The sequence below is a fragment of the Nicotiana tabacum genome, chromosome 24 (genome assembly GCF_000715075.1).
Source record: "Nicotiana tabacum cultivar K326 chromosome 24, ASM71507v2, whole genome shotgun sequence".
Taxonomy (NCBI): domain Eukaryota; kingdom Viridiplantae; phylum Streptophyta; class Magnoliopsida; order Solanales; family Solanaceae; genus Nicotiana; species Nicotiana tabacum.
In genome coordinates this window covers 11,634,222-11,706,310 of record NC_134103.1, presented here as the reverse complement: position 1 = coordinate 11,706,310, position 72,089 = coordinate 11,634,222, and the positions used below count along the sequence as shown (strand labels likewise).

General features: G+C 39.4%; 1 protein-coding gene across 1 annotated transcript; it reads right to left on the bottom strand.

Moving 5' to 3' along the window:
* Positions 1-50,501: 50,501 nt before the first annotated feature.
* On the bottom strand, positions 50,502-50,972 carry LOC142178016 (secreted RxLR effector protein 78-like). The gene has a single exon (XM_075247331.1). The coding sequence runs from the start codon at positions 50,970-50,972 to the stop codon at positions 50,502-50,504; it is 471 nt and encodes a 156-aa protein (XP_075103432.1).
* Positions 50,973-72,089: the final 21,117 nt, after the last annotated feature.

The window sequence follows — 72,089 nt, the reverse complement described above, 5'->3', positions numbered from 1 at the left end:
TACTAACAATGATCACAAGTGACTTACCTCAAGTTTTCCTTTGAATTCCCCCTGAAAATCACCCTAAAACTGTGTTGGAAATGTCCAAAAATGGCAAAACTCGAAACCCCTTCGAAATGTATACTGTCCAGGGGTTCCGCACTTGCGACTCACTTAGCCGCTTCTGCGGTCTCGCAGGTGCGAGAAACCAACCACTTCTGCGACTGCCTCCTCTTCTGCGGACTAGCTTCTCCGATTGTTTTTGCCCAGCTTCCCTTACCTCCGCATCTGCGACCTTGGTGTCGCTTCTGCGGACTTGCTTTTGCGAGTTTCTGTCCACTTCTGCGGACTTTCTGCTTCTACGATGCCAGGCTCACTTCTGCGAGCTCACACCTGCGAGCCAAATTCCACAGGTGCGATTGCATCAGAACACAGAAATTTACAGATTTCTTCCAAGTCCAAAATTTAGTCCGTTAATCATACGAAACTCACCCAAGACCCCCGGGACCTCAACCAAATACACAAAAAGTTCAAAAACATCATAGGAACTTAGTCGAAATCTCAAATAAAATCAAACAACGCCAAAACCACGAATCATACTTTAATTTAACTGTAACGACCCGACTTGTCATTTTAAGAATTTATGTCCCGTTCAGAGATAAAAAGTCTCGAGCAGCTTTGTAATATATATTATGACCCACGGGTTTGGTCGAGTTTGGTTTTCGGAAGATCGGAATTAAATTAAAAGAACAATTCCCATTTTTGAAGCTTAAATGAAAATAGTTGACCGAAGAGTTGACATTTGAGCAAACGACCCAAGAATGGAATTTCGATGGTGTCAATAGCTTCGCATGATGATTTTGGACTTAGGCGTATGTTCGTATTTGGATTTGAAAGTCCATAGGACAATTCGACGTATTTTGGCGAAAGTTGGAAAAATATAAGATTTTTGGAAAGTTCGACCGAAGGTTGAATTTTTGATAACGAGATTGTATTTCGATTCCGGAAACTGGAATAGCTCCATTAGGTCATTTAAGACTCATGTGAAAATTTTGAAGTCATTCCGTATTGATTTAATACGTTTCGGTACAAATTATAGAATTTGGAAATTTCATAACTCATAATTCGATTCGAGGTGCAATTCGTAGTTTCGGCATTGTTTGATGTGATTTGAGGCCTTGACTAAGTTTGTATCATGTTTTGGGACTTGTTGGTATGATTTGACGGGGTCTCAAGGGGCTTGGGTGTATTTTTGGATCATTGGTCGAGAGACTGGTAAAGTTAAAACATTTGGGAGTTTGACCATGGTCAATATCGGGTCAAGACGGCCTCTTTTCAGTGTTTTTAGTGTGCGAAAAGATCCGTAGCATGTTTTATGATTGAAATTCATATATGGTTTGTGTCTGGGAGGTTCCGGATGATTTTCAAGGTGGTTTCGGATCATTTCGGAAAAGTTTTGGGTTTTGTTAGTTTCTGATGTGGCACTGTTCATTCGCAATTCTGAACACTGTTCATCGCAATTGCGAACACTGTTCATTGGATTTGCTGTTCATTCGCAAATGCAAAGTTTTTGTCCGTAAATGAGAACCTGGGCAGAAACTTAAGGAATTGAAAATCTGTCATTTCTTCATTTTCGGTTTTTGGGCGATTTTGGGAATTTTGGACCTCGGTTTTTGGGCGATTTTGAGGATTTCTTCACAAGCTTGGTTGGGGTATGTGTTCTATATCCGAAAGTGATTATATTTCATGAATCTATGGTTATATTCAGCGTTTAATTCGAGTTTTAATGGAGGATATAGAAATTTTTATAAAATCTTTTCCAAAACGGAAATTTAAGATTTGGAGGTCGAGTTATTATCGAAATTTGATAAAATTGGTATGGTTGAACTCGTATCAGAATGGGTGTTCAGATTTCATAAAACTTATGTCGGGTTCCGAGAGGCGAGCCCTGTGTTGACTTTGGTTGACTTTTTAGAATAAAATTTTAAGTCAAAATTTTATTATCCGGAATTGTTTGCCATGAATTTTAATGAATTTATACTATTAACTTGGATAGATTTGAGTTGTCCGGAGGTCAATTCAAGAAAGAAGGCGATTTTGGAATATCGGCATAACTTCAAAAAGGTAAGTATCTTGCCTAATCTTGAGTGGGGGAATTACCCCTTAGGCATTAAGTCTTATGTGCCATTTGTGAAATGTGAAAAGCCTTGTACGCGAGGTGACGCGTACTTACTCGGGCTTATATGTGCAAACTTTATTGGGTTAAAGTCTTACGCATATTGTGTAGTAAATTGAATAATTGTTGGAATTTATTAAATCATCTATTTGCCATGCCTCAATTCGCGTTTGTTGAATTTGTTTTTATATGACAATTTGAGGTGATTATTAATTGTATATTTATGTGAATTCCGTGAGTTTGGTGATTTGATATTTCCTGGAAATAATTATATTATAGATTTTTCATCTGCAAATAATTAATGAAATAAGTTTAAACTAAGGCATTTATATAATTATCAAGAATTTGGATTAATGAAGGCGTTGCCCTATACTGAGTATTTTCCATCTCTGTTGTTGATTTGAGGTTTTATACATATTGTGTGGAGCCTTGGGCTATTTGTTGTGAAATTAATTGATTTTGTTATATCTTTGGAATTGGTTGTAGTCATTGGGCAAATTGTGATATAAATTGATTTTGTTATGTTGCCGTGATAATATTCCGTGTAAATTGTTGTGTTATTTGAGTTATTATTTTGAGGATATAAGGGTGACATTCCACTATTGATATTATGTAGGTATAAGGGTGGCATTTCACTGTTGTTATGTGTGTTGAGATATTGTCAGGGCGGAGTGATAAGGGTGGCTATAGGAGAGATAAGGGTGGCTATAGGAGCGATAAGGGCGGCTATTGATATTGTCAGGGCAGAGGAATAAGGGAGGCTATTATAAGAGTGATAAGGGTGGCTATAAGAGAGATAAGGGTGGCTATTGTCAGGGATGATATATGATGATGTGGAGTTATTGTGTTGTTAATTTTTATGTGATGATGTGATTTTCCTTGTGTTTATTTCTATATTTTGGTAAACTTGATAATAGTCTAATCTATGCTGAAAATGGGAGCTTATGGCTATTGCCATGCGGATTATGAAATGAAATGTGGGCACGAGGTGCCGGGAGTAAATAATGATGATATTGGCACGTGAATTTTCCATGCAATTGTGATATGAAATGTGGGCACGAGGTGCCGTGGTTAAATGATGATGATATTGGCACGTGAGTTGTCCATGCGGTTGTGATAGAAAAATTGGCACGAGGCGCCATGGAAATATGAAAGTGGGCTGAGACCCGTATTTCATGATTTTGAAATAAGGTGTCACAGGGTGACTTTTATTCGAAAGATATTTATTTGAAAGAATTATATTTGAAAGAGATTTATTTGAAAGAATTATATTTGAAAGATATTTATTTGAAGGAATTTTATTTGAAAGAGATATATTTGAAAGAATTATATTTGATAGATATTTATTTGAAGGGAGTATATCTAACGACCCAAGTGATCGTTTTGAGCATTTGCACTTCACTCGGTAGTTTACGGGCATGAGTAGCTCCGTATGATATATTATGGCTTATGTGATCGTCGGTTTGATTTTTAGGTTATTCAGAATCAAATTGGAACAATGGATTTCATTGTTGAAGCTTTAAATTGGAAAAATTGACTAAGTTTGACATTTTGTAAATCTAAACCCGAAACAAAGTTTTGATATTTCCGGTAGGTCCGTTGGATGATTTTGGACTTAAGAGCACGTCCGGATTATGATTTGGAGGTCCGTAGTGGAATTTGGCTTGAAATGGCGAAAGTTGGATTTTTGGAAAGTTTGACCGCGAGTAGACTTTTGATATCAGATTTGGATTATGATTCCGGGAATTGGAATAGCTTCGTTTTGTCAAATGTGACTTGTGTGCAAAATTTGAGGTCAATCAGACGTGATTTGATAGGTTTCGGCATCGGTTGTGGAAGTTTCAAGTTTGAAGTTCATAGATTTTGATTTGAGGTGTGATTCATCGTTTTGATGTTGTTATGTGTGTTTTGAGTCCTCTAGTAGTTCTGTATTGTGTTATGGGACTTGTTGGCATGTTCGGACGGGGTCCTGAGGGACTCGAGTGAGTTTTGGACGAGGTTCAGATCATTCTCACTTCATGTTGCATTGCTGAAGACTGTTGGTTCTGGTATGATCGCACCTGTGGTTGGTTTGCCCAGGTGCGATGGCCGCAGAAGCGACAAAGATGTCGCAGATGGGAGATGAGAGCTCGATGAGGAGGCCCGCAGAAGCGGAGAAAAGGGCGCAGGTGTGGATGCGCAAGTGCGTCGAGTGGAAGCGCATGTGTGAGTATCTTCACAGATGCGAAGTTTGATACCGCAGGTGCAGGGCTTGCTCGGCAAGCCATTTTTTGTAGATGTGATGGTTTTCCGCAAAAGCGGTGGTCGTAGATGCGACGAATTGTCCGCAAATGCGGAATCGCTGGGCAGAAGCTATATTATCGAGGATTTTGGTTCTTTCTTCATTTTGGGAGCTATGGAGCTCGGATTGAGATGATTGTTGGACCAAATTTCATCACGAGGATTGGTGTATGTGTTCTCTACTAGGGTTTTGGTTATATTTCATGAATCTAAATTCATTTTTGGTAATTGGATTGTGTATTATAAAGAGGAAATTGGGGATTTTGGCCTAAAGTTTCATAATATGAATTTTTGAGTTTGAACATCGAATTGGAGTCGGATTTAAGTGAAACTAGTATGGTTGGACTCGTAATTGAATGAGTTGTCAGATTTTGGTGAGTTTTTGGGGTTACGAGGCGCGGGCCCGGGTGTGAGTTTTTGCCGATTTTGGATTTTGATTAAGGATTCGATCTTTATCATTTAGAAATTGTTTCCTTGGGCTTTATTTGACGTATTTGAGTTGCTTTTGGCTAGTTTGGAGCCGTTCGGAGGTCGCTACGTGCGTGATGGCATTGTTGGAGCATCGCTTGGCTTACTCGACATTGGTATTGGCTTGGTCGAGGTAAGTAACTCTTCTAAACTTAGTGCTGAGGGTATGAAATCCCAAAATACGTGTTATGTGATTGGTATTGAGGTGGCACACGTGCTAGGTGACGGGCGTGTGGGCGTGCACCATGTGAATTGGAACTCTATAGCTTCTATGGCACTGTATAGTGGTTGTACTCTGTTGATGTCTGTGTTTTCACCATGTGATGTAATTGAGCTGTCAAGCATGCTAGATATCATTGTAGGCTTTATGAGGATACTGCTAGGACCCATAGTGGTCGTTTCATGTTGTCATTTCACCGATTTCATTGATATTTCGTACTCTGTCATATTCATGCATTCATATCATATCCCAGTCTTGATTGTTTTTTAATGATACATCATATCATTGTTGTCGGGCTAGTTTCATGACATTGTGAGCCCTTGAGTGAGACTGGAGAGATTGATGACTGAGTGAGGTCGGTGGCCTGTTTGTGAGGATATTGTGTTGTTGGCACGTGAGTTGTCCGTGCGGATCCATATATTGATGTTATTAGCACGTGAGTTATCCGTGCAACACGTGAGTTGTCTGTGAAGATTCCAGATATTGATATTATGGCACGTGAGTTATCCGTGCAGCACGTGAGTTGTCCGTGCGGATTATACCGCTTGGGATGAAAGGAGCCCCTCGAGAGTATGAACACCCCAGTGAGCACAGTCAACTATAAATATATGAATCGGGCTACACACTGCAGTGGGTACTATACATCACTGAGTGATTGAGTGTGGTGAGCATTGTTCGTAGTGAGAGAGGATGTGAGACAGTAATATTGAGTACAATGAGAGTGTGAGTATACGAGCTCATCATCGAGATGCATTGCATTTGATATGCGTACTTGAGATACATGCATAGAGATGCATTTCCTTCTGCTATCCAGTTTTGGGACATTTATGATTTTACCTGTATCTTGACACGTAGGCATAGAGACGTACTTTCCTCATGCTATCTGAAAAATGAAATATCTTACTTATTGTTGAAAGGCTTTTTGGGAAAAATCACAGTTTTCAAACTTACTCGTATTTTGGCATATTTGGTAAAACATTTGAGTTTTCAGTGAGATACCTCTTTTATTACCTGTATTATGCTATTACAAACTGTTGTGGAATATTGGAATCATACCTGACCGTGTGTTAGATCGTTACTACTTTCAACCTAAGGTTAGGTCTGTTACTTACTGAGTACATGGGATCAGTTGTACACATACTACACTTCTGCACCTTGCGTGCAGATGTTGGTCGCTAATGTTGCTGTGTTCGATGGGAGCTGGATTGAAGATGTACCTGCGTCCGAGTTGTAGTTGCCCCTTGTTCGTGGTAGCTTTAGATCTATAAAATTTTGTTTATGTACTTTTCAAACAGACGATGTATTTATTTCATTTCAGTTTTGTAAATTCTATTCTTAGAAGCTTATGATTTATACTTCCAGTCCTTGGGAAATGTATAAAATTTAGTAAATTACTATCGTTTATTTGTCTTATTAATATCATTGAAATTGGATAGTTACTAGTTGGCTTACCTAGCGGGTTGGGTTAGGTGACATCACGACTAGTGGATTTGGGGTTGTGATAAGTTGGCATCAGAGATCTTGCTTCATAGGTTCTACAAGTCATGAGCAAGTGTCTAGTAGAGTCTTGCGGATCGGTGTGATGATGTCCATATCGTGCGGCATTGATTCATCTTGAAGCATAACCCTTTGAATTCCTTCCGTGCATTCATATGCGCACACGAGCGCTCGGTATCAACTATGCAATGACGGCTTTTGATTCCATTGTTGAGGCACAAGATGTGATTTTGGCATGCTAGTGATGGGCCAGTCTGGAGGACTTGAGGCCGGGTTTTGACGGTAGCGTGAGCACGGAGATTTCGATTGAGTGAGCATGTGTTTTTGCGACTTATATGTCTGTTGGTGTCCCTATTAGGGGAATTTGTGATTGGATGGCCACATGGTGAGTATGATGTGACTGCGAGATATGTTTAGATTGTTCGAATGTGACGACAAGAGTTTAATTGAGAGGTAGCAAGGACTATTGGGTGTTTGATTTCTGTCTTGATATGGCGTATGGTCTTGAGTTATAGGTTGTGTTGAGGGATCTCTCATGTTGTTTAGTTGTGGAGTGAAGTAGATCCTCATGTCTTGTTGATGAGTTCAGAATCAAGAAGATTAAGTGATTGCGTAGTAGTCGTGACTGTGGAAGGGTATAGAGAGATGTCAGTTTGAGGTAGAGCAGGTGGGTTATCTCCTGCGAGGTGTCCTAAGGTTGTGTGGTCCTTATTATGTTTTGTAGAGAGTTTTCTTTTACCAGTGAGTGATATATGTTACAATTCGAGTTTGGATCGCTTGTGGAAGTTGGCTTGACTATTACAAGGGTGAATGTGAGATTTGTATATAATGTGAAGTATTAGATGGTTTGCGTTACAGGAGCTTAGGAAGGATTTGGTTGAATCTCACTGCAGTATTATGACAGTAATAGAGTATGGGCATTATGAGTTGTGTGTTTTGATCTATGGCTTTGAACCAAGTAGGGGAGTTTGCTATCGACAAGTTGATTGCACGATTATATGTTGTATTGGTTTCGGTTTGAGGTATACTGGTGAATCCGCTATGACTGCACGGATTGAGATTGAGGATGACTCGAGTAAGGGAATTTCTGGATACGGGTTGTATTACACTCTATGGGTATATGGGAATTATGGGATGATTGAGTGGTTAGTCGTGAAAGATGTAGTGTACATGGAGTAGGAATTTGCTCGGTTGCTTAGTAGTGTGGGTTACTCCCTTGGGTGGGGGTGTGTTAATGGGGCATAGGTCATTCGGTCCATTTGGTCGGTTTAAATGAGGTTTAAGAAAAGTGGATGACTCTCGAGAATGGTTCAAGAAGGTGAATCCATTGGACGGTGTCGAGACTTGTGGCATTTCTATATCATTGGGGATTATGCATTTCAGTATCAAGAAGGTGAAGCAAACAGTTTTAGGTTCACATAAGGTCTCTTTAGAGTGGGTGTCTCGGTTGTGGTGCTTCGGGGTGCTTAAGAGGGAAGTCAGTGGCTTATGGGCCTTAGGGCTTTGTGGTTTTATACTAGGGCCTCTTTTGTGGTGAATTTTGGTTAAGGATAGTGGTGTTCTAGCAAGGAGAAGTATCAATTTGAAGGTAATTTGGAAAGGACTTAGAGAAATAGGACAACTTGGTAGTAGGTTGGGTTAGCATAGTAATGGATATAATCGGTTCTTTGGGTACTTATGACGTGGCTAGTCTCTACAGGTGTTTCATGGAAATGCTCTTGGGATTTGGCGACCTACGTGGTTGGGTTGTGTTAGAGAGATTCAGTTCTGATAACTTGGTTATGTGCAAATGGGTTTCGAAGAGTTCTCAATGGTTTGTACCAAGGTTCGAGGGGCATATTTCCTACTGGCGTGAGGAGCATGTGGTGTATGGTGAATTTCTCCCGAATGAAATCAAATGGAAGGTCCTTGGCTAATCGAGTATGTAGTTGCTTGTGACTCGGAGTGGACTATGAAGTTCTCGTATTTTTCATATGATGGCATGGTATATGCGATATGTTGTGTGGGATTGAGATTTACGTGAGTGGGATCACAGTTCTATTTTGGAAGGGAAGGTCATAAAATTCGTAGGCAGCATGGACAATTTCAGATGACTAGGTAAATGATATTACTAATCGGTATGGCTTGATGAGAGTATACATTTTATAAGGGGCAATGTGTTTAGAAGTATTTCTCATGGGATGATTGTGTATGAGAGAAGTGTTAGACACTCTGGCGGTGGAGTTGGGACCAGATATGGTGATTCGTGTGTTTTATGGATTTGGAGACTGGGCGTTCTCAGGAGCAGACTGTTTCATGGTTGTGGACTGTGAAGTCGTGGCCGAAGCTGACCAGATGATAGTATGTGTTATGATTCAGTCAATTGTAGGTTTTTAGAGGTTTATTTATCTATTTGTGGGTGCCCAGAGTGATTTGGGGGTCCACTGGTAGTCCCAATTAGGATGTGTATTCTACACCGAGTTGGATTGGTTGCCTCCATAATGCTATTGTTGAGGGATGTGTCATTCGGTTGTTGCAGAGCTTATTCGTGTCCTGGAATTTTCTGTGAGTTAATATTCTATGCTACGAGGAGTTGTGATTCGTTGGTTTTAGGCACACATGGTGCGGTTCTACTGTGGTCTTATAACGGAATTTGAGCGAGATGAGTAGTTGGGTATTGCATGATTGAGGGCTTATTGGTTATGTTCTTTCGGAATTTGTGTGGCATTATGTCATCTGCTTCTCCGTGGTTATGGTAATGCACTTTGGGTACTTGATGTCGAATTTCGCGTGGCTATTGATTTTGAGCAGGGTTGTTCGAGGTATATGATATGGATCAGCGTTTGGATGGAGTCGTGCATTGCAGTGGATTTATGTTGGGATACAATCTTTTGTGTTAGATTCGTGTGGTGTTTTGGTTCTACGTTGTGTGATAGGTTCTTAGCATTACGTTGTGGTGGTACTTAAGGAGCTTGCGAGACAATTCTCTCGTCTGAGTCATTTTTTTTCCATGATTGAGTACATTGGGCATGGTTTTTATTGGTGCACAGATTGCACGGGTTGCGGCTTTAGATTGTATGGGTATGTCATGTCACCAGAGTGATCGTGTTGGATGAGATGAGGTTATTGGACCTAGAATGGATACTATCGGAATAGACTACATCATGGTTGGAAGGATAATATCAAAAGTCGGCTTAGAAAATTGCTATAGTTTTTGTCGAAGGAGTGGGAGTTTCATGACTGGTTGATCTGATGAATGGTTATGAGTTCTGCATGTTTCTTTCATCAACGGCTGTGTACATAGGTTTTAGGACGAGGTTTTTTTTGACATGAGGTTTATTACCAGAATTGGGTTGTTTTGGACACCTCTTGTGATTAGAAATCATTGCTATGAGTATTTGAGTTATGCGGTATATCATGTGATAACATCTTGGGTTATGGATATGGCTTGATACATGTTGTTCAGACTAATACAGAGTGTCGATGCGAGATTCTTATCTTATAGAAAGTTCCGGATATTGGGAATTGGATTCTAAGGCTTGTGGGCTAGGTTGAATTAAGGAAATCTCAGTTATGTTATGTTATGTTATTAGACCTATATGGGATAGGGTGACATGAAATCACCCCCGGGTATGCGCATGGTAAGGTTACACGGCGGTTTGATGATTTTCAGAACAACTCTGGACACGTTCGAGGACAAACGTATGTTTAAGTGGGGGAGAATGTAACGACCCAACCGGTCATTTTAAACATTTGCACTTCGCTTGGTTGTTTAAGGGCATGAGTAGCTCCGTATGATGTATTATGACTTATGTGAATCGTCGGTTCTGATTTTCATGTTATTGGGAATCGAATTGGAAGAATGGATTTCATTGTTGAAGCTTTAAATTGGGAGAGTTGACCAAAGTTGACCTTTTGTAAATTTGAACCCGGAACGGAGTTTTGATGGTTCCAGTAGGTCTGTTGGATGATTTTGGACTTAGGAGCGTGTCCGAATTGTGATTTGGAGGTTCGTAGTGGAATTTGGCTTGAAATGGCGAAAGTTGGATTTTTGGAAAGTTTAACCGGGAGTGGACTTTTGATATCGGATTTGGATTGTGATTCCGGGAATTGGAATAGCTTCGTTTGGTCAAATATGACTTGTGTGCAAAATGTGAGGCCAATCGAACATGATTTGACAGGTTTCAGCATTGGTTGTGGAAGTTTGAAGTTCAAAGTTCATAGATTTTGATTTGAGGTGTGATTCATCGTTTTGATGTTGTTATGTGTGTTTTGAGGCCTCGAGTAGGTCCGTATTGTGTTATGGAACTTGTTTGCATGTTCATGCGGGGTTCCGAGGAGATCAGGTGAGTTTTGGATGAGGTTCGGATCATTCTCACTTCATGTTGCGTTCCTGAAGACTACTGGTTCTGGTATGATCGCACCAATTGTTGGATTGCGCAGGTACGATGGCCGCAGAAGCGACAAAGACGTCGCAAATGCGAGATAAGAGCTGGATGAGGAGGCCCGCAGAAGCGGATTAAAGGGTGCAGGTGCGTCGAGTGGAACAGCAGGTGCAAGTGTCTTCGCAGATGCAGAGTTTGATACTGCAGGTGCGAGGGTGGCTGGGCAAGGACATATTTTGCAGATGCGATGTTTTTCCGCAAAAGCGGTGGTCGCAAATGCGACGAATTGTCCGCAAATGCGGGATCACTAGGCAGAAGCTATATTATCAAGGGTTTTGGTTCTTTCTTCATTTTGGAAGATATGGAGCTCGGATTGAGATGATATTTGGAGCAATTTTCATCACTAGGATTGGGGTAAGTGTTCTCCACTCGGTTTTTGGTTATATTTCATGAATCTAAATTCATTTTTGGTAATTGGATTGTGTATTTTAAAGAGGAAATTGGAGGTTTTGGCCTAAAGTTTCATAATATGAATTTTTGAGTTTTGAACATCGAATTGGAGTTGGATTTGAGTGAAACTAGTATGGTTGGACTCATAATTAAATGAGTTGTCGGATGTTTATGCGTTTTGTTGGGTTACGAGGCACGAGCCCGAGCCCGAGTGTGAGTTTTGTCGATTTTGGGTTTTGATTAACGATTCGATCTTTATCATTTGGAATTGTTTCATTGGGCTTTATCTGGCGTATTTGAGTTGCTTTTGGCTAGTTTTGAGCCATTCAGAGGCCGCTACAAGCGTGATGGCATCGTTGGAGCATCGCTTGGCTTGCTCGGCATTGGTATTGGCTTGTTCGAGGCAAGTAACTCTTCTAAACTTAGTGCTGAGGGTATGAAATCCCAAAATATGTGTTATGTGATTGGTATTGAGGTGATGCACATGCTAGGTGACGGGCGTGTGGGCGTGCACCATGTGAATTGGGACTTTGTTGCTTCTATGGCACTGTATAGTGGTCCTACTCTGTTGATGTCCGTGTTTTCACCATGTGATAAAGTAATTGAGCTGTCAATCATGCTAGATATCACGATAGGCTTTATGACAATACTGCTAGGACCCATAGTGGTCGTTTCTTGCTGTCATTTCACTAATTTCATTGATATTTCGTACTCAATCATATTCATGCATTCATATCATATCCCGATCTCAGTTGTTATTTATTAATACATCATATCATTGTTGTCGGGCTAGTTTGATGACATTGTGAGCCCGTGAGTGAGACTGGAGAGATTGATGATTGAGTGAGGTCGGGGGTTTGCTTGTGAGGATATTGATACTATAGCACGTGAGTTGTCTGTGCAACACGTGAGTTGTCTGTGCAACACGTGAGTTGTCTGTGCAGATCTAGATATTGATACTTTAGCACGTGAGTTGTCCGTCCGGATCCAGATATTGATATTATGGCATGTGAGTTGTCCATGCAGCACGTGAGTTGTCCGTGTGGATATAGCGCTTGGACTGTAGGAGCCCCTCTGGAGTCTGCACACCCCCAGTGAGTGCAGTCGACTATAAATAAGTGAATAGGGCTGCATGCTGCAACGGGTATTGTACAACGCTGAGTGATTGAGTGTGCTGAGCATTGAGCATAGTGAGAAAGGATGCGAGACAATGAGATTGAGTACTATGAGAGTGTGTGTATACGAGCTCATCATCGAGATTCATTGCATTTGATATGCGTACTTGAGATACATGCATAGAGATGCATTTCCTTCTGCTACCCAGTTTTGGGACATTTATGATTTTACCTGTATCTTGACATGTAGGCATAGATACGTACTTTCCTCATGCTATCTGAAAAATGAAACATATTACTTATTGTTGAAAGGATTTTTGGGAAAAATGACAGTTTTCAAACTTACTCGTATTTTGGCATATTTGGTAAAACATTTGATTTTTCACTGAGATACCTCTTTTATTACCTGTATTATGTTGTTATGAACTGTTTTTGAATATTGGTATCGTACCCTACCTTGTGTTAGCTCGTCAATACTTTCAACCTAAGGTTAGGTTTATTACTTACTGAGTACATGGGGTCAGTTTTACTCATACTACACTTCTGTAACTTGCGTGCAGATGTTGGTCGTTGATGTTGATGTGTTCGACGGGAGCAGGATTGAAGATGTACTTGCGTCCCGGTTGTAGTTGCCCCTTGTTCGTGGTAGCTTTAGATCTATGAAACTCTGTTTATATACTTTTCAAACAGACGATATATTTATTTCATTTCAGCTTTGTAAATTCTATTCTTAAAAGCTCATGATTTGTACTACCAGTCCTTGGGAAATGTATAAAATTCAGTAAATTACTATTGTTTATTTGTCTTGTTAATATCATTGAAATTGGATAGTTACTAGTTGACTTACCTAGCGGGTTGAGTTAGGTGCCATCACGACTAGTGGATTTGGGGTCGTGACACCCTGGACTGGTGTAAATGACATGCTAAAGTGTAGGCGTGTTAAAAGTGTGCTATCGTAGTTCAAACCGGCAATTTAATCAATGAAAAATTGGTTGTACTTGTATTCATTATTTGTTGCACAATATTTATGGTGTTCTTGTCTTCATGTTGTTTATATCACTGGTTGATTATTATTGTCACCATTTTTATTTGTTTCCTATTATTTTTATATGCTATATTACACAGGTTATTAGACTAGTGAGTGTCTTGACTGTACCTCGTCACTACTCCACTAAGGTTAGTCTTGATACTTACTGGGTACCGACTGTGGTGTACTCATACTACACTTCTGCACATTTTTGTGCAGAGCCAGGTATTGGATATATCGGACTCGGACAGAGTTAGAGTGTAATCGCAAGGATTCAAGGTAGAGCTGTTTGGTCATCGCAGTCTCTTGGAGTCTCTCCATTTTATTGTACTGTTAATTATTAATCAAACAGTATTAAGTATTTTATCCTTGAGATCATTTCATGTATTCAATTAGAGTTCTTGACTTAGTATTGCTAGCCTTGGGAGGTTGTTTGTAATTATTTCCGATGTTGGTTTCGATTATCTATTTAAAAAATAAAATTTGGCTTGAATTGTAATTATAATCGATTTACTTAGTCTTAGAGACTAAGTGCCATCACGATGCCTGTGGTGGGATTTTGGGTCGTGACAAGTTGGTATCAGAGCTCTAGGTTCATAGGTTCTACGAGTCACGGACGAGTCTAGTAGATTCTTGCAGATCGGATTCTCTATTCTCTCACAGATGGTGAGGACACGTGCTACCGGGTCAGTTGAGCAGACACCCGCGCATACTGCTAGGGCCGCAAGAGGCCAGGGCAGAGGTAGAGGCCGAGGAAGGGCACGTGTCGTGACTAGAGCACTTGTCAGAGCAGCAGTTGAGGAGCCACCAGTAGCTCCAGTTGGGGGACAGGTACCAGAAACACCTGTTGTTACCCACGGACTTCAAGAGACTTTAGCACAGTTCTTGAATATGTTTGGTACATTAAGTCAGGCGGGATTGATCTCTGTTGCACCAAATACTGCACATATTGGGGGAGTAACTCAGACTCCTACCGCCCGTACTACAGAGCAGCCAATTCACATTGGTCAAGTTCCGGATGTAGTACCAGTACAACATGTTATTCCAGTTCAGCCCGAGGTCAAGCCAGAGGCATCAAAAGAAGAACAAAAGAGACTTGGGAGGTTTAAGAGGTATAGTCCACCTACTTTTAGTGGCACAACTTTAGAGGATGCCCAAGGATTTTTAGAAAAGTGTCATTGTATTCTCCGTACCATGGGTATTGTGGAAGTGAGCGGAGTTGCCTTTTCTATATTTCAGTTGTCAGGCGCAGCTTATTAGTGGTGGAAAATCTATGAAGAAAGTAGACCAGCCGATGCAACACCACCAACTTGGGCTCAATTTTCGGAAATTTTTCTGAAAGAGTTTGTTCCCCAGACTCTCCGAGATGTGTGGCGCATAGAGTTTGAACGTTTACGTCAGGGCACTATGATAGTATCAAAATATGATATCAGGTTCAGTGAGTTAGCCCGTCATGCACCTTTCTTGGTTCCTACAGTTAGAGAGCGAGTCCGCATATTCATTGAGAGGCTCGATTATGATCTTAAAATATGCATGGCTCGAGAGTTGCAAACTGATACTCCATTTAAACAAGTAGTGGAGATTTGGAGGAGGATTGAGGGTGTTCTAGGTGAGGAAAGGGAGTCTAAAGAGGCCAAAAGGTTTCGAAGCTCTGGAGGGTTCAGTGTATTTTACTCTTCAGCTATGACCCATTATGGCGGAGGCTCGAGCAGTCAGCCAACTCAGCTCGCACATCAGATTACTCGGGGTACTCCAGTAAGTTCTTATAGTACACCACTAGCACAAGATTCTTATAGTGGTTATTCCAGTTATCCGGTACAGACTCAGTACGAGCAGTCGCGACCTCAGAGGGGTTGTTATGAGTGTGGTGATACTAGGCACATCATGAGAGATTGTCCCAGACTTGGGAGGGGTGGATTTTATCAGAACACTCAGGCTACATGCATTATTCTAATTAATACTCCACGTGCACAACCAATTAAGGGTGGAGGACAAGCGGGTATGGGGAGCCTTAGAGGGAAGGCACAGCCCGTTGATATATTTGCTATGGTGTGGCTGAGGCTATTACACCAGATGGTGTCACTACAGGTATGATCCTGATTTATTATAAAAGGATATTTTTTCCTTAATTTGATTCGGTTCTGAATATTGAGGTGAGTCCTCCTATTATGCTCCGCTTATGAGTGAGCTTCATAATTTTGTGACCCACTTATATGTTTATTCCTGTTGGGAGATTTGAAGATGTTAGCCCGTATCTATCATTTTTGTTTTGTACACTACTAAGGGTTGTAAGTCCAAAAGTGACTTTCTAAGACTCTCTACAGTGGATTTTTATGTGATTTCGAAATAATTGAATTCAATTTCATGAATTATATGCCCTATCGGTATGAGGGTTCATTATGTGTTGTGAAAAATTGTTTACGAAATTTATTGAAAAGAAGAAAGAAAGGAAATTGGAAATTTCAGTTGGCACAATATGCAAAATACTTGTGATTCGGAGTTGAGGACGAGATCCTCACATTTTTATATGATGTGAAATATTTAAACTGGGCTACAAGACACGGTGGAAGTCATATAAGGATGAGGTCCTTGTGGTGAAAAATTTATGAGTTTAAATCCTCCCTTTGTGAAATTTAAATATGTACCATAGAATTAATAGGGATTCATGCCTGTTAGGCTTATTTGATAATTCTTTTATATGTTTCTATGCATATTTAGCCATATCCGTGTTCTAAACATTGAGTTTTAGCCTATAAGGTGAGTGCCCATCTGGTGTTAAATGTGACTCGTTAATTCGGATAAATAATTATGAGGTGTTCATGCCTCGCGTGTTGCCGTCAGTGTTGTGAAAATTAGATATAAGATTTTGTTTAAGATGAGATTAATTGAGGATCCTGGAGTTTATTATAAACTGCTATTATGACTAGAGATGTGGTTATGGACATACGTATAATGTATGCGTAAGCACGAGTTGCTATAGCAGGTTGATACTAATATCGTGTATTGATGTAAGGAATTTGAAAATTGATTTGAGTGTAAGGAATTGGCTTTAAAGCTTATAAGGGTGAATAAAAGAAATAATCTCCACTGATATGATGTTGTCGGACCCCTGTTAAATTTACGGCGACGTAGAATCACCCGTAAGTATGTGTGAAATAATACACTCAGTAATTTAATGTACTCATACTACACTTCTGCATATTTTGGTGCAGAGCTAGGTATTGAAGATATCGGATTCGGACAGAGTTAGAGTGTGATCACAAGGATTCAAGGTAGAGTTATTTGGTCGTCGCAGTCCCTTGGAGTCTTTTCATTTTATTGTACTGTTAATTATTAATTAAACAGAATTGAGTATTCGATCCTTGAGATCATTTCATGTATTCAATTAGAGTTCGTGACTCTGTATTACCAATCTTGGGAGGTTGTTTGTAATTATTTCCTCTGTTGGTTCCGATTATATATTTAAAAATAATTTTGGCTTGAATTGTAATTATAATCGGCTTACTTAGCCTTAGAGACTAAGCGCCATCACTACGCCTGTGGTGGGATTTTGGGTCGTGACATTAGGCTTAATGAAACGAAGAACTTTCAACTTCTACATTCGATGTCGAAACCTATCAAATCAAGTCCGATTGACCTCAAATTTTGCACGCAAGTCATAAATAATACAATGGACCTATTTCAATTTCCAGAATTGGATTTCGACCCCAATATCAAAACGTCAACTCCCGGTCATACTTCCAAACTTAAATTTCTAATTTTTCCATTTCAAGCCTAATTTAGCTACGGGCTTCCAAATAATTTTTCGGACATGCACCTAAGTCCAAAATCACCATATGGAGCTATTGGAATCATCAAAATCTTATTCCGGGGCCATTTACACATAGGTCGACATCAAGCTAACCTTTTCAACTTAAGTTTTAAACTTTGGAACTAAGTGTTCCAATTCATTCCATGACCTCACCGGACACGAAACAATTACCCTAACAAATCATATAACAATTGTAAAGCTCAAATTGAGCAGTAAGTGGGGGAATGGGGTTGTAATACTCAAAACGACCGGTTGGGTCGTTACACTAGATAACACTATTTTTAGAATGAAATTAGGCTTTCTTTGATACACTTTATAGCCTATCTATTTTTAACCACAAATATTTATATTTTCCCTCTTAGCACCCAACTTTGAGCCCAAAAAAAGAAAAAAAAACAAAAAAGAAAAAAAGGGGGATAAACCAAATTTTATTGATACACCATATTGGTTTATCCTACAAAACATCGATACTACTCCTTCCGGCTATAGTTGAGCGAAAATGATTATTAAAGAAAACAATGAAGGAATACCTAAGGATTAAATGTTCTATTTCACTCTTAAAAACAAAACAAAAAAAGAAGAGGAAAACAAGGTGTATATATCCGTAGAATAAATTCTTGATTTAAGAAGCTTGAATTTAAGTAATCTATTGAGAGAAATGATGAGTTAAGTGATATTAATTATGGAATTAGAGAACGGGACCTTTAGCTCAATATCTAGAATTATTTTCTTTGTGTTGAGTTGTACATAGTTACTTTGGTAAAATAATCGCTCTCATAATAAAGCTGGATGGAACAAAGTCACTACAAATATATCCTTTTATCTTACCAGCATTAAGCCTATCATTAGAAGCCTTAAAATTCCTAAAATAATTTCAGAAATTAATGTTGATTCTACATTAGTGGAGACTGACATGAAGGGAAAGATTATGGACAAAAAATTGGAAAACTCGAAATTGTGACCATAATGTTATCATTCTCAAAAGGTTCATCAAAAGAGGAGTTAAAAGTTTTTGGCAAACAAAAGCCGAAGCAGAAATAAGTGTAACGACCCGGCCGATCATTTAGAGAAATGTATCCTTATTCCCCCATTTATTGCTCATTTTGTACTTTATAGCTGTTATGTAACTTGTCGGGGTATTCGGTTTGGGTCTGGTGAGATTTTTAGATGAAATGAGACACTTAGTCTCAAGGTTGAAAGCTTAAGTTGAAATGATTGACCGGATGTTGATCTTTAAGTAAACGACTCTAGAACGGAGTTTTGATGGTTCTGTTAGCTCCGTTAGGTGATTTTGGACTTCGGGGCGTGTCCGGATTGTGATTTAGAGGTCCGTAGTGGAATAAGGCTTAAAATGGCAAGAGTTGAATTTTTAAAAAGTTTGACCGGGAGTGGACCTTTTGATATCGGGGTTAGATTCCGATTCCGGAAGTTGGAGTAGGCCTGTGGTGTCATTTGTAACTTATGTGCAAAATGTGGGGTCAATCAGATGCGATTTGATAGGTTTCGGCATCGTCTGTAGAAATTGGGAGTTTAAAGTTCATTAGGCTTGAATCTATGTGCGATTCGTGTTTTTTATGTTGTTTGAGGTGGTTTGAAGGCTCTACTAAGTTCATACGAGGTGTTAAGACTTGTGGGTATGTTTGGTTGAGGTCTCGGGGGCCTCAGGTTGATTTCAGATGGTTATCGGATCGAAGTGAAGTTTGAGGGAAGTACTGAAGCTCACCAGCTTTTCGTGTTCGCACATGCGGAGTAGGGATCGTAGGTGCGATCTCACAGAAGTGAGAGGTGAACCACAGAAGCAGAGCTGGTCTGGCTTGGGCAGTGCGCAGGTGTGAGGAATTTACCGCATCTGCGAGCCCGCAGGTGTGAGGCTCTGAATATGCGAAATTGAGAGGGGCTTGTTTTCTCAGAAGCGGCTCCATAAGTGAGGAACAAGGAGCGCAGATGCAGGCTTGAGGAATTTAAGTGGCTTCTGCAGAAGTGGGGAATTGACCGCAAAAGCGGTTCCGCAGGTGTGGATATATGGCCGCAGGTGCGAAGAGCCTGGGCAGATTATTAAAAGAAGGGTTCGCAATTTTGGCTTCATTTAAAACATTTCAAGAACGGTTTAGGCAATGTTTGAGAGGGTTTTGGAGGGATTCTTGAGGTAAGTCCCTTGTGATTATATTTGATCAATAATATTGAATCCTTATTGATTTTCTCACCTAGTTGGTGTGTATTTAAGGTGTAAATTGGGAGTTTGAGGCTAGAAATTTGGAGAGTTTGATTTGGGGATTTGGGGGATGATTTGTTGACGGATTTTGATAGATTTGGTATGGTTAGACTTGTTGTTGAGAGGGATTTCGGGTTTTTTTGACTTTTATCAAATTTCGAGAAGTGGGCCCGGGGGACGGCTTTTGAGCTGATTTTTGATTTTGAATAATAACTTAGCATTTTCTTCTGGAGTTGATTTCTTTAGCCCATATTGATTATATGGCATTATTTATGCCTAGATTCGAGGCATTCAGAGGCCGTTTCGCGAGGCAAGGGTGTATTGGCGTAGAGATTTGCTCGGACTGAGGTAAGTAACAGTTCTAAATTTGGTTCTGAGGGTACAAACCCCGTATTACGTGTCATGTATTTGGTTTTGAGGTGACGCAAATGCTAGGTGACGGGCGTGTGGGCGTGCACCGTATGAATTGCGACTTGGTCAAATTTCATGCAACAATAACGACCCGACCAGTCGTTTTGAGCTCTAGCGCATTGTTTGGTGGTTTGAGGCCTTGAGTAGTTTCACTTTAGGTATTATGACTTTTGCGCATGGTTAGAATTGAATTTCGAGAAGTTCGGAGTTGATTTAGAAAGAAAACTCTCATTTGGATGCTTTAAGTTGGAAGAATTGTCAAAGGTTTGATTTTTGAGTAAACGACCTCGAAATCGGGATTGGAAGGTTACAACAGGTTCGAATGATGGTTTTGAACTTGGGCGTATGTCTGTATCGGGTTTTAGATGACCCGGAAGCGTTTCGGCGACTATTGTGGAAGGTTGGCATTTTGGAAGAATTTCATAAATTTGGGTTGAAGTGCATTTCAATGTTATTGATGTCCGTTTGGGATTCCGAGTCTGGGAATAGATCCATATGGTTATTCTAGTCTTAGGAGCGCGTCCAAATGTTAATTTGGAGGTCCGTAGGTAATTTTGGGGTCATTTGGCGAAAGTTGGAATTTGAAGGTTTTTAGGAAGATTGACCCGGAATGGACTTTATGCTATCTGGGTCGGATTCTAATTTTGAAAGTTGGAGTAGGTTCGTAATGTCGAATGTGACTTGTGTGCGATATTTGAGGTCAATCGGACGTGATTTGATAGGTTTCGGCATCGAATATGGAAGTTCAAAGTTCTAAAGTTCATTAAGCTCAAATTGGGGTGCGATTCATGATTTTGATGTTATTTGATGTGATTTGAGGCCTTGAGCAGGTCCGTGTTATGTTATGGGACTGGTTGGTGGTATTAGACGGGGCCCCGGGGGCCCCGGGTATGTTTCAGGATGGTTTCGGACCAAGTTAGGCTGAGTTGCTGCTGCTAATATCTGGTTTTGGTTTCGTTCTTTGCGAACACAAAAGAGTTCACGCGTTCACGAAGAAGGTTTTGATTGGCTGCTTATTTGTGCTACGCGTTCGCGATTGGGTCATATCATTCGCGAAGGGGAACTGGCCCATGGGAGAGGGTCTTGCCGAATTCACGAAGGTCGCCTGGGCAGTGAGGTTTTAAAAAAACGGGAGTTTGGCCATTTTCATTTCATTTTCCTAAATGGGAGCCGAACTAGGGGAGATTTCGGAGCACCACTTTCATCACCAAGCATGAGGTAAGTGATTTCTACTAGTTGTGAGTTTCATACAAGGTTTATACATAGGTTTAGGCATGAAAATTTGTGGAAATTTGGGATTTTGAAGGTAAACCTAGAAATTTATATTTTTGGATTTTGATCACGAAATTGGACATGGAATTGGGAATAAATTATATATTTGAGTTGGTAGTGTTATGGGTAAAGTTCATCTTCGAAAATTTTCGGAATCCGGGCATGTGGGCTCGAGGATGACTTTAACAACTTTTCGAGCAGAGTTAAAAATTTGTCTAAATTGATTTGTTCTCAGTATTAGAGTATATATTTATGGATTTGCACATTTATTGACTAGTTTTGGAGTGATTGGCATTGGTTTGAGTTGTTAGAAAGGCTTGGTAGCCGGATATAGAACTTCGGAGCGAGATAAGTCTCTTTTCTAACCTTGTAAGAGGGTATTAACCCCATAGGTGAATTGAATTAATATGTGCTTCCATTCGTGGGGGGTTACGTACGCACGAGGTGACGAGAGTCCGTACGTAGCTACTAGTTATGCCTATATCCAGGTAGTTTTAGTTTTACACCATGCCTTGTTGATACTGTTATTTGATTATGTTTATTATTTTCCTTGAAAAGAATTGAGATCGAGTATGCTTATTAAATGCCTTTAAAAGAGTTGAAATTGAGGATTTCGAGACTTGAAAATTTTCATTGAATTTCGTATTTTTGAAAAAGAATTTAAGAATATTATAATAACATAAGAAATCTATGTGCAACCACGTCGCAAATATATTTCGTGAGCGGGATAAATTTCCACTACTCTCATGGGAGCGGGCCGTTCGCCTCGACAGGGTAATAGATGCATCTATGGTTCTTGTCGTTCGACCCTCGACAGTGCACAATTTATATTTATATGTTGGTTCGTGTCGCTCGACCTTCGGCAGTGCACAGTTTATATTTATATGTTGGATTGGATCATATGACCTCGGCATGACATGTGCATGATAACTCTTTGGAACAAATAATAACTGACGCTGCGTTATTGGCTTGAGATATAAATTATTAAATGGTGGAAATGAATTTGGAGAGTTCTATTAGTAAAAAGAATTGTTGATTATTTACGGTTATTGAATGTTTAGCTATGTTATGTATTCCATATTTAAATACAAGATTGGCATTATATTGTTAGCCCATAGTAAGTGTTGGAGTCGACCCCTCGTCACTACTTCTTCAAGGTTAGACGGGATACTTACTGGGTACGCGTTGATTTGCGCACTCACACTACACTTGCTGCACATTTTGTGCAGGTACATATATATCTAGTGGCCTCGTGGGAGTAGAGGCGTGGTTAAATACAGGGACTTAGGTGAGCTGTATTCCATATTACGACTCGAACCCAGCAGAGTCTCCTTCACAGTATTTATATTTTTCCTTTCCAATTTGTATTTCGGACAGATACTGTATTTTATTTTACTTCCTAGTTGATGTTCATGCACTTTGATACCGGGTTTTGGGGTGATTATGGGTCGTTTGGTATTGAAATAGTGAAAATATTTTTTATTTACTCTGTAAAGTCCATCTTTTATTATTAAATTGAAGAAAATCGTGATTTCAAATACTAAAATGACTAATTAAGTTAATTAATTATTGTTGGCTTGCCTGACAGCGGTGTTAGGAGCCATTACGACCTATAATGGGATTTTGGGTCATGACAATTTGGTATCAGAGCACTAGGTTCACTTAGGTCTCACGAGTCCTGAGCAAGTCTAGTAGAGTCTTGAGGATCGGTACGGAGACGTCTCTACTTATCTTCGAGAGGCTATAGTGCTGTTAGGAGCACTTCCCTTCTTGATTCCTCATCGTGCGATTTTATTTCTTTGAGGCTTATGCCTTCATTTCCTTCCTATTCAATCTTATGCGATGTGAAGCGCTTGTTATAAATTAGGGATCGAGGAAATTGTAATGGTACTGTAGATTTGGTGCGAGATGTTTCTCCGTGCATATTTGATTGGGCTATGATCGTCGCCTTGCGGAAGGCCGTTCTGTCATTTCATCTCAGTATTAGTATTGCATATGGCTTGAGATTTATCACTATTTGTTATGATGATTCGTGCGTTGCTATCGCATAGTGTTGGTGTAATGGTAGGGTGAGTACCTACGAATCGCGGCAGTAAATGACTTGATAGAAGGACTTCTTATTTCACGGCTTAGAGGTTCAGCATTTAGTTCAGGCAGAAGAGAGGCAATCGGACTACGAACATTCAGGTTTGGGTTGATAGAGTAACGAGACTTGGTATTTCGAGCGCGGTGGAATTTTCATCTGTGATGTGGTGTCGTCATTTTTTATTGGATGCGTTAAGTTCGCCGGTGTTGTGGGCTTCTTCAATTCGCCTTCGGGCGGGGTATTGTGAAATGGTGCCGGAGAAGCGGTTGTCAGAAATAACGGGGTGTAGCGATTTTGGAATCGAATCGGTGTTTCTGGTGTCGATGGCTCGAGAAAGATGATCTTCAAAAAGGTTTAAACTTGGTAGCGATCGATTGGTTCAAGTGCTACAGAGATAGATTTTGATTTAAGGCAACAACTGGGCAGCGAAGGATGAGGAAGGACATGTGGGAGGTGTATTGCGATGGTTAAAATTCTAGAAGGCCAAGTGTGAGAAACAGAAGTCGAGTAGTTGTTTACAAGAGAGGGTTTGACCAAAGTGGGAGAGTGGCAGAGTAGCATACAGGTTCTGTGGTAGGATAACCACATGCCTTGGGGGAAGTTAGAGTGATTTGGGAGTTATGGTGTACAGTGACTAGGTCTACGGGCTTAATTTGGAATATTGGCTGCTATATTGAGGAAGATTGGTTGTGACAGGAGGAAGTTGCTTAATATGAAGAGGGATGCAACATGACTTTGGATTAGAATGTATCGTCGCACCTTTAGTTGATGTCAATGGGGAGTGAACGAACTTGTACATCTGGTGAATGAGCACAGGCTCAGGGTGGTCTATTGATTTCATAGTAATTGTACTCGGTACAGCACTGTTGGAAGATGTCGGCATGTAATTTCCACAGGTGGGTTGTCTCCTGTGGGTGGGTTAGTGGTTGTGTGGTGTTGACAAAGCTTCTACGAAGGATTCTACTGGCCATCTGGTAAGAGGTCGGATATGTAAATGTGGCTAGTGATTCAAAGTGTTCATGAAGTGTTAATAGAAGGATTTCGAGGAATTTGGGTGGTTGATTGTGCAAAATCATGTCAATGGGGGATAAGGAGTCTTGGTGGGTTCCAGGGTTATGCAATGGTAGCTCCAAGTTAAGTAGGAGAGCCCAACCGCCTACGATTGGATTGCATGGTTATCTACTTGGGAGGTTTCTACTTATCGGCGTATTGGTGGGTTATTACGACTAAGTAAAAAGAACATCAGTGATAATTTGAGCAACGAATTTGAGGATTGTGTGTTGTAATTGGCCTTATCGATTCATGTTCAGGCTTTGGGAAGACTCGGGGTTTATGCTTCGTGTGGAGGTAATGTACAAGGAAAGTGATCCAACTGGGTGCTTCTTTGAGAGGGTGTTCATGTGCTAGTTGGGCCTTGGAATTTGATTATAGTTGGGACCAAGCTAGAGTAGGTGACTCTCAACAACGGTCCTAGTGGATTCAAAAGTTAAAGTGCGGTGCCTAAGGAATTTTAGTCCGTAGTATGGTTAAGTATTGAGCTTTAGCAACAGATTATGAAAGTGTCTTGGAGTGTTCTACGCTATCTTTGGTCTACGGTGTGGCATTACAGGAATGGGAGAAAATAATTTCGGATTCATAGAGGGACTTTCAGAATGTGTGTACCAGTTGAAGATGCGAATATGCGCATAAGGAGGGTATGGGATGGTTCGTGGGTTTTGGAGACAATGTGATCTCATGAAATAAGGTCACTCAGGATGAGTGCGAATTCGGGTTCATGATGATTTGAATGGAGCTATTATTATTCCTAAGGCAAGTCCAGAGTAAATTAGAAGAAGTCGGATCGATTAGCAATGGTTGAATTGGCATGATGGTGGAAATGATCAGTTCTTTCAGCGTGTTAAGTTATACATGTGATTTGTCGCGCTATGTGCGAGGCTTGACGGCCGCCGTAATTGATTTTATTTAGAGGCACTCGAGTATTATGGCTTGTTATGTGTAGATGGATCCCATGGTGGTTTAGACCACTACTTGAGGATTGTATTTTTAGCGGTTATGGGAATTAAGTCGCATGTTGCAATGGTTCTCCTGAAATAAGTTAAGTAAAAGGTTCATCTGTGATGGAGTATTTAGTCTATTAGTGGATCAGGATTCATGCTGGAATTCTTGTACTCTCACGTATTGGTATGTTAGGTGCAGTGAGCGGCATGGGAATTTGAAAGTTGAGGATCAAGGTTACAGTTTGGTGTTGATAAGAATGTCAAGAGCTCGGATGAGCATGAAAGGATTCAGATGGTTAGAGTAAGCTGGTGTTGTCCTTAGCGTCACCTGAGATTCGTGTTATGTGTAAGAGTCTTTACGTACTGATTACGGATTCCTGATTTGCTTTACAGCATTAGTGTGGCTAGTGGTATGGACGTGCAGACTTATTACCTGGTGCGGAAGGTTGTGGGAATGTAAACCACGAGAAGATTGTATAAGTGTGACATGTAGTCACTTGAGTGATTAAAGATTTAAAACCAAGTATGGATATTGTGGTACTGTCTCTAATGTGAGAATTTATGCCTAAAATGCGCTCGGTTCATTTTGTTGTGGACTGTGGAAGTTTGTTCCGGATTTGACGGTTGTTACTGTGTGTCATGGGAAAAAGGGTTATTGTGAATCCTTGTAAGGTTATTAGCCCAATGCGGTATGATCAGAATTGGCTTGTGGTCCGTGGATGGATCTAAATGTGAATGTGGGCTCTATATCAGGCCGGATGTGTTCATTTCATCGTAGCATTATTTTCGGAGGGGTCTTCGGGCCTTGGATGTTATTTTTGTTCTCGACCCTTTCATGTAGTCTCTATTGTGCCATGTAGGTTGTGAGGCGGTTTGATTATTCGCACTCGTATTAAGATCTGATCTCGAGATGCAGGTCATTTATTGCACCTTAGTCGTTCTTGGGTTTTGTAGCGTATGTCGCTATCTATCTCCCCAGGGATGATATTGTGCACATGACGTGCTTTTGGTTGACATTCGGGTATTTCGTAGGTGTAAGCATTTTGTCTTGATGGGTACTTCCCTATTTATTCTCATTTGTGGATCGGGTGGCATGCCTCCACGGGTATGTTGTTTGGATCGGGTTGCACGCCACAACGGTATCATGTATGGATCGGGTTGCACGCCACAATAGTATGATGTTGAGTACAGTTTCCCATATCTATTATTGTGTGTTTTGCTTTTCATTTCCTGAGGAAGGTTCATAACATCTTTTATGTTGTTTAAATTAGTTACGTGGGTTGAGTAGATCTTTGAGTTCGTTTCCTTATGTATCACATTCGAGTTTGTAGCTTGTTGGAACATTGTGGCATCATATGAGACTTTTGGCAGTATCTGAGGTAGCTTATTACCTGAGCAGCTTGTACTGGGTGAGACGAGATTACTGGACCTGGGATCAGTGCCATCAGATTTATATGAGGCACATTAAAGAGTAAATATCGATATTAGTCCAGAATGAGGTAATGGTTCTTGTCGGGAAGAGATACTCCATGAGTTGTGATTCCGCAGGTGGTTATGAGTTTCTACACATCTCTTCTGTCGTAGAAGTATTGCGAGAGCTGAAACAAAACTTATATGCTTCATCAGATGTGTTGTGGGCATCAGATTCGTGGGATTTCGGCTATTGTTGTTAGGGGATGTCATTATGGTCATGTGAATAATGCGATGCATAGTGTGAATTCGGTAAGAGTATGCAATCATGTATTGGTACATTGTGTAGTGATGGATACGGTGTTCATATGTTAGAAACAGACCTGGTAGAGAATTTCAGATGTTGGAAATTGGCTCTAAGGCTTATTTGACTAGGTAAAAGGGAGGATTTTCAAGTTTGCTCGAGCTAATGTGCTGAACTGGGTTGTGGTAGCACGTGTAGGTGCACGAGGTGTTAAATAATGATTTCGAACAACTCTAGAGCAGTTCTTAGCACGTTCGAGGACGAACGTATGTTTAAGTGGGAGAGAATGTAACGACCTGGCTGATCGTTTTGAACTCTAACGTGTCGTTCCGCGGTTTGAGGCCTTGAGTAGTTTCACTTCAGGTATTATGACTTGTGCGCATGGTCGGAATTGAATTTCGAGACGTTCGGAGTTGATTTGGAAAGAAAACTCTCATTTTGGAAGCTTTAAGTTGGAAGAATTGACTAAGTTTTAATTTTTGAGTAAACGGCCTCGGAATTGGGATTGGAAGGTTCCAACAGGTTTGTATGATGATTTTGGACTTGGGCGTATGTCCGGATCGAGTTTTGGATGACCCGGAAGCGTTTCAGCGCCTATTGTGGAAAGGTGGCGTTTTAGAAGAATTTCATAAATTTGGGTTGAAGTGCATTTCAATGTTATTGATGTCTGTTTGGTATTCCGAGTCTGGGAATAGCTTCGTATGATGATTCTGATCTTAGGAGCGCATCCGAATGTGGATTTGGAGGTCCGTAGTTCATTTTGGGGTCACTTGGCGAAAGTTGGAATTTGAAGGTTTTTGGGAAGTTTGACCGGGAGTGGACTTTTCGCTATCGGGGTCGGATTTAGATTTTGGAAGTTTGAGTAGGTCTGTAATGTTGAATGTGACTTGTGTGCGAAATGTGAGGTCAATCGGGCATGATTTGATAGGTTTCGTCATCGAATGTGGAAGCTCAAAGTTCTAAAGTTAATTAAGGTTGAATTGGGGTGCGATTCATGATTTCGATGTTGTTTGATGTGATTTGAGGCCTTGAGCAGGTCCGTGTTATGTTATAGGACTGGTTGGTGTGATTGGACGGGGTCCTGGGGGCCCCGGGTATGTTTCGGGATGGTTTCAGACCAAATTGGGCTGAGATGCTGCTGCTGATATCTAGTTCTGGTTTCGCTCTTCGCGAACGCAAAGGAGTTCACGCGTTCGCGAAGAAAGTTTTGATTGGCTGCTGATTTGTGCTACGCGTTCGCGATTGGGTCATCGTGTTTGCGAAGGGGAACTGGCCAATGGGAGTTTAGACCTTCACGTTCGCGAAGGGTGCAATGCGTTCACAATGGGACTCCCGGTTAAGCAATGCGTTCGCTAGCTGGGTCTCGCGTTCGCGAAGGGTAATTTTGGAGCTGGAGCTGGTATTGCTTCACGAACGCCAGGGGCTTGCCATGTTCGCGAAGAAGCTCGCCTTGGCAGTGAGGTTTAAAAAAAATGGGAGTTTGGCCATTTTCATTTCATTTTCCTCCATGGAAGCCGGTCTAGGAGCGACTTTGGAGCACCACTTTCATCACCAAGCATGAGGTAAGTGATTTCTACTGGTTGTGAGTTTCATACAAGGTTTATACATAGGTTTAGGCATGAAAATTTGTGAAAATTTGGGATTTTGAAGGTAAACCTAGAAATTTATATTTTTGGATTTTGACCACAAAATTGGACATGAAATTTGGAATAAATTATATATTTGAGTTCGTGGTGTTATGGGTAAAGTTCATCTTTAAAAATTTTTGAAATCCGGGCATGTGAGCCCGATGATGATTTTATCGACTTTTCGAGTATATATTTGTTGTGAGTATTAGAGTATATATTTATGGATTTACACATTTATTGACTAGTTTTGGAGCGATTGGCATCGGTTTGAGTTGTTTGAAAGGCTTGGGAGCAGGCTATGAAACTTCGGAGCGAGGTAAGTCTCTTTTCTGACCTTGTAAGAGGGAATTAACCCCATAGGTGAATTGAATTAATATGTGCTTCCATTCGTGGGGGGGGGCTACGTGCGCACGAGGTGACGAGAGTCCGTACGTAGCTAGAAGTTATGCCTATATCCGGGTAGTTTTAGGGTTACACCATGCCTTGTTGATACCGTTATTGATTATGTTTGTTATTTTCCTTGAAAAGAATTGAGATCGAGTATGCTTATTAAATGCCTTTAAAAGAGTTGAAATTGAGGATTTCGAGACTTGAAAATTTTCATTGAATTTCGTATTTTTGAAAAAGAATTTAAGAATATTATAATAACGTAAGAAATCTATGTGCAACAGCATCGCAAATATATTTCGCGAGCGGGGTAAATTTCCACTACTCTCATGGGAGCGGGTCATTCGCCTCGGCAGGCTAATAGATGCATCTATTGTTCTTGCCTTTCGACCCTCGGAAGTGCACAATTTATATTTATATGTTGGTTCGTGTCATTCGACCCTCGGCAGTGCACAGTTTATATTTATATGTTGGATTGGGTCATATGACCTCCGCATGACTTGCGCATGATAACTCTTTGGAACTAATAATAACTGACGCTGCGTTATTGGCTTGAGATATAAATTGTTAAATATTGGAAATGAATTTGGGAAGTTCCTATTAATAAAAGAATTGTCCACTCACTTCTTGTTATTGAGTTAACAGTTACTTCATACAATCCATGCTGAAGTATAATATCGGTATTTACTGTTAGCCCATAGTAAGTGTTGGAGTCGACCCCTCGTCACTACTTCTTCGAGGTTAGACGGGATACTTACTGGGTATGCGTTGATTTATGTACTCATACTAAACTTGCTGCATATTTTTGTGCAGGTACATATATATCTAGTGGCCTCGTGGGAGTAGAGGCGTGGTTAAATGCAGGGGTTTAGGTGAGCTGCATTCCATATTATGACTCGCATCCAACAGAGTCTCCTTCAGAGTATTTATATTTTTCCTTTCCAAATTGTATTTGGACAGATGTTGTATTTTATTTTACTTCCTACTTGATGCTCATGCACTTGTGAAAGCGGGTTTTTGGGTGATTATGGGTCGTTTGGTATTGAAATTGTGAAAATATATTTTATTTACTCTGTAAAGTCCATATTTTATTATTAATTGAAGGAAATCATGATTTCAAATACTAAAATGAGTAATTAAGTTAATTAATTATTGTTGGCTTGCCTGACAGCGGTGTTAGGCGCCATCACGACCTATAATGGGATTTTGGGTCTTGACAACATGGTATCAGAGCACTAGGTTCACTTAGGTCTCACGAGTCATGAGCAAGTCTAGTAGAGTCTTGCGGATCGGTACAGAGACGTCTCTACTTATCTTCGAGAGGTTACAGGGGTGTTAGGAGCATTTCCCTTCTTGATTCCTCATCGGGCGATTTGATTCCATTAAGGCTGTTTTGTACTCAGTCACAGTTTATTGTATATTACATCTCAGTCTCTATTGTTCATTTTTTATGCATCATATTATTATGATTCCTTGGAGCCCGAGAGAATGGAGAGGTTGATGACTGAGTGAGGCCGAGGGCCTGATTGTGAGGTATTATACTATAGCACGTGAGTTGTCTGTGCAGATCCAGTTATTATACTATAGCACATGAGTTGTCTGTTCAGCAAGTGAGTTGTCCGTACAGATCTAGATATTATATTATAGTACGTGAGTTGTCCGTGCAGATTATAGCGCTTGTGCTGAAGGAGCCCCTCCGGAGTTTGCACACACCCCTAGTGAGTGAAGGTACCTACCGAGTGCTAAGTAAATGGGAAGGTTGAGTGACTGTGGCCCTGAAATGATGCATTTGATTTCATTATTGTTTCACTTAGCTGCCATGTATCATTGCCTTGAAATTTTTGAAAGGTATTACACTTTGTTTCACTTGAACTTGTCATGGAATAACTGTTTCACCTAATTTATCGAACTTGAGAGCATGCCTACTTTCTTATGTTGTAATCACTGTAATTGAACTATAACTGTGAAGCTCATCACTACTTTCAGTTCTTTATTTACTATTGTTACTTGTTGAGTTGGTTGTACTCATACTACACCTTGTACTTCGTGTGCAGATCCAGGTGTTCCTGAACATAGCGGGTATTGATCCACGCATAGTTGATCTTCTAGAGATTTCGAGGTGACTGCCGGCATTTTGCAGACCTTGTTTCTCCTTCCCTATCTTTCCACTTATTGTATTTAGTTTCAAGATTATCATAGACAGTATTTTCCGGACTTGTGATAAATAGATGCTCATATACTCAGTGATACACCTATATTGGGAATTTTCGCGTTGTATTTTGGATTTTCTATCCTGTTTATGAGAAGTTGTTATCATTTAAACAACTTTAAATCTGTTTTCTGTTAAGTGTTGGAGTTATTTCATAAATGTCGGCTTGCGTAGTACCACGATAGGCGCCATCACGACAGGTTAAGATTTTGGGTCGTGACAACAAGGTACAGATTTGGCGACTTGAAAAACTTATAGGTTTTGAATTTTATGTGAAAGTTTATTTCTTTTTACTTTTCTACTCTACAAGAAATAACAATTATTAATAAAATTACTCCCTCGAGGACGAGCAAGGATTCAAGTGTGGGGGAGTTTGATGACTATAACATATTCATATATTATATACTTAAAAATAAATATATTTTCTAATAATATTTTGTAGGAAATAAAAATATCATGATAACACAAATAAAGAAAATAAAAAAGAGCATGAGGCATCAAGGCGAAAGAGCACGAGGCAATATGGCAAAAGAAGCATGAGGCAACATGGCACACCTTATGGGATTTGATTTCTATAAATAATATGCCATATTTGTGTTGAAGGAGAGAGATCAGACGTGCCAATTAGCAACCTTTTCTCTAGCTTTGGTCTTTGCTTCTTTCTTTATCTATTTCACTTTCCTCTTGTAGTTTTTGAATTTTCTAGGAGTATTGATAGTATTTTAAGAATTCCTTTCTTTTTGAAATTTAAATACTCCATAATGGAGTAATCTCTTTTATTGGGAGAGTTGATAAAGCTCGATATAGCTATAATATTAATCTCAGTTTTACTACATGCTTGACCTGAAACTTTCTACTTATATTTTTATATTGTGCGGGAATATTAGTTTTAATTAATTATTATCACTTCTATCTATTTCTTCTCCAAAGTTAGTTGTATGTCAATTTTGTAATTCTTACGAAGCAAAATAAATATGTGATAACTATTGGGTAAAATAATAGAGTGAGAGTAATTCTTAATAATCTATTATTTTAAGTCTGTAATCTTGCTTACTTCCATTCTAATTTACACGGAAGAGTTGTAGTAGGCAAGACTATTGATTTTTAGCAAAAAGTAATTGCAAGAGGTTTTTGCTATCTTTTAGCACAATTCAGACAGGAAAATTATTTCAGTTTAATTGTCACGAGTCATATATGAATTGATTTACATAACCTCGCAGAATGTTATTAATAAATTATTTCTTAGTGAGCAAAATATAATTGTATGAGCAATAAGCAGTTATTCCTAAGAAAAATACATGTAGAAGCTACGATTTTATTATTACCACGCTATCGAGTGAATTCAATGATTCCCAACTCTTTTTAAATATAAATCTTCCGAAAGTTATTTTGTTTCAACTTAAGCAATTTAAATTTTCAACAACCAAAACTTCATCAATTTGATTCTCTCAAAGCGTAGTAAGAATATTATAATTTGTAGCTAGATTCTCTAATCTCTGTGTTACGACCCAAAATCCAACTAGCCGTGATGGAACCTAACCTCACCCTCTAGGTAAGTCAAATAACAATAATCCTATTCAATTTATATTTAACTGACTCTAATATACTCCCCAAGGACTGGTAATACAAATCGTGAGCTTCTAAGATTAGAATTTACAAAGCTGGTGTGAAATAAAAGTACATCATATGTTTGAAATATATATAAGCAGATTCATAATTCTAGAGCTACCATGAATAAGAGGCAGAAGTGTAGTATGAGTACAACCGACCCCATATACTCAATAAGTAACAAATCTAACCTTAGGTTGAAAGTAGTGACGAGCTGAAATAAAGGTCAGCGTACAACACCAATAGCTAGCAACAGTTCATAACAATATAATGAAAGTAACACCAATAATAACTCAACGATAAAATGCTCAGCTCATATACAATTCCGGAAAATAAACATTTTCTTTTTCAATTATAACAGTAAAACTTAAATCCTCTACCGAAATCACCGAAAATATGAGTAAATCTGAAATCTGTGATTTTTCTCAAAAACTTTAACAACAGATAAGAAATTTCATTATTAGATGGCATGAGGAAAAATACTTCTCTATGCTTATATATCAAGTATGCATGTCTAATGCAATGCAGCACAGTGATGAACTCATGTACTCATACTCTCAAAGTACTCAATCACTCAGTACTGTATATGGCAAATCCAGCCCAGGAAAAATCCATCCCATATATATATATACAAAATATCTGACATTCAGTCACTCAGTGCTGTACAGGGCCAATCCAGCCCAGGGAATTCCATCCCAAATAAAATAAATGATTCGGGCAAGATCCATGCCAAGGGAAATTATAAATAAATAAGGCAACTCCATGCCCTGGGAAGTACATCCCAAATATAAATAAATAAGGCAACTCCCTGCCCTAGAAATTCCATCCCAAATATCATATCATTTGTGCTCACTGTGGGGGGTGCAGACTCAGAAGGGGCTCCTTCAGCCCAGGTGCTATAATAAGCCAATCTGGCCTGCTGCGGCGTGCAGCCCGATCCCATAATAATAGAGCCTATAAGGCTTGTTGCGGCGTGCAGCCCGATCCCATAATAATAGAGCCTATAAGGCTTGTTGCGGCGTGCAGCCCGATCCCATAATAATAGAGCCTATAATATATAAAGCCAATATGGCCTGCTGCGGCGTGCAACTCAATCCCATAAATATCACTCTCAATCAAGCCCTCGGCCTCACTCAGTCATCAATCTCTCTAGTCTATCGGGATCACAATGTCATGAAACTAGCCCAAAATGATGATATGGTGTATCAATAAATAACAATTGAGACTGAGAGATGATATAAAATAAATGAACATGATTGAGTATAAAATTACAATTTAAACAAATAATTCACGAGCAATACGACCTTTGTGGGTCTCAATAATACCGACATTTAGCCTTAGCATGATTTTTAACATGATTCTCAGCTCAATTTCACTAATACATGAAAGTACATGGAAATGCCAAGATTATTTGACTACAGAATTTCACGGAATAAATTACGTCATAATTTCTACGGTGCACGCCCACACGCCCGTCACCTAGCATGTGCGTCACCTCCAAACAAATCACATAACACATATATTTAGGGTTGATACCCTCATCCCCAAGTTTAGAATTGTTACTTACCTCCAACAAGATGAATCCAATGCCGAGCAATATAAACAATACTCCGCAAATTCCATTCCGCGCGTATCAACTGAACGCCTTCATATCTCCTTAATTCCAAGCCAAACGATTTGAATCTAGTCAAACAACATGCAAATTAATCAAAATATACTCCAATGCTTACAATTTAAAAATTTATAAAAATTTCCAACTCCGCTCGAAAAGTCAGCAGTGGGGCCGACGTCTCGAAATCTGACGAAACTCACAAAATCCGACAACCCTTTCAACCACGAGTCCAACCATACCAAAATTACTCAAACTCGACCATAACTCGGCCTTCAAATCCTCAATTAAAGTCTATTAAAGTTTCTACCATTTTCAACCCAAAACACTAATTTAATGAAATAAACAACAATATATTCATGTAATTTAACAAATACCGAGTTGGAATCACTTACCCCAATTCATATGGTGAAAATCACCTCAAAATTCGCTTCAATCCGAGCTCCATAGCTCCAATTATGTTAAAATGGCCGAAACCTTGAAATATAGCTTCTGTCCAGGCATTTACTCTTCGCGATCGCAAAGCACAAAATTTTTCAGCCCCAAAATTACCCTTCGCGATCGCGGAAAACCAATCGCGATCGCGAAGAACAAACTCCCCAATTCTTCCAGACAGCCTCTAGTATAATAGTCATAACGTTTCTTTCAAAACTACAAATGATAAATGGTTTGTCTTTCTGAATACTAGACATCAAGGGCTACAACTTTTATTTTCGGATCATCTCCGAATTCCTTATAGATTGTGAGATATAAGCTTCCAAAGTTGGATCAGTGCAGCAGAGATTTTGTTCTATGCGATCGCGAAAGAGCTTCCGCGATTGCGATTCACAAGGCCCCAAACTGTTGTTTGCTCTTCGCGAACGCAACCAAATGTTTGTGATCGCGATGCACACCTCTGTAGACGAAAACCAACAATTAAAAATGTCATAGAAATGGTCTGAAACCACCCTGAAACTCACCCGAGCCCCTCAGGACATCAATCAAATATACCAACAAGTCTTAAAACATCATACGTACTTAGTGAATCACAAATCATACCCCAATTCAAGCTTAATGAAATAAAGAAATTCCAACTTCTACATTCGATGCCAAAACATATCGAATCAAGTCCGATTGACCTCAAATTTTGCACACGAGTCATAAATGACATAACAGACCTATTCCAATTTCCAGAATCGAATTCCAACCCCGATATCAAAAAGTCAACTCCTCGGTCAAATTTCCAAACATAAATTTCTCTTTTAGCCATTTGAAGCCTAATTTAACTACGGACTTCTAAATGATTTTTCGGACACAATCCTAAGTTCAAAATCAACATACTTAGCTATTGGAATCATCAAAACTCTATTCCGGAGTCGTTTGCACAAAAGTCAAAACTCCGGTCAACCCTTTTCATTTAAGTTTCCAACATGAAATTTATTCTTCCGAACTAATCCCGAAATACCTGAAAAATCAAAACCGACGATTCACACACGTCATAATACAGCGTATGAAGCTATTCAAGACTTCAAATAGTTGAAATGAGCATAAATGTTCAAAACGACAAGTTGGGTCATTACATTCTCCCCCATTTAAATATACGTTCATCCTCGAACGTGCCAAGAGTTGTTCCTAAGCCCTTAAATTACTGTTCCACCTTACCACGCACATACCTGGGGTGATCCCTCATCACCCTATTCCCTATAGGTCTGACCACACAACATAATTAATTTAACCTTGGCCCGTAAACCTTGGAATTTAATTTTCAACATTCAAAATTTCTTTTCAAGACCCGAATCTCACATTTACACACTGTATAAATGTGAACAAATTGTATCAAGCCATATCCATAACCCAAATTGTATCAAGCCATATCCATAACCCGAATCTCACACAACTCGCATACTCGCAGCATCATTTCCGATCACAGTAACTATTGAAAACCAACCTGGTACTAGTATTAAACCCCATATTCCACAGAACCTCATTCCAAAACCTTCGTACACTGCCGATAATGAAAAAAAACATAAAGGAACTCATAACCACTCACAATATCAACAGGTCACAGAGCTTTCCCTCGTTCAACAAGTGCCATAGCCAATTGTTTAAGCCGAATTCTAAATTATTCTTTCAACATGCTGTAATCAAACCTGATAATATCCATTCTAGGTACAATGACCTTATATCACCAAACACAACTATTCTAGCTATTCCGGTGTGATCCTACCTTTTTTTTAAAAACAAAACCAACACAGAGCATTATTTAAAACCAACTCATCAAATTCTGTGAGAAGAATATTTATGTGTACATGTGCCCAATTTTCTCAAATTGCCCTGATCAAGTAATATCATAGCATGAAGAGGAAAGAAACAATTAATCAGATAAACGATCAAGGAAATTCAAATGCCACACGCTGTATGGATAACTCACGTGCTAACAATAGAACCCTCACGGACAACTCACGTGCTAATAATATCAATATATGGATACGCACGGACAACTCACATGCCAATAACATAATACGCCTGGCATAGTCACAGGACTCCAGTCTGAACATATCATACATGAGCAGTTAAAAAAGTATACACGTTTGTGATGAATGAAATATAATTATCATGCTCCTAGACTGGTATAAATGACATGCTAAAGTGTAGGCATGTGCAATATGTGCTATTATAAATCAAATCGGAAATCTTTCATCACTGAGGCATTTATCAAGTCCGTTCAGGGATTTTAACCCTTATGTAGCCTCAAACATGGCTCAAATAGCTAATGCAATATTACAGATATGAGAAACACCATAGCTTAAATCTTAACAGTCAATCTAGGCTTATTATAGCCTAAACGCAATCCGAGCATGGATAAATAGCCCTCTAAAAAGTCCTCAATGACTTAACCATAACACGTACTATTATCTAGTTAACTTGGCCACATCTTCACAGTCCGCGGCCCCGAAACAATTTGCTTCTGAGAACTCCCAGTCCCCCAAATTTATAGAACACATGAACCATCGTAACTGATCACAACTCCAGCACTCGAATGACTATCACATCCTTCATGCACGATAATCCCACTAGGAATACTTCCATAATTCTTCCGTGCCACGTAGAAATAATTTGAATATCAGCAGTGTATCAACCAGAGGAGTACCGCAATACCAATAAACATCCATAAGTCAAAACACAATGCGCCTTCTGAAATGCGTACCCTTCTCAGGAATTACTGAGCAGTTATAACTTTCATCTAAATATCTGAAATTGACCATGCTGTCCAAAATTCGTGACCTTCCCTTCAAGACTGAATTACCACCTTGTACATGTAAATCTTAATCCCGCACAACATACCACATCTATCATGTCATCATGCGAGAATCTCATTATAAACTCTGAGTCACCAGCAAATTACATACCCGGTTAGTTAGAAACTTTTCTCTTGCTTCCTTCTAGGAGAAAATCACAATACACAAAAGTTCCCCACACCGGTAGAAAATATCCGGCTCAAACCATGGTAGAAACCATCAAGAACACTTTGAAATTCATTTGCACATAACCAAGCTATCAGAATTGAATTCATCTAACTCGACCAAGCCACGCAAGTCACCAAACCCAAGAATATTGTCACCAAAACATTTGAAAAGTCTCACCACATCATAATTAACCCCCATAAATACCACAACCGAAACACCCACTGTGAAAATACCTTATGTGAATTTAAAATTATTCTTTTTTACCTTTCTTATACTTGAATGTAGAATCTATAGTCATATAGAATTATTGCAATCTGGCAGCATCAAATGCAAATCTCAGATTCTATCCGTACACAAGTCCGGATATATTCTCAATTGCTATATATAAATCTCGAACCTATTAGAACCTTCTCGAGAGTCACCCACTTTTCTCAAATCTAAATTGCACCGCCCAAACGGGCCGAAAAACACATGCCCCATTAGCACAACAACACTCAGAGGTAATCTCTGCCTTAACACCACCGATCAAATTCATACTCCATGCACACTACATCATTCACAAATAACAACTCACTTATCTCATGATTTTCATATACTCATAAAGCGCAATATAACTCGTATTCAAGAATTTCGGTACTCGAGTCTTCCTTGATCTCAACCTCTGTAAATCATAACAGGTCCACAATTATGCCTCGAACCCAACACTAGTATTTAACACATCACCATGAAATCAAATCGTCAATAGCAGGCTCCACCACTTGGCTCAAAGCCATAGATTAAAACACTCGATAACTCACAATTCTCATACTCTATTACTACCATAATACCGCAGTCAGTTCAACAAAAATTCTTCTCAAGCTCAAGCAACATCAATCATAAAATACCTCAATCATCCGCTAAGCTCGCATTCATTCTCTTGACACTCAAGTCAACTTTCTCAACCAGATTCAAATTCAAATCTCAACACACACACCCCGCTAGTAGAAAAGAAACTCTCCACTCAACATTATAAGGAACACACCTACGTAGATTACTCCACAGGAGATAACCCAACTGCTTAGCCTCAAATTGGCATCTTGCTATACCCTTTCGTAACCACAATTACTACACAATCACTTAATCTTTCTGAGTCCAAACTCATTAACAAGACATGAGAATTTAGTTTGTCCCATAATTTAACAACGTGAAAGATACTTCAACACATTCATACTCGAGATTATACGTCAAATCAAGACAGACATCAAGCACCCAATGGCCCTTTTTATATCTCGCGAAACTCTTCTCGTCACATTCAAATCATCACATAGTCATTCAATCGCTCATCGAGCCATAAAATTCACTCATATGGACACTACCAGATGTATAAGTCCAAACGCACAAGTTCTCACAACCGAAACTACCAAGCTTAAGCTGTGATCTAACCCTGGCCTAAAGTCATCCAGACTGGCCCATAACCAAAAACACAGAATACTCGTCTTGAACCTCGTTCATAGAATCACAAGCGAGCGATGTACAACTGATATCGAGCGCTCACATACGCGTACGAGTGAGTGGAATGAATTCAAAGAGGTACACTTCAAGCTGAATCAGTGTCGCATGATAAGGAAAGAAAAATGGGAAGTTTATCCTAAAATGCCCTATAGCCTCTTGAAGATAAGTATGGACGTCATCTTACCGATCCGCAAGACTCTACTAGACACTTGATCATGACTTATAAAACCTATGAACCTAGAGCTCTAATACAAACTTATCACGATCCAAAATCCAACTAGTTGTGATGGCACCTAACCTCACCCACTAGGTAGGCCAAATAACAATAATCTCATTCAATTAATATTTAACTGACTCTAATACACTCCTAAAGGATTGGTAGTATAAATCATGAGCTTCTACGATTAGAATTCACAAGGCTGGTGTGAAATAAAAGTATATCATCTATCCAACAAATATTTAAATTGTGCACTGCCAGAGGGTCGAATGGCGCGAACCATAGATGCATCTATAAATTTTCTTGCTCGCGAATCACACATGCAATGTGGTTCCCGCTCGCGAATCATACATGCGACGCGGTCAAATATAAATTTAAGGAAATACCCCGCTCGCGAATCATACATGCGATGCGGCCAGATATAAGTTTAACATTAAAATCATATCTTTTTCTTGATTCTTTTCAAAATAAAGGAAATTCAGCTTGTAGCTTTTTAAGAAAAGTACCTCGCTCGCGAAACATACATGTGACGCGGTTAAACATAGATTTCTTAATCTATTATATTATTCCTCAATTCTTTTCGAAATTTTGAAGTTCAAATGAAACCTTTCAAATCTTAAGTTCTTCAATTTCAACTTCCTTCAAAACATTTAATAAGCAAACTCAATCTCTCTCCCTCTCAAGGCAATCAATAAACATAAATCAATAACAATATCAACAAGGCATGATGTGAGCCTAAAACTACCCGGACGTAGGCATAGCTAATAGCTACGTACGGACTCTCATCACCTCGTGCGTATGTAGCCCCCACAAATAGAAGCACACAATTATTTAGTTCACCTATGGGGTTAATTCCCCCTTACAAGTTTAGAAAGGAGACTTACCTCGCTCAGAAATTCCATAACCGGCTCCAAAGCCTTTCCAACAACTCAAACCGATACCCAACGCTCCAAAACTAGTCAATAATTATGCAAACCAATTAATATATAGTCAAATACTCATTATAATCCTATTTAAAACAAATTTCCAACTACGCTTGAAAAGTCGATAAACATCACCCTCGGGCCCACGTGCCCGGATTCTGAATATATTTGAAGAAAATCATTACCCATAACCTTATGAAGTCAAATATATGATTTATTCCCAATTCCATGCCCAAATTCGTGGTCAAAATCCAAAATACCAAATTCTAGGTTTTCTACCAAAACCCCCACAATTTATACTAATTTCCATGTTTAAATCCATATAAACTCATGTATTTAACTCAAAATTGTGAAGAAAGCACTTACCCCATTATGATTGATGAAGATGGCACTCCAATGTGCTCCAAAATCGGCTCCCATGGGCAAAAAATGAAATGAAATAGAGCCAAACCCTCGCTTTAAAGAAGACACTGCCCAGTCCCGACTTCCGCGCATGCAGACTCTTCGTCGGATATGCGGTCTTGCAGGTGCTGCCAAAACCTCACACCTGCGCATTCCCTCTGCCTAGCTCGACTCCGCACGTGCGCCTTTACTTCCGCATATGAGCCTTCGCAGGTGCAGACATACCCTCGCACATGCGCTTCCAGATTCTTCTCTCACTCTCGCACCTGCGACGCACCTCCGCATCTGCGATCCTCACAGGTGCGGACAACCCTTCGCACCTGTGCTCACTGCCCAGCTTCTGCCAAACCGCACCTGCGACCACTGGCTCACACCCGCGACCTCGCACCTGCGGCCCATATTGCGCAGTGCGATCACACCAGATATCAGTTGCCTCATCTTTTCTTCCAAGTCCAAACTCGATCCGTTAACCATCCGGAATCCACCCGAGGCCCTCGAGACCTCAACCAATTATACAAACACGTCCCAAAACACACATATATATATATGGGCCATGTACAGTACTGAGTGACTGAATGTCAGTTGTATATATATATATATATATATATATATATATATATATATATATATATATATATATATATATATATATATATATATATATATATATATATATATATATATATATATATATATATATATATATATATATATATATATATATATATATCCATATACAGTACTGAGTGATTGAGTACTCTGAGTGTGTGAGTACATGAGTTCATCACTGTGCTGCGTTGCATTAGACATGCATACTTGATATGTAAGCATAGAGAAGTATTTTTCCTCATGCCATCTGATAATGAAATTTCTTATTTGTTGTTAAAGTTTTTGAGAAAAATCACATACTTCAGATTTACTCATATTTTCGGTGATTTCGGTAAAGGATTTGAGTTTTACTATTATAATTTAAAAGAAAATATTTATTTTTCGGAATTGTATACGAGCTGAGCATTTTATCGTTGAGATATTATTGGTGTTACTTTCTTTATATTGATATGAATTGTTGCTGGTTATTGGTGTTACTCGATCAACCTTGGTACAAGCTCGTCACCACTTTCAACCTAAGGTTAGGTTTGTTACTTATTGAGTATATGGGGTCGGTTGTACTCATACTACACTTCTGCACCTTACGTGCAGATGTTGGCTGTTGATGTTGCTGTGTTCGTTGGGAGCTGGATCTAAAGATGTACCTGCATTTCGGTTGTAGCTGCCTCGTGTTCAAGGTAGCATTAGATTTATAAAAATCTGTTTTATATACTTTTCAAACATATGATGTGTTTACTTCATACCTTATTTCTTAACAACAAATCAGCAAATAATCACACCAACCCACTATGAGGATTTGGATTCGGGAACCCGTGAAAACTCGAAACTCAGACAACTACCAATTACCAAATATCATCAGAAGAAGTCCATCGGTAAAACATTAACGTAACAAATGTTTATTGTTTTATTTAAGAAGTCTACTTATATCATATAGTATAAGATAACTATTGCTTGCAGAGGTTGAAAAAGGACAAAACTAATACATGGACAAAGGCAGTTTCTTTAATATGTAATAGATTGGTCAAGTTTTTAAAATCTAACTTATTTTGAAAAATATTTTTTCTCAAAAGTACTTTTCAAAAAAAATAATATTGGTGAGAAACAGTTTATGTTTGACTAGTTAATCTAAAAATCTAAAAAATACTTTTCAGCGGTAACCAAACTTTTAAAAAGTGCTGTATTTTTTTATAATTGCTTTTTAAAAAAATATATTTTTGAAAAGAAGTTACTTTTTTCTTTTTCTTAAAAATTGTTTCTGTTACTATCCAAAAGTACTTTTTTTCCTTCCAAAAGTTTGACCAAACAAATCAACTACGGAACAAAAGAATTTTGTTTACCTTTGCCAAACAGGCAATAAGTCAGTAGAAACCCTAATTTCATAAAGATACTCTTTTCAAAAGTTGGAAAGAACTTTAATTTTTAAACATATTTTACGGTGAAACCTATGGACATCACATGATTCAGGGAGACTGGTTGATGTTGACTGATGTGGCTAGAATTGAACCTATGCAAAAATTAAATGGTTAATAGTATTTTATATTTCTAATAGTTAGTAGGTCCATAATGTACAACTAATTATAGATTTTCTTTAAAAAAATAGACAACAGAAATGGAAAATTCTTGAATTAGTTGGGTTAGGGCTATTGTGGAACTATTTATCTGTTCCTTTACCTAATCTGGAGTGGAACAACTAATATATATGTCATAGTTGTATTTGTGATTTTGTTAAAAAAATAATTTCTTATAACAATTTTCTATGGAAAAAAAAAACTTCCTTTCTACAAATTGTCACTAATATGTCGTAAATCCGCAATATGTCACCCCTATTTACGTGTAGACCATAACCATGCATAAATAAATGGTTTACCTTCAATCTCACCAAAAGGATGTTGTAATTTGGCACTTTTATTCAATATTTGTTCCTCCCCGCGCTTCATTCATGAAAGAAGTAGAAAACGGTTAAATATAATAATAATAATAATAATAATTTAATTTATGTAAATATTTCCATTTTAAGCAATTGTTAGGTTTTGTCTCTATTCTAAAATGTAGCCATTGGGAAATTACCCTTTCCGGAAGACGTTAGACTCTGATATAATATTTTCTCATATAATTTTTAATTACTCAAAAAATATTAGACTGCTGTCTAGCATATACAAAAACTTACAAAATTTTAGACAATGTTCTAATATATTTGTATACGGTCGAAATCGAGCTCCCCTAGGACATAGTAGGTCAAGTTCGGAACATGGCAATAAAGGACTGAAGATCGACCCCAAGTCCTACCGGGCTAGAACCTGAGGTTGAAGTGCCTGCCTTCAAGAGTATCGGGGTCGTGATCCCGGAATCGATCCCAGCCCCGAACGAGTTCGAAGAAACATTGTTAGCATAACAGAAGACCGAAATATCCGTGACCGGTCCGATATTACGGTGAGAATCTCGGCACTTATCAATGATGAGCTGGCAATTAGCAATTCAAGAGATTTTTTGCCTTATATAGAATTGTACCTAAAGTAGGACTCCTCTACGATATAAAGGGGATATGATAATTCATTTAACACATTGTAACACACATTCCAAAGCAACACGTTATTATTATTCTCTTTAAGCTCTTATTCTTCTGAGTCTTGATACCGATCGAAATGCATTCGGCTAGAGGGTGGCTAACCTTCCAAGGTTGAAATTGTCCAATTCATGTGGTTTGCATTTACTTTATCGTTATTTATTTCAATTGCACTCTAATTTATTATTTTGTGTCAAGTTAATCCACATATTCTTAAAATCATTTACAAATTTAATTGTTATCCGATTTTGAGGGTAACAGTTTGGCGCCCACCGTGGGGCTAAGGATAATAGTGTTTATTTGATACAAATCTCCATAACACACACTACTTTACACTTGTTCTTTGAAGTGTCTCTAATTTCAGGTTAAAGCTCAAAATGTCAAACACTCAGTTAGCACCACTACACATTGACAATGAGTCCGCCCATCACGGCGAAAATAACAACATAGTGCCTAGTAACGAGGTACCGTCCGTTGATCCCATCGGAATTCCGGTCGCGGACCCGATTGACGCTAACTCACATGTGGCTATCAACACAAATCTGCCTACCGACCCCGAGAATAGAGTCCGTAGTGAATCCCGATCAGCAGCTCAAAATACACAAAACATTTGAGGAGACGTGATCAATTAACGAATGATCTTTAAAATATTACATGCTTAATAGGCGGCGATAACTCAGTTACAAAATCGAAGTCGCGCAGCAAAATTGAACCAGGTCCATCCCTGGAAGTCGCTCATAGGAATGAACTGGTCGCAGAGAGGTCCAATGAAAATGAATTGGGGACTAACCCCGAGATCATAAAGATGCTCGAGGAACTGACAAAACGGGTAGAATCAGGGGAAAAGAAAATTGAAGCTAATGACAAAAAGATATAAACCTACAATTCAAGGGTCGGCCAAATCTCGGGCGCACCACCGATATAGAAAGGCCTGGATTCCAAGAAGTTCGTGCAAAAAATGTTTCCTCCGAGCGCGGCTCCAATACCGATCCCTAAGAAGTTCTGCATGCCCGAGATCTATAAGCACAACAGAACGACCGACCTAAACGAGCATGTTACCTCCTACACGTGTGCCATCAAAGGGAACGACTTGGAAGATGATGAGATCGAATCTGTCTTGTTGAAAACGTTCGGAGAGACCCTGTCAAAAGTATCTATGATATTGTATCACAACTTACCTCCTAATTCTATTGACTCATTTGCTATGCTTGTAGATTATTTAGTGAAAGCACACACCAGGGCTATCAAGGTCTAGACCAGGAAGTCAGACCTTTTCAAAGTAAAACAAAAAGATAATGAGATGCTCAGAGAGTTCGTGTCCCGTTTTCAAACGGAACGGATGGACCTACCACCAATCGCTGATAATTGGGCCATTTAGGCTTTCACCCAAGGACTCAATGTTCAGAGCTCGTTGGCTTCACAACAATTGAAACAAAACTTGGTGGAACATACAGATGTCACTTGGGGCGATGTCCATGATAAGTAGGGATTTTGACCACTTATTTGCTCTTTTTTACTTACGTTTTAGCTCAAAAATGCTTAAAGGTATTCCCGAGAACTAATAAAATGTGCTTTCTTGCAGGAATATTGGGAAATGAGCCAAAGAAGTGAAAATCAACTCAAAAAGGAAAAAAAATTGGATAAGAACCAAAACAAGGCAAAAAGGGCTAAAGTGCGGATCACACAATACTGTGTGCGGCCGCAAACTCTAAAGATGCACTGATAGAATTTCTTCACATAGTGTGGACCGCACAATTATTGTACGACCGCAGAAGACTAGCTTCAGAGACTTGTAGTTTGGGATCTTAAAGATGTGCGGATCGCACGATTATTGTGCGACCGCACTCATAAATGTGCGGTCCGCAAAATGAAGCCCAGATCCAGTCCAAGAGCAAGAGTGCGGCCACACTTAGAAATGTGCGGTCCGCACAATTAGAGGAAGTACGGTCGCATCTCACTTTTATGCGACCGCAGAAAGCCAATCTGACCAGTCAATCTCAAAGTGCGGACCACACACATAATTGTGCGGCCGCACAACCTTCACAGGGGCAATTTTGTCAGATATCTTTAACTGGGTATAAATAGATCTTTTTTTCATTTTTAGGTTAAGTTGGGTGTACCTGAATACTTAGAGCCATTTTTATTTACTGTATTGGGTAACTTTGTACTAGTTTAGCATTTAAACATTAGATTTTCTTTCCTTAATCAATTATTATGCATTTTATCTTAGTTTCTTCTTAATTTCTTCATTTTTCATGAGTAGTTAAACCCTTAGCTAGGGTTGTGAGCCAACCCTAGTATGGGTACTTAATTGTTTTCTTTTTAGAAAATATACTACTAGGTTATTCACCTAGTATCTGTTATATATAATAAATCCCAAATTGGGTAAAAGTTACAAAATATTCAAGTGAACTACAAACAAACAATAAGATACAGAAATTCAATGGCTATTGCTACCAAATTCAATGTAGCAGTAGCGTAATGAAAGATGAAAAATACAAAGCTAGTAATTTGAAACGTCCAATTATTATCGTCAACCATCACACACCAGTTGCCAACAATTTGTTGTGGCATCTACAAAGCCCCCACCAGGCACCATTTGTTGCAATCCAAAGGAGTAGGTATATTTAAATCCAGTAGTTGTAAAGCAAAGCAATTTGGACATTGTGAAATTGGGGCTGAACAATTCCAGCATCATTTTTGATACAGTGAACATGAATTTGAGATTTCTTTGGTTGGGTTCCACCATGTAGTAGTAAATTTTAACCAACCACCAGTCTATAGTAATTGAATCACTGGAAAATAAGTCATCGTCAGACAGTGGCTGAACTGACATAAGCTGGCATACGAACCCATTGATAGGTGATCCTTATGTCCGATGTTGTGGCAGTAACATAGGAGCAAAAGAAACCAAAAGTTACTGAAACGTTGTATCTTTGCATCTTGTGATGCAGCAACCACAGATAGAGCATTATGTAATTCTAATACCACTGAGTGTTGAAACATCTCCATACAAAAAGGATATAGTGATAAGGAATCCACTATAGTAAGCCTCTTCAGTATAGTCTTTTTCCATTTCACAATAGCCATAGTAAGGTGTTCTGTTACGACAGTGCAACTAGGTATTATATGTTGAATGATAATGTTTTGTTATGTTGTAGTAGCACATTTGCAGTTACATTGGAGGTGACTCAATAAGCTGATCATATCTCTAGAACCTTTGTATCAGTGATGATGAAGCCATAACTTGTAGCAAATGCTGCCTGGAGACAGCAGGTGAGGTTTGGTAGAAAGGGATCCAGCTGCTGGATTGTTAGTATTGGTACTACCATTCCAAGCATATGCCCCAATAATCCAAATGTATTCCTATTTCCTGCAAAATGTAGCAAACATTTTAGGAGAAAACACTCTACTCCCAGGTTCTTGTGGGTTGTGGAGGTAGTGAAGAAAATTGGGCTGTGAGTGAGGTAGAAGTGTTGTGGATGCTGCTTTCTTGGTATATTGTTGATGTATGAACCACCCCCAGAATGAGGCTGATGCAATGGTAATACCACCAGGGAGCTGTAATATTGTACCCAACTATGTAGAGCATCCCAAGTCACAACTGAAAGAGGCAAGCAGTACAAGTATTGTATGGTTGCCCTATTGAAGGAAAAGATACTGCATGTGAAGTTGTTGCTATAGTTGGTGTAGTCATAGCAGCAAGGATATGTTTGTGCACAATCAGCTATATTGAACCATAAGATGGTTGTTGTATTCCTCAGGGAATAACCTAGTGTAAGCAGAGCATATGAATTCTGTCTTCTTGAAATGAAGAAGAAAAGTTGGTTACGACTGATGATGGAATGCTGTTGAATCTGTCTGGTTGGCATGTTGTTTTTGTATGCCCACAAACTACTCCCCGAATGAGCATCACGCTTTGCTAATAGCACTAGTAAGTAATAAGACAACACACACTCATGCAATACCTCCCAAACCACAGCAACAATGTTCTATTTGTAGAAGTTTAGCTTGCTTGACATCTTGATGGACATGAGAGGGAAGTAATAACTGTACCAACGTAGAAGCTGTAGCCGAAATACATTGGTATGTGGTTGTTCATAAGCAGCTATAACCAACCAGTAAGTGTGTGATTTAATCTTCATGGACAATCTGCACAGAATTGTTTGTTGTCTGAATTATGAATCCAGTGGTTACAGATGTGGATAGTATATGTCATGGTACAGATATTCATGTTTAGTACAGATGCTCTGTTTCTTGCCACCCTAATCCTCAGATTTGGGATTTGGCTCTTGTCGTAATTGATTAGTGACCTACCAGCAGTAGGGAAGTCGTAGAAAGATTTGAATATTAGTGTACCTACAAAAGAGAACACTAAGTTAGCTAGATAATCCGTCACTGCATTGCCTTCCCTGAAGACATGCTGAAGAATGACATTGAACTGCCCTTTTATTTCATTAATCTTCCTCAGTTCTTTGTTGATACTTTATGGAACTGCCCATTGACCTTCAATAGTGTTCTTTAAGACCAGTGAGTCTGTTTCAATTATCAGAGGATGTAGTTGATTTTGAAAACAGTACAATATGCCTTCCATTAGTACCTTTGCCTTAGTGACCAAACTTGTTAATTCCCTTATCTGTTCTGCCTTCGCAAATATAACATCCCCTGTATAATCTCTATTGCAAAAACCATAGGAGCTTGGTCCTGGATTTCCTCGAGAAGCCCCATCCGTATTGCATTTTAACAATCTTGTATTGGGCATCTTCCAGGTAACTCTTTCGATAATAATAACTGGTTTATAAGCTTCAAAAAACTTAATCTTATATGTCCACTGTAAAGGTATATTTTGCAGCCAATTGTATCTTACTTTCGCTAGGTAATATAGAGTATTATTAACCTCATGCACTACTCTGTTGAAAGAAGTAGCTTTTCATCCATGCTTAATTGTGTTCCGCCTTTTTCATAGTTCCCATGTAATAATTATCGGGGTTGCCTGGTATAGTGGCTTTAACTTTGGACAACATTCAGTATTCCACCATTCTCTAATCACTTGATGAAGCTGTATCAAATTGACCACAATTCTAGCTTCCTGTAAGACGACCGTCCACACTCGTGATGCAGTTGAACTTGTGAGGAAAATATGGTTCAGAGTTTCTTCCTGTGTGGGAAAGTAGCACCAACATTTTGAAGCAATTTTATAACCATTTTTCTCCACAAATCATCTGTTGGAATCTTTCCTCTCCATAAAAAGAAACTTATTTTGAATGGTAAGCACTTTGTCCAAATGTTTTTCTGTTCATGATTAGTAGGTTCCCTATGCCTCACAATATCCCATGCACTACTAACTGTAAATTTACCTGAAGTCGTTGGCATCCATTTAGGTGTATCCCATTTTGTATCGTATTATCAAAGAAAATTTCATTATTTATGTGGTCTGCTATCTCTTCTGGAAATGTATGATGCAACAACTGATCATCCCATCTACTCTCTGTTCTCAACTGTGCTACATCATGAAGTTCTTCATTGATGTTGAAATCTGGGGGTACAACATGGTATAGAGCTCTAATACTAGTCCAATTTTCATGCCAGACATTTGTAGAGCCTCTATTCATCTGCCAGAGTATTTCATGCTCAATCACTTCCCTAGCTGTTAACATTTTCCTCCAAATATGTGATCCATCATTGAATTGTACTAATGTAGGAATTTCCTTCTTGCAGTATTTATTCCACATGAAATTGGACCACAAAGACTTAGTCGTTTTGAAATTCCACCACAATTTTGGAAACAACGATTTTGAAACATCAAATAGAGACCTGAAACCTAGTCTACCTTTTTTCTTTGGTAGACACAAGTTTAGCCACTTTGTCAAGTGCCTACTTCTACTTTCTTCTTTAGTACTCCAGAAGAATCTAGCGAACATCTTGTGTAAGTGTTCTAGAACATTGTTAGGAGGATCCAACACTGACAGAATGTGTGTAGGTAAACTTTGAAGCACACTGGTTATAAGTGTATCCTTACTCCAAACGGACAATAGTTTCTTTTTGTAGGAGTGTAGTTTTGCCTTCACCTTACTTGTGAGATCGTTATAGCAGTCTTTCTTTCTCCTTGTGTAAAACATTGGGTATCCTAAGTATGTGAATAGGAAGGACCCCTTTTGGAAACCAGTTATAGAGCCAACAGAGTCAGATAAGCTCCTTCCCACCTTTGTATGCATATAGTAAGAGCTTTTTGATTTGTTAATTAGTTTCCCAGATATCTGTTCGTACTTTGTGAGTACTTCCATTACTTTATGTAATGAGTATGGGTTCACCGATGAAAAGATTATTGTATCATCTACATAAGACAAGTGGTTTAGAGGATCTGTCCACTTTGGCATTCCAAATAATGAATTTCCTATCTGAGAACAAATTATTCAATGATCTTGATAGGACATCTGCTAATAGAATGAACAATGCGGGAGACAAAGGATCTCCTTGCTTCACTCCTCTACTGGATTTGAAAAACCCTGAAGTTTGCCCGTTCAATAGAACTGAGTACCAATTGTTGACCACTAAGTTTCCTATCATGTTGATGGAATGCTTAGCAAACCGCATTTTCCTCAAAACTTGTAGTAAATATTTCCAATTAACTCTGTCATATGCCTTTGCCATATCAAGCTTGATTACCACATTTGCCGGTTTTCCCCTCATCCTTATATCAGTGATGATTTCTTGTGTGAGCAGGATATTTTCAAATATACTTCTTCCTTTCATAAAGCTAGATTGGTTTGGAGAAATCAAGGATGGTAAGACCTTCTCCATTCTGTAATGTAATACCCTAGATATGACCATGCAGATGAAATTACTAAGACTGATGGGTCTTAGATCTGAGAAGGTTTGTACTTGTGGTTTCTTAGGCAGTAACACCAAGTTAGTGTGTGTTATGGATTTTGGTAGTGAAGCCCCTCCATAAAACTCTTGAACCATCATGAAGATGTCTTTTCCCATAATATCCCAGAATTTTTGGTAGAACAATCCAGTGAAACCATCAGGTCCACTTGCACTATCACCAGACAATGCGAAAATCACTTTCTTTACTTATATAGTTGGATATCTGCATAGCTCTAAGTTCTAATCAGTTGTCACTATTGAAGGTACATTGTTAAGAAGTTCAAAGCATATAGTATCACTTTCTTGTGTAAATTGGTTCTTGAAAAAATCTACAACAGCAGTAGCCATAAGATCCTGGCTTTCAAGCCAATTCCCATCTTCGTTCTGAATCCTTTTGAGTTTTAGTTTATGCCGCTTACCATTGACATGATTGTGAAAACATCTTGTGTTTTTATCTCCTTTTGCAAACCAGTTCATGTCACGACCCAAAATCCACCATAGGCATTGTGATGACACTTAGTCTCTAAGACTAAGTAAGTTGATTTTAATTACAATTCAAGCCATTTTTTTAATAAACGAAACCAACAGCGAAAACAATTATAACACCTTCCCAAGACTGGTAATACTGAGTCACGAACTCTAACTGAATACATAGAATGATCACAAGCACCAAATATACAATATTGTTTGATTAAAAATTAACAGTACAATGAAATGAACAGACTCCAAGTGACTGCGACGACCAAGCAGCTCTACCTTGAATCCTTGCGATCACACTCTAACTCTGTCCGGGTCTGATACCTCCAATACCTGGCTCTGTACAAAAATATGCAGAAGTGTAGTATGAGTACACCGCGGTCGGTACCTAGTAAGTATCAAGACTAACCTCAGTGGAATAGAGACGAGGTACAGTCAAGACACTCACTGGTCTAATAACCTGTGCAATATAGTATACAAAATAATACTGAAAAATAACTAGCAATGATAACAATAAAATCAACTAGTGATATAATAGCAATGCAACAAGAACATCATAATTATTGCTCAGACGAATAAGGAACACAAGTACACCCAATTAATCAAGTCGTTCAAATATAAATTCTTTCGCCTATATGTTTTTCAAATAATAATAGTCAGGATATAATACTTTCCAATAAATATATTTTCAAGTAAAAGTCACCATGTGACACCTCATTTCAAAATCATAAAAATTACGGGTCTCAACCCACTTTCATATTTTCTACGGCACCTCGTGCCCAATATTTCTATCACCATCACATGGACAACTCACGTGTCAATAATAAAATTATCATATTTTCCCCAGCACCTCATGCCCATATTATTTTTATAACTGCACGGACAACTCACGTACCAAAATATCAATGTATATAACATCCGCAAGATCAATTTATTTTCAATAAAGTAAGGTTAAAATCTTTAAATCAAGTAAGAAATCAACAAAAAGATAAATTTATTTTAGAAATCATTTGGGTGGAGAAAATAACAATTCAATTAAAATGAACATTAGATAAACTACTGATTTGGATAAAAAATTTATTAAATTAAAACATACTAAAATTTTTCTTTTATTTAAAACAACTCAATCATCAAAAACAAGTACAACCCAAAAATACAAATCCTCAAAGTCTCGTACGAAAAAGTCAAGGTCAACACAATACATCAAGAAATATAAAACACTTAATATTAAGTGAAATAATATATCACGGAAAATACAAGAATTTATAACTTATGGAAAAATAAAATAACTAAAGGCAAATACAGCCATAGAGAAATATCAACAAAAGAGCACTCCCGAGGTACCGCCTCGTAGTCCCAAATCATAAATAAATTCACAATCTTTCATTTCCTTATATCACCGCGGGAGCCTTCACATTAAATTTTAAAGAAATTATTTTTTCCCGAAATAGCATCCCGCGTTTTAGCCTCCTTTATCACACCGCATGACTTCTAGTAGTTCCCCTACTAGCCACGCGTTTCAAGCCACTCTTATCTCACCGCATGCATTTCAACATCCTGCCCTTATATCACCGCATGTCTTCTAGTAGTTTCCCTACTAGCCACGCGTTTCAAGCCACCCTTATCTCACCGCATGCGTATCAATATCACAATATTTCACAAATCGTACCTCAAATACCCAAATATCACAGCATAATACAACTTGCACCTTAAGTGCCCAAATATTACAACATATCACAAATTGCACATCAAATGCTCAAATATTACAACATATCACACATTGCACATCGAGTGCTCAAATCTTACAACATATCACAAATTGCACATCAAGTGCTCAAATATTACAACATATCACAAATTGCACATCAAGTGCTAAAATATTTACAACATATCACAAATTGCACATCAAGTGCTCAAATATTACAACATATCACAAATTTCACATCAAGTGCTCAAATATTACAACATATCACAAATTGCACATCAAGTACTCAAATATTACAACATGTCACAGAAATCAACAATACATTAATTTCCACAATAAGGAGCCAGGACTCGATCATAATGTGCACAACATCTTAACAAAATATTCGGGAGTGAACAACTCAACCGAATAATATTTCACAATTTGACACTTTGCCTCAATATGATTCATGACCTTTATAATTCAATACCAAATTTTCAATAACGTGAACTGAAAAGTAATTCATCTTATTAACTAAATTTTTCATTTAAATTATTTGTAGGTAAAATCAATAATGAAAGTGTTTTCTATAAAAATGGCAACTCAAACAAACACAGAGTTCACATAAAAGTCAAGTGGCAATCACACCAAATTATCATATAAAAACAGCGTCGGCAAACAAAGAATGAGGCATGACAAATAAGTGATTTAATAAGTTACAACCGATATAATTTGCACATACTTAAGAGCGTCTACGAATTTCAACCGATATAATTTGCACATATAAACCAAGTACGTACTCGTCACTTCGCGTACATGATTTTCAATTATACAATTTCCATATAAGACTCAATACCTAAGGGATAATTCCCCCACTTGAGGTTAGGCAAGATACTTACCTCGTTTCACAACCAATTTCAAGATTCCAATAAACCTTTGCCTCGCGAATTCGTGTCCGAAAGCTTCAAATCTAGTCACAAACAATTCAATATAATCAACACGAATTGTAGGAATTAATTCCATATGAAAATACAAATTTTCCAACAAAATCCGAAATTTAACTCAAAAATCGTTCGTGGGACCCACGTCTTGGAATCCGACGAAACTTACAAAATCCGACAACGCATTTAATTACGAGTTCACCCATACCAATTTTATCAAATTCTGATATCGGATTGACCTTCAAATCTTCATTTTATATTTTTGGAAGATTTTACAAAAATCTGATTTTTCTTCCATAAATTCATGGATTCATGATGTAAATGAGTATGGGATCATAAAATATAAGGAACACTTACCCCAATGTTTACCCATGAAAATCGTCCAAACCGAACTCCCCAACTCTATTTTTGTCAAAAATAGTAGAAAACCCCCGTTTATAGGGCCTCAACTGTTTCGGGCGCCACAGGTAGCATGTGGCGCCGCATGTGGCGCTATTTACAGTACCTTTAAATATCCCAGTAGCGTAGGGCGGCGTTGACGGTGAAGGAAAATTGTTCCTGGCACAAAAATGGACATAATTTTCTCATACGATATCCGAATTCGACGATTCTTTTTGCTATGGCTCCAAAATTTCAATACGGATCTAATCATGCAATAAAAACTGAATTTGGATCTCATTTGATTTATGTGATACCACGTATTCTTGAAGAATCGATGTCAAAATATCCTAGGTTCGATGCCAAAACATAGCTAATCAAGTCCGGTTTACCTCAAATTTTGCACACAAGTCATAATAAATCATATGAAACTATTCAAGACTTCAAATAGTAGAAAAGAGAGTAATAACTCAAATCAACAAGTTGGGTCATTACAGTTCATTCCTGCCTTTTATTCCAGTATTGCTCTTCAATGCTGAGGTATTTTTTCAGTTCCGCTTGTGCTTTTTGAAGGACAATCATGTTTTGAATTGTTGGTTCCTCCTCAAATAGAATCTTCTTAACCCTGACAATATCTTCCCTAATAGAAATTTGTTTGAAGATGTCCCCAAAAGTAAGTTTACTCCATTGTGAAAGTGATAATTTCAGTATCTTTAATTTCTTTTTGAACATCAAGTAAGGATCACCAATAAAATCAGTCACCCAGTTTTTCATCACCACTTCTATGAAAGTGTCATGAGTAGTCTAGAAGTTAAGGAACTTAAAGTGCTTAACAAACTGCAAAGATTCATGTCCACAACTCATTAGAAAAAGGGCATGATTTGAGCCTGTCCTTAGCAGATGTTGGACTTCTAGATTTGGGAATAGATTCTGGTAAGGGAGGTTGACAAAGATCCTGTCCAACCGCTTGAAGATGCATTTGTCATTAGGTCGACCATTACACTAGGTGAAAGGGCTGCCATTGTATCCAATGTCAAACAAACCACATGAATTTACACAGAAGGCAAAGTCTTCGTATTCAGGTGGGTATACTAGATACCTACTATCTTCTCATCTTCATATAAGACCACATTGAAATCACCTCTAACTATCCAAGGCATATCCATATCAGCTGCTAAGTAGTATAGTAGTCCCACAGTTCAAGTCTTTCAAGCGATGAACATTTGACATACACGAAGGTCATTATGATATGCTTTCATATGTCTGGATGGAAGACCTTAACAGTAACTTGATGCTCAGTGTCCATGATTAATTCCCACTCTAAAGCAGCCTCAAAGAACAACCAAATTTTTCCATTGACGTTTGACATAACAGTTTCCATTCCTAGTCTCCTTCTGTATCTTTGAATGTGTCTGCAATTCTATAAAGGTTCCATCAGTGCAACAATTCAAAACCTGTGTTCTCTTTGCATATTGATCAATCTCTGAAAGGCCTGTTGTATGTGCACAGACCTGATGTTCCATATGAGATATTTTAACATCATTTGTTGTGTGAAGCTGCCCTTCTAGGCAAGATTCTCTTTGGTTGTTGAGCCTCTTTCTGTTAAATTTGTTTCCTTGATTTCATTCTAGTCTTTTCCCCTGCCCTGGGAGATACATTTTCTTCCATTGCTACTACCCTGAAGTTGCCAGCTGTGGATTTATCATCATCTTCCTCCTGAAATTGTTCAAAGTCCACCATTGCCTTCTGATTGTTAACTGGTGCAACAATATGAGTAACAAGATCATGAAGGATTTGTGCAGGTATTTTTAATGGAATATTGAGCTTTATCTGTAGGGGTTGTCTAGTATCAGAAGCAAAGGGCATAGGAATTAGATCTATGGCACTTTCCTGGTGTGGTATCAAAGCATGGTGATCTTCTGCTCCAATTACCTCCTTCAGCACTAGAGAATTTTGATCTTGTAAAACCTCTGCCTTAGAACTATAGACATTGATAGCTTTTTCTGTATGTGTACTGCACCCTTGTTTTTCAAGTCTTATACTTGTATTTGTATCACATCTGGACACATAATTCTGGAGTTCATCACTGTAGAAATGATTATCAACTCTAGTGGCTCCTGTTGAATTTAGAGATTCCGTGAAAGTCTAAGAGGGTATTTCCTGACATGAATGATTGAATGTAACATTTAAAGTTTCCTTTTGTGGCTCAAATGTCTCCCAAACCCAGTCCACTATCCTTACATTTGTAGCTGTCCCCATTATTATAGTAGTAGTTGCAGTTGGGCTCTTACTGCTTTCAGAACCTTTAAAGTTGGAGCTTCTATTATCAGTATACCTGACTTCCTGGATGTGCTCAACCACAGTGGATTCCATTGTTTGCTGCATCTGTTGTTCATGTATATTCCTGTCCCTTTGTTTGGTATTAGAACGAGTTGCCAAATGCATTTGTACTGTAGCATCTGTTGCGGGGCTCTTAACAACCCCATAATTTTTACTGCTGGAGATTGTTTTGCCTTTATTCTTGGCCTACTAGTTGTTATCAAGTGCCTTGGGTTCCATTTGTTGTTGTATGTAATGTTGAGTGACATTCATGTCTGTATGGAATTGGACATAGTTGCGACACATGTTTCTAGTTGTACAACTTGTCCTGTTTGCAGGTTGATTTCACTGAGAACATTGCTGGGCATCTGGTCCAGCTTTTTGTGATCATCTGCAACCTTAATTTCATGCACATGAATTGTACCACCAACCATTTTTGGATTCCCAATAGCCTGAGTAGTTGATATTTCCTGATGTCGAACATTGTTTCCCTCGATTGTAGCAGCAGTTGGTGTGGGACTTGGAATGGAATCCTTCATTATTTCTATAGTAGCTAATGGTGCATTTTACTTATTTGGATTAGAACCTGGGCTTTATTGTGGCTTATTCACCTGTGCACCAAGTACCTATTCGAGTTGTTGTTGCTTGTTTCTATTATTGACTCCCCCGAAGTTCTTTTTTTTAGTATGCCATTGATCATTGGGGTGGTTATCATTAGTACTTTGCTTTGCTGATGTATTATCATTGACTTCTCCATCTTATTGCTCACTTTGGTCTTGTGTTCCCATCTTTTGCTTGTAATTCTGATTCTTATGTTGTCCCTGTAATATCTGGTTGTGTTATTGTTGTGTTCCATGTGCATTTGCATTTCTTGTTGTAATTTGGTTGCCATCTTTGTCTCGTGTATTTTCCGTTGCTTTTCTTTTTTCCTCTTGTCTATTTTCTTGATAACACAATGATATTCTTCATGTCCTAGATGCCTGTAGTATAAGCAGAATGTGGGCAGATCTTCGTAAACCACTACCAACCATTTCCCATCCCCATTGACATCTTGATTTTCGTTAAAGCCAAGCCACACATGATGGGGTCGTTCTTGAGTTAAGTCCACCTGTATTTTTACTTTTTCAACACTCCCTCTTGTTTTTTGCATTGAGGCTAGGTCTAGGTGTAAAACCTTTCCAACTGGTGATAACAAAACTTATAAAAGCTCGCTATATTAGAAATTCCATGGAAGTTCAGGTATGACTATCCAAAATGGAACAGTTGGATTGTCCTCATTAGGATTGAATGTGGGTGTCCAAGCTTGTAAATCTATCCTTTGCCCCTGAATGTACATGAACTTTTTAGTCCAGACCGTGGTGTGATCATATTCATTGTCTAGGTCAATATACACTATCCTAGCATTGAAATGGACTATCTTAACTCCTCCTCTTAGTTCACTCGAGCAATGAATCTTTTTCGTATGTGTTCCATTCTAGTCATGGTATTGAGAAATTTGCCAACTATTGTGAACTGGCATCTGTTGGCGAGAGTGATCATGTAGTCTTGCCTTGTAAATATAACAGATGGTTGGCCCTGTTTGGTAGTTATTTTGGGAGGCGTAAACTCTATTGGTGTCATTGTTGCAGCTTGCCTAGCTCGTAACTTTATAGTTAGGGATTGAGTGATAGTAGGTAGTGGAGGATCAGGGTAGTTATTAGGTTTATTTTGCTGGGAAGTCGTAGTTATAGGATTGGAAGGGAAATCTGGTTTGGTGTGTTGTAGTATGGTAGTCTGGTTACGATTTTCTGGGAGCTTGAAGCTGTTAGGGTGTTTGGGATGAGCATAGTTGGCTGTGGTATTTGTGGTTATGTGTGTAGGTGATGTAAATGTTGGTTGATATTGTGCATTTGCTTGGAAGGTAGTATCTTTTGGTAGCAAGCTCGATTGGGAGGTGTTCTGGTGCTGTCTTGTAGCAGCCTTTTGGTTATGAGTAGGAGGTTTGTTAAAGTTGGTAGATATTTTAGGAAAGTTTGGTGAATGTGTTATTTGGGCAATTTTAGGCTGTGGTTGAGCGTCTATACTTGCACATAATTCTTGATTATTGTTAATCATGTGAGCTGCAAAAGTATTACCTGAATTGGCCTAGAGCTGTTGATGCAGTGGTTGGTTGTTGCTTGACAGTAATCTCCTTATCACCAGGAGAATCCTTAAGTGAAATTTGGCCAGCTGACGAAGTAGGAAACCCACAATCATTCAACATGAAAGAAGCCAAGGCAGTAGTTGGCCGAGCACCCATAGTGACAAGAGTATTGGCTGAGTTGCTATTCAGTTGAAGCTTAGTAGCATTGGATGGGACTACATTTATCTCATTAACAGAGGCATTTTCCATTTGTGCTTTCAAAGTATGACCATCAGCAACATTGGGGTGGACTAACTTGGTGCTCTGTGTGGAGTGCAAAGTAACAACATTGTTTTTTTGACTTGATTCTTACCATGTAACTTGACAACTCTTTTCCTCGGGCAAGTGGGATGGTTTATCAGTTGATTGTCGAATAATTGGACCAGTGGAATTGGTTTGTGCAATTTGTCAAACAGTTGGGGCATTCAAATATGCAGGGGATGTTTTCTTTAGAGTTGTGACTGTAGGCTGCATAGAATTGGTAGGTGGTGGGTTGTATGTTATCTTCTCATTGACATGGATCGATTGGCATTGATTTTTAGAAATTTGAACCGGCAAAAGTCCATGTCCGACCATCTGGAGTTCGGTGGAGTAGTGTATATCATCTATATCCATGATGTCGGTGTTATTGTTAGTCAATTTTTAGTTAAATCGTGATTCTTGAACTTGAGTATCATATCTATTGATTTGAATTGCCAGAATTGATCCGAACTTGTGCTGGTGATTGTCGCTTGAACCCAGTCGCGAAGGCGCTACAGTAGCCGCATCGGTTTTTTAGAGAATAAGCACAACTGGGGAGGTGTTTTTTATTGAAATTAATTGGGTAGTATGCTCAGCATATATGGAATTGATTTGTAACACGTCCGGTAGTTTTAGGCCATCGGTTATTGGAACTGATGCCATAAAGGTACTGTAATAACACTGTAGAAGACAATCACCTTTATTAGAGAGAAAATCGGCAGAACGGATTTAATTTAGGTATGGGTACTAATGGGTGATTGATTTAGGTCTTATTTGTGATTAGGCATATAAACTTTAGCCTAGTTCTTGCTTGAATTTGAGAATTGATGGTTGCAAACATTGATTCATGCCTAATTGACTTAGTCTATACTTGAGAAAGTGAGACAAAGTCTAGAAAAACTTGGCTAACAAGAAATTGGGGTGAACTCAAGAAATTGATCGCCCCAATTAAAGGGTCGAATTTAGAGATAGTAAGACCCGACTTGATCATTTAACACTTGTTTCGTGAGATACCCATTTGGACTTGAGAAAGCCGAATAGGGCAAAATCACTCAAACTACCGAGAGGTATAGAGTGAGTAATTACGTGTGATTGCTATATTGTATCCCGATCAACTAAACATGCCCTAAAGCTATTAATCCCTTAGGTAACCAACTAGGCAGAATTCGTAATCCTAGATCTTTTATAACTTGAAAAACAGCCAAAACCAAAAACATTGTCTCTTAGCTTTACAATTACAAGCATTAGCATAAAAGTAGAAGTAGAAACAACAATTAAAAATGTGAAAGTGTAATCTTAGGCACGACATACATTCACACTAGATATATACCTTATCCTACATCAAACTCCCTGTGGAATCGACCCCGACTCGCGTTGGGTTTTTATTATTGCATCGACCGCCTCGCAATCTAAATTAGTGGTGTGAGTTTGGGCAATATCATATTTTGGTGCCATTGCCGGGGAGCTAAAAATAGATTTAGCTATATATTTGGTTTTGTGTGTGACTTATGTTCTTTTCCTTCTGGGTTACTAACCTTTTTAAGAATCGATTGTAGGTACAAAAAAATGGTTCTCAACAATGATCCTCTCGGAAACATGCCTTTGGGAGATGTGGACGTGGAAGATGACCCAGTTGAAGAGGTTCCTCTTGAACCTCAAGCAAATAGACGAGGCCGACGGCCTCAAGACAACATTCCCGTTCCTCCCCCAAATCCACCAAGAGCGGCTCCACACCGGGTGTTTCCGAATGAAGGGTACGCAATTGCCATAGTCCTTCCCCGCATTAGGGCGGGCAACTTTCAAATCACAAATGATATGCTTACATTGCTTGAGCAACAGGGATTCTTCATCGGGGCTCCGAATCAAAATGCGTACAAGCACTTGAAAGGATTTGTGGACACCTGCTGGTGGAGTAAACAGACCAACGTTTACAAGGATGCTTTAAGGTTGAGACTATTTCCCTTTTCTCTACGGGGGGAAAGCCTTGGACTGGTTAGAAAGATTGTCAAACCATTCTATCCATACATGGGATGAATTGGCGGAAAAATTCATTGCCAAGTTCTTTTATCCCGGGCATTTGGCTACTCTTAGAGACGAGATTCTATAATTCAAACAAGAATCCAATGAGCCTTTGCACGAGATATGGGAGAGGTATCGCACTATGGTGAATGAGTGCCCGAATAATGACATGACCGAGGCTATGATTCAACAAACCTTCGACAGGGGGATCAATACTACCAATCAATGCATGGTCAACCAACTTGCCGATGGAAATTTCATGACAACACCATATGCCGAAGCTTGTGAAATCTTAGATGAAATGGCGGATACTTCATCGGCATGGCAAAGTAGAGCAAATGTTCCTCAAGGTGATCCAAATGTGATTCACCTACACAAAGAATTGCACGATCATGGGCAAGCAATTGCTGAGTTGACCAGTACAATGAATCAATTGGCCAAAGCTCAACTTCAACAGGTTCAAGGTCCTAAGCAAGTAAATGCAATTGAAGGTGTCAATATGATGGTGAACAAGCGAAGGTAAAAGGGTCAACAAGTGCAAAACCATATGGAACAATTTGCGCAAGATGATATTGGGTTCGACCAAGACGAATCATACAATGCGCAAGAGGAAGAAGTTCAATATGTGAATAACTACCAAGGGAAAATGAACAACTCTCAAGGCCATAATCAACAACAATGGCGATCTTAAGAAAATCAAGGAAATTGGAACAATCAAAACCACCAAGGCAAGTGGAGTGGTGGTGCCAACAATCAAGGTAATTGGAACAATAACAATAATCAAGGCAATTGGAACAATCAAGGATATTGGGGAGGCAACAACCAAGGGGGTTGGAACGGTAACCAAGGGAATCGGGGGCCGGTATCTCAAAGGCCCTCGATGTATCAATAACCAAACAACCCGCCTCCTTATCCGTCTCAAGGTTCTAGTTCTTCCAACAATGAGATGGGACGGATCGAAAATATGTTCAAACAAATGATGGATAAAAATGCCAACTCTGATGCTCAATTAGCCTCTCACAGCACTTCAATCCGCAATTTGGAAGTTCAATTGGGGCAAATCTCGCAAGCTTTAAACACTCGTCCTAAGGGGGCACTACCTAGTGATACGGTGGTGAACCCGAAGGGTGGGAAAAACACGGGACATGACATGGCCATAACAACAAGGAGTGGAAGAGGTGGAGATGCAACCACCGCAAATCAAAAAAGAATTGTGGATGATGATGTAGTGGTTCAAGAAGATGAGATTCCAAGCAATGTTGTTCAAGCTAATGAAGAAGTGAGAATTGATATTGATGAGAATGTGGAGGAGACCCAAGAAGAAGTGAACCCGTCTAGGGAACACGTGATTGACATACAGAAACCGATAGTGCCAAAGGTCAAGGAATCAATGCCAAGGCCTCCTCCTCCATACCCTCAAAGGCTCGCCGAGTAAAATAGTAAGAACCAATTCAAGAAGTTTATTGACATGATGAAGAACTTATCCATTAATGTGCCATTGGTTGAGGCGTTGGAACAAATGCCCGGTTATGCAAAGTTCATGAAAGATTTAGTGACAAAAAAAACATCAATGAATTGTGAGACTATCAAGATGAAACATTAAGTGAGTGCTATTGTGCATTCAATGGCTTCGAAATTGTAAGATCCCGACGCTTTCACAATCCCTTGCACTATTAGAAGCGCTGACTTTGCCAAAGCTCTATGTGATCTAGGGGAGAGTATCAACTTTATGCCCTACTCGGTGTTCAAAACTTTGGGAATTGGGCAACTAAGACCCACATCTATGAGGTTACAAATGGCGGATCATACTATGAAGAGACCATTGGGTATTATTGATGATGTGTTGGTTCATGTTGATAAGTTCATCCTTCCGGCGGACTTTGTGATTCTTGATTACGAAGTGTACTATGAGGTGCCTATTATGTTGGGTAGACCTTTCCTTGCTACGGGGAAGTCTTTTGTTGATGTGGAAGCCGATGAGCTCACCTTTCGGATGGGCAATGAAAAGGTGGTTTTCCATGTGTGCAAATCTATGAGGAAAATGAATAGCAACGAAGTTTGTTCGTTTGTGGACTTAGTGACCGAGGTGATTGTTGATGATACTTTGGAGGCTGTATTTCTTAATCATGATGATGATGAGAAGGATGGCTAGGTGGAATATGTAAATACATTACAAGGAATGGGGTCGTATACTTATGAACCCCTAAAATTGTCCTTAGATCTTGAGAACCGGAAGACTCCTCCAACAAAGCCCTCAATCGAGGAGCCTCCCACTTTGGAGTTAAAGCCATTGCCTTCACATCTCTGGTATGAGTTTCTTGGCCATGTTCTACTTTACCTATTATTCTTTCCTCTTGATTGACTAACGTGCATGCAGATTCTACTTCGGCATTGCTTCAAAAGAGGAAGAAAGCTATAGGATGAACACAGGCAGATATTAGGGGTATAAGCCCCGCCTTTTGCATGCACAAGATTATTTTGGAGGAGGATTCCAAACCCTGTATTGAACATCAAAGAAGATTAAATGAAGCAATGCAAGAGGTAGTGAAGAAGGAGATCATAAAGTGGTTGGATGCCGGGGTATTTTACCCCATTTCCGATAGCTCGTGGACCTCTCCGGTGCAATGCGTCCCAAAGAAAGGGGGCATGACTATGGTCACCAATGACAATAACAAATTGATTCCTACAAGAACGGTGACTGGGTGGAAAGTCTGCATGGACTATCAGAAGCTCAACAAAGTCACTCAGAAAGATCATTTTCCGCTTTTATTTCTTGATCAAATGCTTGATAGGTTGGCCGGACGAGCTTTTTATTGTTTCCTTGATGGATATTTTGGCTACAATCAAATAATCATTGCTCCTGAGAACCAAGAGAAGACTACTTTCACTTGTCCCTATGGTGCTTTCGCATTCTCACAGATGCCATTTGGGTTATCCAATGCACCAATGACTTTTCAACGGTGTATGATGGCCATCTTCATCGACATGGTGGAGGATTTTCTTGAGGTCTTTATGGATGATTTCTCTATGGTTGGGAATTCCTTCAATGATTGCTTGACTAACTTGGATAAGGTCTTGCCAAGATATGAGGAGACAAACTTGGTTTTGAATTTGGGAGAAATGTCACTTCATGGTCGAAGAAGGCATAGTCCTTGGCCACAAAATTTCAAAGCATGGTATTGAGGTCGACAAGGCCAAAATTGAGGTGATCTCCAAACTTCCTCCCCCTACATCCGTGAAGGGAGTGAGGATCTTCTTGGGTCATGCGAGGTTCTATCGCCGATTCATCAAGGACTTTTCCAAGGTGGTGAACCCCTTGTGTAAACTTTTGGAGATGGATGCCAAGTTCCATTTCAACGAGGATTGTATGAAGGCATTCGAATTACTCAAGTTCAAGTTGACTACTACTCCTATTATCACCGCATCGGATTAGAGATTACCTTTTGAGCTCATGTGTGACACAAGTGATGTGGAGGTCGGAGCAGTGTTGGGGTAACGTATCAACAAAATCTTCCATCTGGTCTATTATGCTAGTAAGACCATGAATGATGCCCAATTCAACTACACAGTGACTAAAAAAGAGCTCCTTGCTATTTTTTTTGCTATGGAGAAGTTCCGCCCGTACTTGATGGGTACAAAGGTGATTGTTCACACCGACCATATGGCACTTCGATATTTGATGAGCAAGAAAGATTCTAAAGCAATACTAATGCGGTGGGTGCTTCTTTTGCAAGAGTTTGATCTAGAGATTCAAGACCGCAAAGGTAGTGAAAACCAAGTGGCAGACCACTTGTCTCACTTGGCGGAGGAGGGGAGGCCACGTGATGGCCTTGAGATAAATAATTCATTTCCCGACGAGCAACTCCTAGCCATTTATATGACCGGGATGCAATGGTTCGCCAACTTAGCCAATTATCTTGTGAGTGGCATTGTACCAAATGAATTCTCTTAAAACCAAAGGAAGAAGCTCAAATGGGATTGCCTTGACTATTATTAGGATGAGCCGTATCTCTTTCAGATTTGTACCGATGGTATGATTTGACGATGTGTACCGGAGGAGGAACAAATAGAAATTCTTGAGGCTTGCCACTCTTCGCCATATGGTGGTCACCATGATGGAGATAGAACGGCAATAAAAGTGTTGAGTTGTGGATTCTATTGGCCTACTCTTTACAAGGACGCTAGCGATCTTGTCAAGCGTTGTGATGAATGTCAAAGGGACGGTGGAATTTCTAAGAAGAATGAGATGCCCCTCACCACCATCTTGGATATTGACATTTTTGATGTGTGGGGCATTGATTTCATGGGTCCGTTTGTGAGCTCTTGTGGGAACACTTACATATTGGTATATGTGGATTATCTGTCAAAATGGGTTGAAGTCATGGCTTTACCCAACAATGAAGCTCGAAGTGTGGTGGCATTTTTGAAAAAGAACATCTTCACGAGGTTTGGTACTCCAAGGGCCATTATTAGTGATAGGGGATCGCACTTTTGCAACACAGCTTTTGATACCTTACTTACAAAGTATGGTGTTACTCACAAAGTGTCGACCCCTGTCATCCTCAAGCAAAGGGGCAAGTTGAAGTTTCCAACCAGGAGATCAAGAGTATTTTGTCAAAGGCCGTGAATGCCAACCAGACGGATTGGTCAAAGAAACTTGATGATGCTCTTTGGGCTTATAGGACGGCTTACAAAACACCGATTGATATGTCTCCGTATCGGTTAGTGTTCGAGAAAGCTTTTTACCTACCGGTGGAACTTGAGCACAAGTCTATGTGGGCATTGAAGAAGCTTAATCTTGAATGGGATGTCGCCACCAACTTAAGGGTGGCACAATTGAATGAGCTTAATGAATTCAAGTTTCATGCATATTCAAGTTCGTCCTTGTACAAGGACAAGATGAATTACCTCCATGAAAAGTACATTCGGAATAAGGAGTTCAAAAAAGGCGATCATGAGCTATTGTTCAATTCTTGGTTGCGGATGTATTCGGGAAAGTTGAAATCTAAGTGGAGTGGTCCATTTGAGGTTGTGCATGTGACACCCTTTGGTGCATTAGACATGAATAAAAATAATGATGAAGTGTTTAGAGTCAATGGTCACCGGGTGAATATTATATTGGCAAAACTGATGATGTCCACATTGTGGCGTTAATTCATTTCAAGTGATTGATGGTAACCTGCGTCGTGTCATAACGTTAAATCAGGCGCTTCTTGGGAGGCAACCCATGTGTCTTTTTCTTTTTCTTTTTCATTAGATAGGCTTCGTTTTGCGCTAACTAGTTTTGAAGTGTATGCAGGAATGAATGTGCATTGCAGGGACTGTGTCATAATATTTTTTTGGCTTAGTGTTGAAAGAGTGCGAACCACACATTAATTGTGTAGACCGCGCAATTCTAAAGGCAGTAGCAAAAATCACTCTGCTGCCGCACAATTCTGTGTGCGGTCGCACAACTGGAAGACCGAAATTGCAAGTTCTCTGAAGTTGGCCTGCCAAATTTCATAGCAAATCTACGGCCGCACACAAAATTGTGCGGTCCGCACAAATTCTACGGCCACACTCACTTTTATGCGGACCGCAGAGTTGCTTCAAGGTCTTGGTAAAGAGTGCGGTTCGCACTCAAAATTGTGCGGTCCGCACTCAAAATTGTGCGACCGCACTCGCCTTAGGTTTGGGGTGACATGGTCAACCTATAAATAAAACCTCAAGGAACTATTCAAAATATTACCACTCTGAGTTCTTGAACCCTAAGAAAACACAGTGCACGATCAATTAGTTCACAATCTTCATTCATTTCATCAGTGTAGATTCTTACCTACATCCTTCATAACTGGTATGTTCATTATATATTTCAAATTGTGTGGCCGCACAAAACTTTGTGTGGTCCGCAGACCACTTGATTAGGGAACATATTGTGCTTAAAAAGTGCGGACCACACTCAAAATTGTGCGGTCTGCATAAAAATATGTGCGACCGCACTTTTGAACTTCAGAGAATCAGTATCTCAAGATTGGACTTGTGCGGCCGCACACAAAATTATGCGGTAAACACTTCAGGATGTGCGGCGAAACTCATAATTATGCGGTCCGCACTTCAAGGGGTGCGACCGCACTTCAAAATTGTGTGGTCTGCACTAGATAGTCTGCGGCCGCACTCAGAATTATGCGGTCCACACTATCTCCTTTGATGACTGTTGTGCTGCAATTGTTCTGTAAATGTTTGAATTGATTTGAACTCAACTAACCTATGCAACTTGTATTCCAGACAATGGTTATATCATGTGGTGGAGGCGATACATCAAAAGGGAAAGGTGAATCCTCTCGAGGCAGAGGAAAAGGTACTTGCCCTCTACGAGTTCAATCAAAGCATATTGTTAAACAGCCGACCGCCGGGACAGGAAGGCCACAGAGCCCTCAGAATCCAGTTCCTATGCCCCATCCAGGGAAGCCTCCGAGGGTCATTCAATGGAGGTCCAACCTGAGGCCTAGTCCTAACCATCCCAACCCACTGGGCGTTATCAATTGCACGACGAACCTATATGTAGTTCTTCTGGGGGTTCTAATGCGGGAAGCCAGGGTTCCGAGCCCTCCTCTACACCTACTCCTCCGGCATCAGTAGCTATTGATGTCGATGATGATAATTTCCCAAATAATGGTAAAGGGCGGAAAATCAAGGTAGGAAATATGGGAGGATCGATTCGTGAGCTTGACAGCCTTCAACAGGTTCTGGGAATTGTGGCCCCAGAGGTCGCTCATACTTGAGCGACAGTTCTTAATGAAGGATTTGGATATTCATAATCCAAATGTCCTTATATTGTTTCACGAGCGCAAAGGGGTGGAAGTGGTTCACCTACAGTGTCATCGATGCAAATGAGCACTTAGTCAGGGAGTTATACACCAATGTGGCTCACATCAAGAAGGGGACAAAAGTGACTAAGGTGAGAAATTTGAAAGTCTTCTTCGACGCCTGCTCTTTGAACACTTATGTAGTATTCGAAGAAGTGGAGGCAGTCCAGTACCTAGAGAAGTTGGCTCTGGGTGATGCAGCTCGCCCTTGGCTAGCTGAGATTTTGGCCGCCCGAGGACCATCACCACCATGGATTACAGCAGGAGTTCCTATCCTCCGGGCCACCCTCAATTTTGAAGCTAAAGGGTGGCAAACCTTTATGTGTAGCCGTATTGATCCAAGTTTGAGTGAGAACAACCTCCCACTACCCCAGGCAGTTCTTGTGGCTTCTATTTTGGGGGGTACCCGATCAACGTGGGTGCCATCATGTCAACCAACATCACATTGGCGGTCCAAAAAAGTGAAAAGTCCTACCCTTATCCAAACACCCTCACAGAGTATTTCAATGATGCCAAGGTGGAGCCGAGGCCATATGACACAAAAGTAAAGGCCAAGAAGCCTTTGTAATGGTACCACCTGCAGGGTGCTGACAACCCAAAGTTAAAGGGTAAGGTCACTACCACCGTTGGTCAGTCTGACGAGCCATCAGTGGTGGGTTCTGAGGCTGCTACTGAGCCACATGCCTTCCACAGCAGCCGGGCCTTCCACCGGTTCAGCCGAAGTGCCACCACCTTCATCTTCTGGGCCATCAGTTGTAATACCAGTACCAGCCTCATCCACTTAACCTCTCACTGCGCTGCGAGTCTCCCAGACTTTGGCGAGCCTCAACAACTGGATACAGACTGTCACTTCTAAGCTGTCTGACATATCAAGTACTGTTGCAACACAGTCCTCTACCCCAGCAGCACCACAGGTCCCTCCGTAAGTGGAGGAAATATTGAAGAAGATTCTAGACAACCAGAAGACTGTTATGGATACACTGGTGGCTCACGGGGGGGGGGTTTATTGAGGAGTTGACCTAGAAGGTAAAGAAGATGAGGAAATCCCAGGTTTCAAAGAAAGCAGTGGAGAGTTTGAGAAAGGAGGTGCAGAAGATAGCAGCAGCAGGTGATTTGCCTTTCGACCTACTAATGGAGACAAATCCATCAGTACCAGCTGACCCAGCAGCACCATCAGCTGAGGCACCATCAGCAAGGGCACCAGCTGGCCAGTCTGACGAGCCAGATCACACTACCCCCACTGCTGAGGAGATGCTTCAGATGCTCACCAACCCTATTGTCCCTCAGCCCGGTGATGATGAGATACAGTTGGAGGACAGTGAGGGTGGTGATGTTTCCAGTCACCCTAAGACCACATAGGGAGTTTTCTTTACTCTCTATCGTCTTTTGTTTTGATTTTGCTAAGCATTGAGGACAATGCTTGTTCTTATTCTGGGGGGGTGGTCAATTTTGGTTCATTTTGGATGACTGTGATGACATTTTCATGACATTTGATTACCTTTGGTCCTGTAATAACTTTAATACTCTTTTTCTTTTATTTTTATTTTCTCCCTCATTATGTATATATTCATCCCTCTTGTATATATTCTATTCCTCTCGGTTTGTATATTTATGAGCCTTACTTTCAGTAGTTTATTTTATAGCTTCTTCATTTTATTTTCTTAATATTATAGCTTCTTAGTTACTTTATTAGCTTCTTTTTATGTTTTAGTGATAATAAGCCTTTGATTTTCTTAATGCTACGGTTCTTTCCAAAGGTGGGTCTTGTGTGAATCGGGTGGCTCTTCCCAATGATGGATGGCGTGACAACCTTCTTAAGGGATCAAGTCAGTTTTTGATGATTAGGTAGAAACAAGTAGTAATAATGAATAAATAAGGGTCATGCATGCTTCACTTGGTACCAACACACTTAACTACGCGCTTATGGTTAAAAACAAGTTTTTGTAAAGAAATAGCCCTAATTAGTGACCTTGTGACTCTTGTGTTGACTTAAGCAATCATCGGGTTATTTAGTTGAACTATTAGCGATTTTCAATCTTGAATGCGGTTGTTTTGGGTCCTTGACTCTATTCTCTTTGACAATCCGGTTGTGTGAGAGGTGAGGTATTTTGTTACAAGTCCAAGTACCCGTGCGAATGGTCTAGAATTTGCCCCGAATGTGTTTCTAGGCAAAATTCTAAGTTAGCCTGGTTTGAGAACTAATTGTAGGCCTTCCTTGACCCGTTTTGAAACCTTCCATAGCCCACGAATGATATCATCCTTAGTAAACCCTTTTGAGCCTAAACCCTTTTTATTCGATAACCATATTATAAGCCTTTACCCGTTTTATAGTGACTCTCTCTTGGCACCCGAACTTTCTTTAGCACTCATATAATTCAAATGGAAAAAACATAAGTTTGGGGGAGAGACGAGGAGTTTAAAGATGGTCTCAAGGCACAAAAAGATAAAAGAAATGAAGAAGAGGAAAGGCAAAGAAAAAGAAAGGAAGAACAAAAGAAAAACACAAAAAGAAAGTGAATAATGTGAAAGGGTTGAAAAGATGCAAAAGAAAGTAAAAGGTCAAAGAACGAAGATAACAAAGAAGGAAAGTATGAATAGCATGACAAATAAAGAGTGATGTCAAGTCTCTCTAATCCCCCTAAGGGAAAAGAAAATGACTCAAAGAGTCGGCAAAGTAAGAGCCAAAAAGAGAATATGAAGTGCTAAAGGAAAGATGAACCAATTCCATTCCGATATTTCCCTCCTTAGTCCAAAAGCCTTCATTACATGCAGTAAAAGCCCTACATGATTTCAAGTCGAGCGAGCTTACATTAGTGGTGATCTACATAAGGGGAAAGCATATGGTACTTAGAGCCAGGCTTGTGACATTCTTTTGAGAGTGATGATCAAATCTTTCTCGATTCATTGAATTGAATTCTTCATTCGTGAGTGAGATGAGCTTCCGGAGAGTATAGGAGGAGGAGTTTGGGATCCACAGTGACCTGCATAAAAGTGCGAGCTTCCTTGATGAATAAAGTCAACCCTTGATGCTCAAGCGTCACATTAGAGCCATTTGTGCTTTAACATTCAAATCATAATCTTGTTAATGATTCATGAGCGTGTGGGTAATTGTTGATCCTAATTGATTTGTATTTGATTCAACTTAGGCCAGCTGAAATAGCCCCTTTCTAGTAGAGGTGGGAAATTTCCTTAATTGCTTGAGGACAAGAAAAAGCTTAAGTTTGGGGGTGTTGATAAGTAGGGATTTTTACCGCTTATTTGCTCTATTTTACTTACATTTTAGCTCAAAAATGCTTAAAGGTATTCCCGGGAACTAATGAAATGTGCTTTCTTGCAGGAATATTGGGAAATGAGCCAAAGAAGTGAAAATCAACTCAAAAGGAGTAAAATTGGACAAGAACCAAAACAAGGCAAAAAGGACTACGGTGGGACCACACAATACTGTGTGCGGCCGCAAACTCTAAAGATGCACTGACAGAATTTCTTCACAGAGTGTGGGCCGCACAATTATTGTGCGGCCGCAGAAGACTAGATTCAGAGACTTGTAGTTTGGGAGTTTGAAGATGTGCGGACCACACTTTTATTGTGCGACCGCACTCATAAATGTGCAGTCCGCAGAATGAAGCCCAGATCCAATCCAAGAGCAAGAGTGTGGCCGCACTCAGAAATGTGCGGTCCACACAATTAGAGGAAGTGCGACCGCAGAAAGCCAACCTGACCAGTCAATCTCAAAAAGTGGACCGCACACATAATTGTGCGACCGCACAACCTTTGCAGGGCCAATTTTGTCAGATATTTTCAACTGGGTATAAATAGATCTTTTTGTCATTTTTAGGTTAAGTTGGGTGCACCTGAACACTTAGAGTCTTTTTTATTTACTGTATTAGGTAACTTTGTACTAGTTTAGCATTTAAACATTAGATTTTCTTTCCTTAATCAATTATTATGCATTTTATCTTAGTTTGTTCTTTAATTTCTTCATTT

Excerpts from the sequence above, each read along its gene's own strand:
- LOC142178016 (XM_075247331.1), bottom strand. The coding sequence starts at position 50,972 with ATGGAGAAGGTCTTACCATCCTTGATTTCTCCAAACCAATCTAGCTTT.